At 42.6% G+C, this 71,779-nt stretch overlaps 2 protein-coding genes and 1 non-coding gene across 9 annotated transcripts in view; 2 read left to right on the forward strand and 1 right to left on the reverse strand.

The window, feature by feature from the left end:
- Positions 1 to 26,261: 26,261 nt before the first annotated feature.
- On the reverse strand, positions 26,262 to 26,334 carry trnak-uuu (transfer RNA lysine (anticodon UUU)). The gene has a single exon. It is a non-coding gene; the product is annotated as a tRNA-Lys (tRNA).
- A 300-nt stretch (positions 26,335 to 26,634) lies between these two features.
- Positions 26,635 to 59,999, forward strand: zc3h11a (zinc finger CCCH-type containing 11A). 7 transcript variants are annotated; one of them, XM_068057398.1, is made up of 19 exons: positions 26,635 to 26,729; positions 30,046 to 30,261; positions 30,960 to 31,155; positions 31,709 to 31,828; positions 32,118 to 32,241; positions 32,908 to 33,123; positions 35,438 to 35,551; positions 38,452 to 38,535; positions 38,676 to 38,798; positions 40,286 to 40,378; positions 40,967 to 41,062; positions 43,376 to 43,435; positions 45,181 to 45,513; positions 47,896 to 48,108; positions 50,961 to 51,052; positions 51,872 to 52,181; positions 53,604 to 53,776; positions 55,748 to 55,821; positions 56,821 to 59,999. In XM_068057398.1, exons 3-19 carry the CDS (start codon positions 31,102 to 31,104, stop codon positions 57,071 to 57,073), a joined length of 2,532 nt encoding a protein of 843 aa, XP_067913499.1. In that variant the 5' UTR covers positions 26,635 to 26,729; positions 30,046 to 30,261; positions 30,960 to 31,101; the 3' UTR covers positions 57,074 to 59,999. The 7 variants fall into 7 exon arrangements, with proteins under 7 accessions (XP_067913499.1, XP_067913505.1, XP_067913503.1 ...); XM_068057404.1 differs by having other exon boundaries at positions 38,455 to 38,535; XM_068057402.1 differs by having other exon boundaries at positions 30,119 to 30,261.
- Positions 60,000 to 68,700: 8,701 nt separating this feature from the next.
- Positions 68,701 to 71,779, forward strand: part of LOC137383958 (small nuclear ribonucleoprotein E) — a 6,652-nt gene continuing 3,573 nt past the window's right edge. Inside the window, exons 1-3 of the mRNA XM_068057406.1 lie at positions 68,701 to 68,849; positions 70,900 to 70,926; positions 71,256 to 71,318. Coding sequence (XP_067913507.1) covers positions 68,796 to 68,849; positions 70,900 to 70,926; positions 71,256 to 71,318 — 144 coding nt within the window. The 5' untranslated portion in view covers positions 68,701 to 68,795. The remainder of the gene's footprint in view (positions 68,850 to 70,899; positions 70,927 to 71,255; positions 71,319 to 71,779) is intronic.

Genomic DNA, 71,779 nt, shown 5'->3' on the forward strand with positions numbered 1-71,779 from the left:
TTTACCCGATTATTGAATGCATCTGAACCTGAGGCAAAAAGTTCTTCAGACAAGCTGATGGTTTTGGAGGGTCATATGGTGTTTATTTGAGTGTAAAACTTTTGTGGGGGTTCTCCCAATTTCCCATCAAAACATTGGATGAGCAGCAGTGGATCATTCGCCTGTTAATGGGTGAGTTGCAGCACCTGGTTATGGTCTGTAACTTGGAAAGCTGTTTGCAAGTTAGTTTACCCATTTGTGGTGAAGTGCAGTAACCAGGGATGAAAAATGGAAAGTGCTGGAACTACACAGCAGGTCTGGCAGCATCTGTGGAGAGAGAAACAGAGTTAACGTGTACCGGAAAAAGAGTTGAGGGAAGGAGCCTGAGTAGGACTGGAACAAGGAATGTTCAACATACCACACAAAAAAGACAGGCATAACGAGGACCCATGCGGGGACTCAGAGCGACACCTTTTATTTGGAGGAAGCGAGCGGAGTTGAAGGAGAGGTTGTTCAATGTGAGAATAAGTTCAGCCAGGCGGAGGAGGGTGGTGGTGGATGGGGACTAGCTGGGCCTCTGTTCAAGGAAGAAACGGAGAGCCCTCAGAGCACCCTGGTGGGGGATGGAGGTGCAGGGAGATTCAATGTCCTTATTGCAGTAACCAGGGAGTGGTTACACCATTTGTATAGTGACTTTTACATCGTCAGGACATCCTAAAGCAATTTACAGCCATTGAAGTCGTTTTGAAGTGTCCTTCTTTGGCCTCCTTATCTCGAGAGACAATGGGTAAGCGCCTGGAGGTGGTCAGTGGTGTGTGGAGCAGCGCCTGGAGTGGCTATAAAGGCCAATTCTAGAGTGACAGACTCTTCCACAGGTGCTGCAGAAAAATTTGTTTGTCGAGGCTGTTACACAGTTGGCTCTCCCCTTGCGCCTCTGTCTTTTTTCCTGCCAACTACTAAGTCTATTCGACTCGCCACACTTTAGCCCCGCCTTTATGGCTGCCCGCCAGCTCTGGCGAACGCTGGCAACTGACTCCCACGACTTGTGATCAATGTCACAGGATTTCATGTCGCGTTTGCAGACGTCTTTAAAGCATGGACGGCCGGTGGGTCTGATACCAGTGGCGAGCTCGCTGTACAATGTGTCTTTGGGGATCCTGCCATCTTCCATGCAGCTCACATGGCCAAGCCACCTCAAGCGCCGCTGACTCAGTAGTGTGTATAAGCTGGGGATGTTGGCCACCTCGAGGACTTCTGTGTTGGAGATATGGTCCTGCCACCTGATGCCAAAGATTCTTGACGTGTAGTCACTGTTTTAATGTAGGAAACACGGCAGCCAGTTTGCACACAGTTTATAGTCCACAAACAGCAATGATATAATTGACCAGTTAATGTTTCAGTGACTAAAATAAAAGCAAAATACTGCAGATACTGGAAATCCAAAATAAATGCACAACCTGCTGGAAATACTCAGCAGGTCTGGCAGCATCTGTGGAGAGAGAAGCAGAGTTAACGTTTCAGGTTGATGAAAGATCATCAAGTTGAAACATTAACTTTGTTTCCCTCTCCACTGATGCTGCCAGACCTGCTGAGTATTTCCAGAACTTTCCGTTTTTATTATTAATGTTTTAGTGATCTTAGTTGAGGATAAATATTGGCCAGAACACCAGGGAGAATGCCCCTGCTTTTCTTCAAATAGTGCCTGGGATCCATTGGAGTTTCCACATCTCTCCCATTGGAAAACCTAAATCTATTCCATTGAGCCTCCTATGCCTTCTCCATTGGAACTCCTATATCTCTTCTGTTAGAACTCCCACATGTTAAAGTTACCACCAGGAAGATCTTTCCATTTTTCATGCCAAACGTTCCTTTGGGAAGTCTTTCAAAAGGATCACATCCTTTTGGTCACAGTTAGTGTGTCTGATATGCAGAAGAAGAAATGGTGGATCTGGTGGGTGAGATAAAGTCATCTGGATAGCCAGTCAGTAGCTTTGGTTCAGCTTACCAAGTCTAAGCACATTTTCTGAACAAACGAATTTGGAGCAGAAGTAGGCCATTCGGTCCCTCGAGCCTGTTCCGCCATTCAATAAGATCGTGGCTGATCTGTTTGTGTTTCAAATTCCACACTCCCATCTACCCCCCGATAACCTTTGATTCCTTGCCTAACAAGAATCCATCTAACTCCATCTTAAAAATATTCAATGTCCCCATCTCCACCACCTTCTGAGGCAGAGAGTTCCAAAGTCGCACAACCCTCTGAGAGAGAAAAATTTCTCCTCATCTCTGTCCCAAAAGGGCGAACCTTAATTTTAAACAGTGCCCCCTAGTTCTGGACTCACCCACAAGAGGAAACATCCTTTCCACATCCACCTTGTCAAGACAGTTCAGGATCTTATAAACTTCAATCAAGTCTCCTCTCACTCTTCTAAACTCCAGTGAAAACAAGCCCAGTCTGTCCAACCTTTCCTCATTAGACAACCCGCTCATTCCAGATAAGAATCTAGTAAACCTCCTCTGAATCGCCTCCAATGCATTCACATGCTTCCTTAAATAAGGAGACCAAAACTGCACACAGTATTTGAGGTGCAGTCTCACCAATGCCCTGTATAACTGATGCATAACATCCTTACTTTTATTTTCAATTCCTCTTGTAATAAAGGATATTAGCCTTCTTTATGACTTGCTGTACCTGCATACTTTTGGAACACTTAGATCCCTCTGCACCTCGGAATTATTCAGTCGTTCCCCATTTAAGAAATAATCTGCTTTTTTATTCTTCCAGCCAAAGTGAATAACTTCACATTTTCCCACTTTATACTCCATCTGCCAGATTTTTGCCCACTCACTCAACCTATTCATATTGGTCTGCAACCTCCTTATGTCCTCTTCACAACATACTTTCCTACCTATCTTTGTGTCATCTGCAAATTTTGCTATCATGCCATCACTCCCCTCATCTAAGTCATTGATATAAATTGTTAAAAGTTGAGGCCCCAGCACAGACCCCTGCGGGACTCCACTCATCACATCCTACCAATCAGAAAAGGACCCATTTCTGCATACTCTCTGTTTTCTGCCAGCCAGCCAATTTTTTATCTATACTGATATGTTGCCCATTACACCATGAGCTCCTACTTTGTGCAATAACCCTTTATGTGGCACATTGTCAAATGCCTTCTGGAAATCCAAGTACAGAACATCAACAGGCTCCCCTTTATCCACAGCACACGTCACTCCTTCAAAGAGCTCCAACAAATTGGTAAAACATAATTTTCCTTTCACACAACCATGCTGACTATTCCCAATTACCTTGAGTTTTTCTAAGTGCCCAGCTACAACCTCCTTAATGATCAATTCTAACACCTTCCCCACGACAGACATCAAGCTAACTGGCCTATAGTTACCTGTTTGCTGCCTCCCCCTTCTTGAATAGAGGGGTTATATTTGCTATTTTTCCAATCTGATGGAACCTTACCAGAATCTAGTGAATTTTGAAAAATTAACACCAACACAACTATTACCTCTTTAGCCCCCTCTTTTAAGACCCCAGGATGAAGTCCATCAGGACCCGAGGACTTGTCAGCCCAGAGCTCAATCAGTTTGGTCAGTACCCTTCCCTGGTGATTGCAATTGCATCAAGTTCCTCTCTTCCTTCCTGATTTACAGCTATTGCTGGAATGTTTTTTGTGTCCTCTATCGTGAAGACAGAAGCAAATTATTTGTTCATTGCATCCATCATTTCCTTATTATCTACTATTAGCTCCCCATTCTCACTCTCTAGAGGACCAACACTCACTTTACTTACACTTTTCCTTTTTAAATACCTGTAGAAGCTCTTGCTATCTCTTTTTACAGTTCTAGCTAGCTTCCTCTCATACTCTAATTTCTTCCTCCTGATTAACCTTGCAGTTCTTCTCTGCCATTCTTTATATTCTGACCAATCATCTGAACTGCCACTCAACTTTGCGCAATTATCTGTCTTTTCCTTAAGTTTGATGCTTTCCTTAACTCCTTTAGTTAAGCGCGGATGGTGGGTCCTCCCCTTAGAATTCTTCTTTATAATAGGAATATACTTATTCTGAGTATTCTGAAATATCCCCTTAAACGTCTGCCACTGCTTCTCTATTGATCTATCGCCAAGCCTAGTGACCCAGTTCACTTCAGCTAGCTCAGCTTTCATGCCCACATAGTTGCCCTTATTCAATTTTAAAATAATAGTCTTCGACCCACTCTTCTCTCTTTCAAACTGGATGTAAACTCAATCATATTGTGGTCGCTGTTACCGAGAGGTACCTTTACTCTGAGGTCATTAATTGATCCTGTCACATTTAACAATACCAAGTCTAATATAACCAGCTCTCTGGTTGGTTCCAGAACATGCTGCTCGAAGAAACTATCTCGAAAGCATTCTTATGCAGTTTATTTTCCCAAGCAATCGATGTCCCAGTAGTTCAACTAAGGTTATGTATTTGAGTTTTATTATTTATATGAGTAAATTTGCAGTGGAAAGCAGCCAGATAGCTGTTGAGGTTAATAAAGAGGTCTTTCAGTTTCATTTATTTGTTCTTTTAAAATTTGTTATTTTTGTAATTTTAACAACTTCAAACACTGCACAGCGGTGCAGTGGTTAGCACCACAGCCTCACAGCTCCAGAGACCCGGGTTCAGTTCTGGGTACTGCCTATGCGGAGTTTGCAAGTTCTCCCTGTGACCGCGTGGGTTTTCGCCGGGTGCTCTGGTTTCCTCCCACAGCCAAAGACTTGCAGGTTGACAGGTAAATTGGCCATTGTAAATTGCCCCTAGTATAGGTAGGTGGAAGGAGAATGGTGGGATGTGGTAGGGAATATGGGATTAATGTAGGATTAGTATAAATGGGTGGTTGTATAAATGGCCGGCACAGACTCAGTGGGCCGAAGGGCCTGTTTCAGTGCTGTATCACTAAACTAAACAATACAGATGGGATCAAAGAGTCAAAGACTCCACTGTAAGTGCAAAGTACCAAACAGGAAACATTAGGCTTGTATTGTTGGCCAGATTTACTTCAGCAAATCACAGCATACATAGAATATGGAGTAGCAGGTACACAAGTGGGGAAGGGGTTGATGCTTATCTTTGAGCAATTCAAAAGAGTAGTCGAAATAAATATGATTGCACAAAAATTGGAAAGTAGCAGATTATTCTCAGTCTGTGCTCAGTTATCTGATCTAAAGTACTCCTTGCCTAAGGAGGGAAACAAACTCAACCAGGATTTCTGCTCTGATAGGAACATAGGCCTGAATTTTACTTTCATCGGATGGGAGCCATCCACTGACTGAAAAGTCGGTGGCGATCCCGCCTCCGCCGGGCCTGGGGATCCAGACTGCATTTTACGGTCCCCAGGCCTTTAATTGGTCTGAGGCGGGACTTCCATCTCATTGAGGCAGGAAGTCCCGCCTAATAGAGCTGCTGGCCAATTAGCGGGCCGGCAGCTCTTAGTCCCAGCAGTACCACCAGAAGCGGTGGTCACTCCTGGGATTGTAACCCAGCATCAACAAGAAGAGGAAGGACACTCTGGGAAAAGCTAAGTTTTGTGGCCTCGCCGGTGGTGATCGGTTGGACCCCAGTAAGGCAAAGGTGGTAGATTGGGGCAATAGGGGGCGCGTTGGGTGTGCATTGGGGCAGCCTTCCATCAGGTACAAGGTGCCTGATCATGAGGGTCCCCCCCATGATAAGAGAATGCTGATTAGTTGGCAAGTGAACTCTGATTGGTAGAGGCATTGCCATGGAGAATGCATCAGTTTATGGTGACTGACAGTTAACTTTGAAATTTAAACCAGGTAACCAATTAGAGTCAAGCTCATGCAGTATATGTTGTTGTTTTTGCTTATATTGGTTATTCTTGCGGATTGTCCTGATGAGTGCAAGACGAAAAGCTTCAACAACATTTTCAGCAATATAAAAAATATATTAAAAAAGGCACATGGGGCTGGATTTTCACGACTCCTGGATCATTTTCAGGTGCTGACCCCGCTCTGCATCAGTCTCATTGACGTAACAATATTTTGATACGTGAAGGCCCAAATTGGGCCAGAGGCATGTTTGGCGCCCAATGAATGGCACCGGGTTTGCCTGTAGGTGAGAAGTGGCTCCGGAGGTCAATTTTCAAAGTCAGAAGGCAGCCATGATTGGGCTTGCCATTGCCTTATGGAATGAAGTGGGCAGGAATACAGAGGGCCAGCAGCCTCACAGCCCGATCTAGTGTCCAAATGCTCACTCATCAGATAATTAATGCACTCTACTCTAACAATGGCAACTTTGTGCCACCGCATGAGCACTTCAGTTAGACTTTCCCTTTTGTTTCAAGCCTTTAAATTAGCAGCAACAATAAATAATGGCTCCCTGCTGTGCTCTCAATAGATGCGCATTTATGTGCCCCAGGCTGTTTGCTCTTCCTGTTTGCCACTTTGAAAATTTCCTTCTGGTCTTCTCCAGCCCGTTAACATGCTCTTCACCAAGCTTAATGGGCAGCTCATTGGAGGTGAGCAAGTTGCCGGCTCACTCCTCCCCCACTCTAACTTTGAAAAATTGCAGCGGGTCACGGAGGCGTCAAAAGACTGACACGCCATCTGACAGCAGTATTTTCAAAGCAAGCCTGCACCCGACCTCAGCCCCACAGACAATTGAAAATCCAGCCTATGGTCAAGGCAAGAATGAGGTAGGACACACTTCAGAGACAAATACCGAACGTGATTCCTGTTTGAAACATAACTTGGTCTCTGAAAGAGTGGGGAGGGGTGGTGGAAATTTTTTTAAAAGGCTGACATTTTAGAACTGATTTCCCACAGAGGTTCACCTGATCATAACCTTAGCAGAAGATCCTGGAGAAAAGGCATAAATGGCCTTTCACAAAGTGGAGGGAGAGGGGGAATTAGAAATATATATATTTGAATTCTCTCCTCCAATTTGGTTGTTCTTCACCAAGAAACTGAGCAACAAGGGGTGGAAGGAGTTTCAGTCTTCACCTCACCAATATGCTAAGTGGCCCTGTTTTTAACTGCCCTCACCCGGCATGCACCATGTCAGGGTGTGGGTGTAGTTAAAATAAGGAGAGTCAACTTGCCCGCACTGATTCCACTTCCTTCCTGGTCGTCCCCATGTTAACCCACTCTTATCAGATGCTTGCACAGGCTTTCATTCACTCTCACCAACCCCAGCGACTATCAGGAAATGTTCACATAGCGGGCCCCCAGGTGTGGCCATCCGCCACCAGATACTCCCTCCCTCCTGCCTGTTGGCCAGATAGCCATTCTGGACCTGTGTTGTAGGGTTAGGTCTCTGCATTATTTTTATTTTAAGTGAGGCCCTGTCGTTAAGATTGGCAGGGCCTCCACGTTCCTGGTCTTGTCGGGTACATCGCCCACTCCCTGGCCCTCGCGCACCCTTCCTACCCTCCCTGTTAATACTGAGGTCAGTCGGCATCATTTCTCATGAGTCATCACTCCAGCACAGCTATAACTTTACTTGTTAAATAAGAGCAACCGAAGGCAATGGAAAAACCCAAGCTAAATGTTTATCAAGGATGTGGTGACACACATCAACGTGCTTGTGAAGTGTGACAGGCCCTTAAGTACTCGTCTGCATGCTACGTTTGAGATAGCATCTCTTAAAGTTGTGATTAGCTACCAGATTTAGGAGAGAATAGGCATCCTGTTGATTTCTTTTCATATTAACTCTTTGAAAAGCTCAATTTTATTCTCAGCTTTCCAAACATACCATATCGTTTTTCATATATGGGGTTGCCACTTTTGCCAGGTTCCAATCTAGGAGTGGTGAAGGTGGGGCAGGGGGAGAGGTCAGGGATTTGAGTTCATGACTTGAGTCCCTGTGTCACTTTGCTGATGATGAAAGCTCTTTGAAAGCAAAGTTCTTAAAAACAAACTCCTCAACATCTTGGCACACATGCAAGAGCAGAAAAATCAAATTCTATTTAACATCAATAGCATCTGGTTTAGAAATTTTCAGATCACGTCCTCAAAAATCATGCTGTCCATTCCAAACAATCCTAATCGCACAAGTGCTATAAAAATGGATTTCTCCAACATTTTGATGTGTCTCTGTGCCATATGTCCTAATACAAATCCAGGGTCAATATAAAACCCTTCCTGATGAAGTGTAATTCAAGAATTTAGGAGGTAGCACTGTCCTCCAGCACAAGTCTTATTACATTCTCAAATTGTATGCAAGTACATAACCTTCTCACTTACAACAGGCCTCCCTGCAATCGGCTGCTTGCCTGTATAAAATGAGTCGGATTGTGAGGCTAGTGACAAATAAACAATGCCAGTTAGTTGTCACACTTTCATTTGCCCATAGACTTTCTATTGACATTTAGTATCATAAATTTTGTGAACTCAAGCCATTTAATCACTCCTGCTAAGTGAGAATAATTCTCCGCCCTACTCCCACTCTGGCCTGTCTGTCCTCAGGCTCTTACACCGTCCCAATGAAGCGCTCTGGAAGCTCGAAGAACAGCACGTCATCTTTTGATTAGGCACTTACAACCTTCCGAACTCAACATTCAGTTCAAAAATTTCCGATCATAACCTCTGCTCTTTTTATCGGAAAGCAGGTGCTGATAATGATTCTGTGGCTGGAATTTAATGATGAGGTGGCTGGAAAGCCAGGAGCCCACGTCCGCCAGGCCTGCAAGCCACGCTGCTATTTTGTGTGTCTCAGGTCCTTAATTGGCTGCAGTTGGGCTTACGCCCCACTGAGGCAGGAAGTCCCGCCTCCAAGCACCACCGGTGGGACTGCACCCAGAGAGAAAGGAAGAAAATGGACACGGCCTTCAAGAATATAAGTCTTGCCAGGGATCAATTGGCTAGGCCCCGGCGAAGGTGAGGGTTTAGAGGGTAGGGTGGGGAGGGGGGTCATTTCAGCGGGAGCGGCACATGCTGCTTGGGCGGGGGAGGCCCTCTTGATTCAGCAAAGGGTGCCTGATCAGGAGGGACCCCCAGCCCATGAGGAGGCCGCTGGGTATTACTATGCAGACTCCTGAGGTGCAAAAGTGCCTATCCAGCACTGGTAAAACCCTAGCAGCGGCAGGACAAGGCCCTTAATTGGCCATTAATTGGCCACTTAACAGCCTCAACTGGCCTAAGGCTGGGTAGGCTGTCTGCTACCTCCCCCGCCAGTGGTGAAATAGCAGCAGGGGTGGGTAGGCAACAGGCATGGCGCTTCCAGCAACCCACCGGATTTTACCCCCCCGCCATCTCCTCGCCCGCTTCCGGGGAGGACTAAAATTCCAGCCTGCTTTTCCCATTTCCACCTTCTCCAGATCAACCTTTCCTTTCTTTACTTTTCCCATTACCATCCTCTTTTGTCTTGCAGCACCATCCCTTTTGTCATTTAATCTCTCCTGTCTTCAACCTGTAGCATTCAATGATTTGATTGATTTGGGTTTGATTGCATTAGTCTGTCCACTGATCAGTGCTGACTGTGTGTGCTTACTTAAGACTAGTGCATTGAAAGTGAATCTAAAAGAGACACGCTGGAGCGTTCTAGAGAAACAGGGACTGTTCTGATAAAGACATTATACTGAGATTTTGTAAGCACTGAGATATTTTAAAGTACTGTAAATAAACTAGTCCAAGTCCAAGTCTAAGTCCAAGTGTACCAAGCCTGTGTCCTCAGTACCTTGCTCTACGGCAGCGAGGCCTGGACAACGTACGTCAGCCAAGAGCGACGTCTCAATTCATTCCATCTTTGCTATCTCCGGAGAATCCTTGGCATCAGGTGGCAGGACCGTATCTCCAATGCAGAAGTCCTCGAGGCGGCCAACATCCCCAGCATATACACCCTACTAAGCCAGCGGCGCCTAAGATGGCTTGGCCATGTGAGCCGCATGGTAGATGGCAGGATCCCCAAGGTCACATTGTACAGCGTGCTCATCACTGGTACCAGACACACCGGCCGTCCATGTCTCCGCTTTAAAGACGTCTGCAAATGCGACATGAAGTCCTGTGACATTGATCACAAGTCGTGGGAGTCAGTTGCCAGCGATCGCCAGAGCTGGTGGGCAGTCATAAAGGCGGGGCTAAAGTGTGGCGAATCGAAGAGACTTAGTAGTTGGCAGTAAAAAAGACAGAAGCGCAAGGGGAGAGCCAACTGTGTAACAGCCCCGACAAACAAATTTTTCTGCAGCACCTGTGGAAGAGTCTGTCACTCTAGAATTGGCCTTTATAGCCACTCCAGGTGCTGCTGCACAAACTACTGACCACCTCCAGGCGCTTACCCATTGTCTCTCGAGACAAGGAGGCCAAAGATAAGATGGAAGATAGTTTTAATATAAGGATGATATCTGCATTTCTCTGAGATAAATCAGATATATAAAATATCCAGTAACCTGGCGTAAACATAACACTACCCTATCACAGACCTTCTCTTTCGGACTTTCCTCCCCTCCAACCCCACCCCCTACTTTCTCTGACTCTGCTCTTGCTTAAAGCATGTTACATCTCTAACTTTTTCCAGTTCTGGTGAAAGATCATCGACCTGAAACGTTCTCTGTTTCTCTCTCCACAGATACTGCCTGACCTGCTGAGTATCTCCTGCATTTTCTACTTATATTTTAGACTTCCATCCGCAGTATTTTGCTTTTGTATAAATATCACTTGTAGCAACCTGCAAGTTGTGAGTTCAGATCCTATTATGGCAGGTTTTTAAATTGTCTTCAATGAAACCTGGTAATTTGTGGGTTAGCACTAGGAAAAATCTGCTGGAATGTCATAAAAACCCAATTGGTTGACTAATGGTGCCATCCCTACCTGACCTGGGCTGCATATGACTCCAATATATGTTAGCATTTCAATGACCTATCATCAGAACTGGAAGAACTTAGAGATTCAACAACATTAAAGCTGGGAAAAATGGTGGGCAGGGATGAAGAGTGTGGGGTGAAGAAAGAACAAAGAGGAAGAACTGTGATAGTGCACACCACTGAAAACTTGCTGGTTTTCCATAGCAGAAAATTAACCAGATATAGCACGTAGCTAGCTGTCAGGTAAGGCCGTGGGGGAGGGGAGAGGATACCAGAGAGAGGCCTGAAAATGGGCCTGCACCGGGTTGGCAAATTGATTCTGCCCCTTTGTTACCAAGTATAAGAGTTTTCCTACAATTATACAGGACATTGCTAAGGCCACACTTGGAGTACAGGCTGCAGTTTTATTCTTATTCAATTGTGGGATGTGGGCATCACTGGCTTTTATTGCCCATTTCTAATTGCCCTTGAACTGAGTGGCTTGTGAAGCCATTTTGGCAAGCATTTAAGTGTTAACTTGGAGTCACATGTAGGCCAGACCAGGTAAGAGACAGCAGTTTTCCTTCCCTAAAGGGCATTAGTGAAACAGATTTGCAATCACCATTAGGCTAACTTTTTAAAATTCCAGATTTATTAATTGAATTCAAATTTTACTATCTGGTGTGGTGGGATTTGAACCCATGTCCCCAGAGCATTAACTTGGGCTCTGGCTTACTAGTCCAGTGACATTACCATTACACCACCACCTTCCCGTACGTACCCTAGACAGAGTCTAACAAAGTTTTGCTAGACTGGTTCCCAGGATGAAGGGATTGGCCTTTGAGGAGAGATTGAGTATATTTCCTGGAGTGTAGAAGAATGAGAGGTGATCTATTGAAATATATAAAATTCTTAAGGGTAGATGCTGAGAAAATGCTTTCTCTGGCTGGGGAATCTGGAACATGGGATCACAATGTGGGTTGGCCATTAAGGACTGAGAAGTGGAGAAATTTCTTCACTCAGAGGGTTGTCAATCTTTGGAATTCTGTACTCCAGATGCTCAGTCATTGAGTATATTCAAGACAGAGATCAACAGATTTTTGGGTAGTAGGGGAATTAAGGGATATGGGAGGTGGAGTTGAGTCGGAAGATCAGCCGTGATCTTATTAAATGATGGAGCAGGCTCGAAGAGCCAAATGGCCAACTCCAATCCCTATTTATTATGTTCTTATTTTTTTTTTATTCATTCATGGGATGTAGGCGTCACTGGCTCTGCCAGAATTTATTGCCCATCCCTAATTGCCCTTGAGAAGGTGGTGGTGAGCTGCCTTCTTGAACCGTTGCAGTCCATGTGGGGTTGGTACACCCACAGTGCTGTTAGGAAGGGAGTTCCAGGATTTTGACCCAGCGACAGTGACGGAACGGCGATATAGTTCCAAGTCAGGATGGTGTGTGACTTGGAGGGGAACTTGCAGGTGGTGGTGTTCCCATGTATTTGCTGCCCTTGTCCTTCTTGTTGGTAGAGGTCGCGGGTTTGGAAGGTGCTGTCCAAGGAGCCTTGGTGAATTGCTGCAGTGCATCTTGTAGATGGTACACACTGCTGCTACTGTGCGTCGGTGGTGGAGGGAGTGAACGTTTGTAGACGGTGTGCCAATCAAGCAGGCTGCTTTGTCCTGGATGGTGTCGAGCTCCTTGAGTGTTGTTGGAGCTGCACCCATCCAGGCAAATGGAGAGTATTCCATCACACTCCTGACTTGTGCCTTGTAGATGCTGGACAGACTTAGGGGAGTCAGGAGGTGAGTTACTCGCCTCAGGATTCCTAGCCTCTGACCTGCTCTTGTAGCCATGGTATTGAGATGACTACTCCAGTTCAGTTTCTGGTCGATGGTAACCCCTAGGATGTTGATAGTGGGGGATTCAGTGATGGTAATGCTGTTGAATGTCAAGGGGAGATGGTTAGATTCTCTCTTGTTGGAGATGGTCATTGCCTGGCACTTGTGTGGCGCAAATGTTACTTGCCACTTATCAGCCCAAGCCTGGATATTGTCCAGGTCTTGCTGCATTTCTACACGGACTGCTTCAGTATCTGAGGAGTCACGAATGGTGCTGAACATTGTGCAATCATCTGACCTTATGATTGAAGGAAGGTCATTGATGAAGCAGCTGAAGATGGTTGGGTCTAGGTTCTTAAAGCAACCTTTCTGTTAGTGAAGCGTGAACCTGAACACAGTCTTATCCACTTGAAGTGTTACTTCGAATTTTTTGTCAACGTGAAGAGCGCTGCCACATCCAGTTGTGAATGGTGGTGGACAATTAAACAATTAACAGGAGGGGGAGGCTCTACAAATATCCCTATCCTCAATGATGGGGCAGCCCAGCATGTCTGTGCAAAAGACAAGGCTGAAGCACTTGCAACCATCTTCAGCCAGAAGTGCTGAGGGGTTGATCCATCTCGGCCTCATCCTGAGATCCCCAGCATCACAGATTCCAGTCTTCAGCCAATTCAATTCACTGCACTTAATATCAAGAAAAGGCTGAAGGTACTGGATACTGCAAAGGCTATGGGCCCTGACAGCATCCCAGCTGTAGTACTGAAGACTTATGCTCCAGCACTAGCTGCGCCCCTAGCCAAGCTGTCCAGCACAGTTACAACATTGGCATCTCTGATAATGTGAAAAATTACCCAGGTAAATCCTGTCCACAAAAAATAGGACAAATTCAATCTGGCCAATTACCATCCCATCAGCAAAGTGATGAAAGGTGTCGTTGACAGGGCTATCAAGCGGCACTTACGCCACAATGTTCAGTTTGGGTTTTGCCAAGGCCATTCGGCCCCTGACCTCACTACAGCCTTGGTCCAAACATAGACAAAAGACTTGAACTCGAGGGGAAGTGAGAGTGATTGCCCTTGACATCAAGGCAGCATTTGACCGAGTGTGGCATCAAGAAGCCCTAGCAAAACTGGAGTCAATGGGAATTGGGGAAAACTCTCCACTAGTTGGAGTCATACCTAGCACAAAGGAAGATGGTTGTGGTTGTTGGAGGCCAATCATCTCAGTCCCAGGACACCAGTACAGGATACAGTCTGAGGTCCAGTCATCTTCAGCTGCTTCATCAATGACCTTCCCTCCATCAGAAGTGGAGATGTTCACTGATGATTGCACAGTATTCAGCACCATTCACAACTCATCATATATTGAAGCAGTCCCTGTCCATATGCAGCAAGACCTGGACAACATCAGGCTTGGGCTGATAACTGACAAGTAACATTTGTGCCACACAAGTTCCAAGCAATGACTATCTCCAATAAGAGAGAATCTAACCATCTCTCGTTGACATTCAATGGCATTACCATCACTGAATTCCCCACTATCAACATCATGGTGGTTAACATTGACCAGAAACTGAACTGAACCAGCCATATAAATATTGTGGATACAACAGCAGGTCAGAGACTGGGAATTCTGAGGCGGGTAACGCACATCCTTATTCCCCAAAGCCTGTCCACCATTTACAAGGCACAAGTCAGGATAGTATCCACTTTCCTGATTGAGTGCAACTCCAACAACACTCAAGAAGCTTGACATCATCCAGGGCAAAACAGTCCACTTGATCAACATCCCATCCATCAACTTAAACATTCACTCCCTCCACCGATGCACAGTGGCAGCAATGTGTACCATCGACAAGATGCACTGCAGCAACTCACCAAGGCTCCTTCGACAGCACATTCCAAACCCACGACATCTACCACCTAGAAGGACAAGGGCAGCAGTCACGTGGGAACACCACCACCTGCAAGTTCCCCTCCAAGCCACACACCATATTGACCTGGAACTATATCATCGTTCCTTCATTGTCACTGGATCAAAATCCTGGAATCCCTCCCTAACGGCACCGTGCGTATACCCGCAACAGATGGACTGCAGTGGTTCAAGAAGGTGGCTCACCACCACATTTTCAGGGACAGTTAGGGATGGACAACAAATGCTGGCCATGCCAGCAACACCCACATCACATGAAAGAATTAAAACAAATCCCACTGCTCTTCTACATCATCCAACCTTTCTCTGTTAAAAGTAAAGTTATTATCTTTACGTTTTTATCATTTTCCTGCTGCCTTCCACTTAAAAATCAAACTTTAAGGTGAGGCAAATCTAGGTTGTACAAATCAAAGGGAGGAATATGGCCAAAAATGGCATTTATTGAAAAAAAAAACATAGGCCATTTAGCCCACCATCCCTCTTCCAACATTTTCTCAGCCAAATCTTAGCTCCCTGCCTTTTCTTCATATCTATTAATATCCTTCCTTCTCACATATGTCCTTCCATTTTAACCACCTCAATTTCCCCTGCATCTCTAGGCCTTCTGGCGCTGTGCTTTCCATGTTCTTGCAACTCTTTGAAGAAATCTTCCCAGATTCACTTTTAAATTTGATCAAATAAATTTCTGTGATTACTTTGCAAAGAACAACATTTTTTGGCTTTGATATTGGCCAAGAATAGAATTTCCTGCCTCTGTCTGCACAAGTAAATCCCATTCTTCACATCCAATTGCTATGGAAATTACCTAAAGGGAATTTCCTGTTCCTTTTCCCCAGAAGTGCTCTAATGGAATTTCCTACTGCTGCCCCTGAATCCCAAGGCAATTTAGCTACACTGCATTTCTTTGGTACTTGACCAAGTCTTCAACTTAGATTGGAGAGTCTATGCCAACCCCTTTTATTTTATGTCATTTTTTGCTTAAATGGCACATCGGCCTATAACTGATGTTCGGGTTGCCAAATCTCTGGAATTACCATGTCTCCAGGAAGTAAAGATTAATCTCCAGGACTCTGATGTGGGAAACCCAGGAGAAAAAGCAAAGAAGCAATTAAAAACTTGTGTTTTCTTAAGAAAGAATTCTTTGAATGCTTTTGTTTACTAGTTATAAAAACATTGGATATAGGTAAAAATGCTATTTGTTTGACAGTCAAGAATCATCCAATCAGGTAACAGCTTACTTTCCAATTGGTATACCACGAAAATGGGCATTTTGGGCAACCAATGACAGCAGTGTGAGGGGTGGAGGCAGAAGGTCATGCGATGACACATGCAGGAATTTGTCCATCAAAAGCTGGCAACCCTACTCATGCTCCTTCTGTGGAACTCAAAGCTGAGAAACAGCTGAACAGGCGGGATGTGAGCTGCCTTTGGTAAAAGATTGGGTTGCGCTATCTCTTTTGTCTGATCACACTTTGATTCTCACACACGATAAGGAACTAACAAACAGAAGTTGGTTCTCAGAAATAGAGACCTACTTGTGGTCATGACATAGAACCTCTTCTCCTGCATGTGTCTGGTTTTAGCTTATGTTAAGTTTTGAGGCTAAATGATAAGAAATGTGGCAGGTTTTTCCAATTGGTTGCATTTTCACTTGAGGTTCAGTTTTAATTGTTTCAATGAATTGTTACATAAATTAGAAAAAAGCAAACAACTTTCCTTCAAAATGTTGCCCTGGATGTCATAATTTAGGCGCGCTATTTGATTTGGGCAGCAGATGACGTGATACCAGAGGAAAATCAACAGATTAGCAAATAATTTTATTGCGCCAAAGCAAGTTTTGCGAATGGATGCAAAATTCTTCCCCATCACAAAATGGAGTCCTCTGTGAATTTGTGAGAAACAAAGCACTTTAATAGAACTGGCTGTACTATGGGTGTTGGTTACTGTACCTGATTATATTTGTTCTGGTGAATACTAGTTAATTTTGTTACCTGTTCTAGTTAATTAAAGCCACTAAGGTAAATAAGTAAGAAGGGTTTCCTGAATGCTACTGATTGGAGTTGATTTCATTCATGGCAACATGATAAAGCACAAAATAAGGAAAGTTCATTTGGTCTATCAAGCCCATTCCTTCTGGAGACCATAGATATGAAATTCTGATTGAGTGGTAGGACACTAACCCAATGGATCTATCGGGAACAGAGTCAAAATCTGAGGAATAAAGAGGATCGCCCAGTTTTACATCCCATTTAATTTCCATCCTTAATTCAGCCAAATAAATCAGGGGATAAAAAGTACCCATCCTAGTGAGAGTGCAGCAATGCAAAAGAGGGGTTTAGGCTGGGATTAGATCATCAGAGCTAATCCACCCTAGGATCCAGTCATAAGAACATAAGAACATAAAAAGTAGGAGCAGGAGTAGGCCATTCGGCCCTTCGAGCCTGCTCCGCCATTCAATACGATCATGGCCGATCTTCTATCTCAACTCCACTTTCCAGCCTGACCCCCAGGTACCTTGATGCTCTTAGTGCCCTAAAATATACTCAATGACTGAGCATCCACAACTCTCTGCAGTTGGGAATTCTAAAGGTAGGATCCTTTGAGTGAAGAAATTTCTCTTCATCTCAGTTCGAAATGGCAAACCTTTAATTCTGAGACTATGAGCCTGAGTTCTAGACCTTCCAGCCCTGGGAAACAACTTCTCAGCATTTACCCTGCCAAACCCTCTAAAACCTAATTTATAGCAATATAAAACGAGCATCTATAACACCAGCTGAGGAAGGCAGATACTGGAATCTTAAGGTGAATTGAGGTGTTAGATAAATACTTATAATTCTACTTTGGAGTGGCCTTTGTGGAAAATACTTTCACTTTATTTTAGAGGTTCTTAGCCATATTTGAAAATCTTCCTTGAGACAGTTTTCTGTTCAGGGAATTCCCTTCAAATCGGCAGGAAGGCCACAATATGTTTTTACTCACAGAGATTCCCCTCTTAATGGTTCACATGTTGGAGAAAGAAGTGAAGAGGAACAGCTGGCAATCCAGGAAACCAAACTCTTAAGGCAGGAACACTGGAGATCCTATGACCCTCCTACAGATATCAATTGCCTGCAAAGGCTTGGAAGAAATTCCTCATTATATCCATGACATTATGGAGGTCAGAAGGCCTCTGTGTTATGTAAAGCACGTGCAGAGTTTGTGGAAGCTGCCACTCACTCCAGGATGCTCTCTAGTGCAGAGAGGCCCATTCTCATACTGCCACAAAGAATGACATTAAACTCTGTCACCAACCCTGCTAACTGATGCACATCTTTTCAGATAATTGAAGCACTTTCGATTGTTCCATCATCCAAAAGCTTTGGTTAATTTTTACATGTATGCTGTCGACACCCAGTTCTACTACACCACCAACTCTCTCGACTCCTCCACTGTTGCTACATTCTCAGATTACTTATCCGACATCCAGTACTGGATGAGCAGAAATTTCCTCCAATTAAATACTGGGAAGACCGAAGCCATTGTTTTTGGTCCCCACTCCAAACTCCGTTCCCTGACTGCCTACTCCATCCCTCTCCTTGGCAACAGTTTGAGATTAAACCAGTCTGTTCACAACCAATCCGAGTTCACATGTCAGCATTCCCTTCTCATACAGGTGGCTCCACAAATATCCCCATCCTCAATGATGGGGGAGCCCAGCACATCAGCAAAGGATATGGCTGATGCATTTGCAACAATCTTCAGCCAGAAGTGCCGAGTGGATGATACATCTCGATCTCCTCCTGAAGTCCCCAGCATCACAGATGCCAGTCTTCAGCCAATTCAATTCACTCTGCGTGATATGAAGAAATGACTGAAGGCACTGGATACTGCAAAGGTTATGGACCCTGACAATATTCCGGCAATAGTACAGAAGACCTGTGCTCCAGAACTTGCCGGGCCCCTAGCCAAGCAGTTTTAGTACAGCTACGACACTGGCATCTACCGGCAGTGTGGAAAATTGCCCAGGTATGTCCTGCACACAAGAAGCAGCACAACTCCAACCTGGTCAATTACCGCCCCATCAGTCTACTTTCAATCATCAGTAAAGTGATGGAAGGTGTCGTCGACAGTGCCATCAAGCAGCACCTGCTTAGAAATAACCTGCTCAGTGTCGCTAAGTTTGGGTTTCGCCAGGGCCACTCAGCTCCTGACCTCATTACAGCCTTTGTTCAAACATGGACAAAAGAGCTGAACTCGAGGTGAGGTGAGAGTGACTGCCCTTGACATCAAGGCAGCATTTGATCAAGTATGGCAACAAGGAGCCCTAGCAAAACTGGAGTCAAGGGGAATCAGGGGGAAAACTCTCCGCTGGTTGATGTCATACCTAGCGCAAAGGAAGATGGTTGTGGTTGTTGGAGGTCAATCATCTCAGCTCCAGGACATCACTGCAGAAGTTCTTCGGGGTAGTGTCCTAGGACCAATCATCTTCAGCTGCTTCATCAATGACCTTCCTTCAACCATAAGGTCAGAAGTGGGGATGTTCACCGATGATTAAAAGATGTTCAGCACCATTCAAGACTCCTCAGATACTGAAGCAGTCTGTGTAGAAATGCAGCAAGACCTGGACAATATCCAGCCTTGGGCTGATAAATGGCAAGTAACATTCGTGCCACACAAGTGCCAGGCGATGATCATATCCAACAAGAGAGAATCTAAACATCTCCCCTTGACATTCAATGGCATTACAATCACTGGACCAGATACTGAACTGGAGTAGCCATATAAGTACCGTGGCTACAAGAGCAGGTCAGAGGCTAGGAATCCTGCGGCAAGTAACTCACCTCCTGACTCCCCAAAGCCTGTCTACAAGGCACAAGTCAGGAGTGTGATGGAATACTCTCCATTTGCCTGGATGGGTGCAGATCCAACAAAATTCAAGAAGCTCGACACCATCCAGGACAAAGCAGCACGCTTGATTGGCAATCCATTCACATACATTCACTCCCTCCACCACCGACGCACAGTGGCAGCAGTGTATACCATCTACAAAATGCACTGCAGCAACGCACCAAGGCTCCTTAGCACCTTCCAAACCCACGACCTCTACCACCTAGAAGGACAAGGGCTGCAAGTGCATGGGAACAGCATCACCTGCAAGTTCCGCTCCAAGCCACACACCATCCTGACTTGGAAAAATATTGCTGTTCCTTCACTGTCGCTGGGTCAAAATCATGGAACTCCCTTCCTAACAGTGCTGTAGGTGTACCTACCTCACATGGACTGCAGCGGTTCAAGAAGGCAGCTCACCACCACAAGGGCAATTAAGGATGGGCAATAAATGCTGGCCTGGCCAGAGACGTCCACATCCCATGAATGAATAAAAAAAAGTTGTTGCTTTCCCTTACATTGGTATTCTTGTCGATTGTCCTGATGAGTGCAAGATGAAAATCTGCAACAACATGTCCCTATTTTCAGCAATATTTATGTATATGGTGAACAACAGATCCATCAGGATGCCACTTCCCAAGGACAGCACTTCCTACTTTCTGCCTGTCTGAGAAACTTCCCTCAACACCTATCCTTTGTTTTCTATTTCTTACTGTTGTCATGAGGCTCTTATGTGGCACCTTAACAAAGATGTGAAAGTCCTGTATATCACATTCAATACACAACCCTTGTCTACTCTTTCTGTTATTTCTTCAAGGAATTCAATCAGTCATTAGGTTAAACATGCCCTACCTTTTAGAAAGCCATAATAATTATTTTTTATCATTTACTCGAGTTCTTTTGTTATCTGATCATTTTGCAAATATTCTGGTATCTTTCCTACCGCTGACATAACGCTAACTCATCTATAATTCCTTGAATAAAAAGAGAAAATGTTGGAAATACTCAGCAGGTCTGGTCGCCTCTGTGGAGAGAGAAACAGAGTTAACGTTTCAGGTCTGTGACCTCGGTTGCTTTCTCTCTTATTTCTCTCTTACTTCCTTTACTTTGCTTTTGGACAGCAGCCATTTACATCTCAAGACACACCTTCTGTTTCTTTACTTGTCCCATTACCTCTCCCTTTGGCCTTGCACCATGAAACCCTTTGTCTTGTAATTTCTCCTGCTCTCCACCCTATCACAGACCCTCCCTTTTGTTCTTTTTCTCACCGTGCCCCCTCCACAAAGGAGGGCACAAATATCACACCAGAAATGTTGGGGAACACAGGCTTTAATGAGAGAGAGGAACTGAAGGAAATCAGTATTAGTAGAGAAATGGTGTTGGGGAAATTGATAGGATTGAAGACTGATAAATCCCCAGGCCTGATGGTATGCATCCCAGAGTACTTAAGGAAGTGGCCCTAGAAATAGTGGATGCATTGGTGGTCATCTTCCAAGATTCTGTAGATGCTGGAACAGTTCCTACAGATTGGAGGGTAGCTAATGTAACCCCACAATTTAAAAAGGGAGGCAGAGAGAATGCAGGGAATTATAGACCAGTCAGCCTGACGTTGGTAGTGGGGAAAATTCTAGAGTCCATTATCAAAGATTTTATAGCAAAGCATTTGGAGAACAGTGGTAGAATCGGACAGAGTTAGCATGGATTTACGAAAGGGAAATCATGCATGACAAATCTACTAGAATTCTTCGAGGATGTAACTGGTAGAGTTGATGAGGGGGAGCCAGTAGATGTGGTTTATTTGGACTTTCAGAAGGCTTTCAACAAAGTCCCACATAAGAGATTAGTGTGTAAAATTAAAGCGCGTGGGATTAGGGGTTGTGTATTGCGATGGATAGAAAACTGGTTGGCAGACAGGAAACAAAGAGTAGGAATAAACGGGTCTTTTTCTGAATGGCAGGCTGTGACTAGTTGGGTACTGCAGGGATCGGTGCTCGGATCCCAGCTATTCACAATATATATTAATGATTTAGATGAGGGAACTAAATGTAATATCTCCAAATTTGCAGATGACACCAAACTGGGTGGGAGGGTGAGTTGTGAGGAGGATGCAGAGAGGCTTCAGGGTGATTTGGACAAGTTGAGTGTGTGGGCAAGTGCATGGAAGATGCAGTATAATGTGAATAAAAATGTGAGGTTATCCACTTTGGTAGCAAAAACAGGAAGGCAGATTATTATCTGAACGGCTATAAACTGAGAGAGGGGAATATGCAACGAGTCCTGGGTGTTCTCGTACACAAGTCGCTGAAGGTAAGCATGCAGGTGCAACAGGTGGTAAAAAAGGCAAATGGTATGTTGGCCTTCATAGCAAGAGGATTCGAGTACAGGAGCAGGCATGTCTTGCTGCAATTATACAGGGCTTGGGTGAGGCCACACCTGGAATATTGTGTGCAGTTTTGGTCTCCTTATCTGAGGAAGGATGTTCTTGCTATGGAGGGAGTGCAGCGAAGGTTTACCAGACTGATTCCTGGGATGATGGGACTGACGTACGAGGAGAGATTGAGTCGGTTAGGATTATATTCGCTGGAGTTCAGAAGAGTGAGGGGGGATCTCACAGAAACCTATAAAATTCTAACAAGACTTGACAGGGTAGATGCAGGAAGGATGTTCCCAATGGTGGGGGAGTCCAGAACCAGGGGTCATAGTCTAAGGATATGGGATAAACCTTTCAGGACTGAGATGAGGAGAAATTTCTTCACCCAGAGAGTGGTGAGCCTGTGGAATTCGCTACCACAGAAAGCAGTTGAGGCTAAAACATTGTATGTTTTCAAGAAGGAGGCGAAAGGGATCAAAGAATATGGGGGGAAAGCGGGAACAGGTTACTGAGTTGGATGATCAGCCATGATCATAATGAATGGCGGAGCAGGCTCGAAGGGCAAATGGCCTACTCCTCCTCCTATTTTCTATGTTTCTATGTTTCACTTGCTCAAAACCTGTTACATTTCTAACTGTCCCCAGTCAGGATGAAAAGTCACAGACCTAAAGTGTTAACTCTGTTGCTTTCTCCACAGAGGCTGCCTGAGTGTTTCCAGCATTTTCTGTTTCTATTCCACATTTCCAGCAGCTGCAGTGTTTTGCTTTTGCTGTAGTTCCTTGAGTTAGTTCTATCTCCCTTTACATCGGAATTACATTTGCTGTTCCCCAGTCCTCCGGCACTATTCTTTTTTCTATGGATTATTATTCTTGCGCTTAAATTCCTCCAAAGCTTCATCTCTCCCTCTTTGTATCCTTCATGCTAAAACAACCCACCCCCCCAAAAAAACTCTCTATTCCTCTAACTCCAACCCCCTATAGATCATCTCCTTCCTTCACTCCACTATTAGTAGCCATGCCTTCAGCTATCTAGGCCCTATCCTCAGATTCCCTGCTTAAACACCTCTGCCTCTCCGACTCCCAATCTTTCTTCAAGAGCTTCCCTAAAATACATCACTTTGGCCAAACCCTTAGTTACCCCTTCGAATATCTCCTTTGGTTCGGTATCCATTTTTTTCTCAAACACTTCTATGATGCACGTTAGGATGATCTCTACAGGACATGCTATTATTGAGTGCTTCTACTTAAAATGGTTCTGTAAGAGAAAGGGGGCATTAGTGATGCACTTCTCTCTATCAACAGTATCACTAGAAGTCTTAACTATATTCATATGTATTCTGCACACTTCTGTCAATGTGATTAACTCAGCGAGTAGACTGAAGTAAGCTCCATCTCCCCTGTCATACATCTCAAAAGTTTCTTTACTGCTTCCTCATCAATGGTTATGCAATGCCCACTGCTGGTAAGGTGGTGAATCATTCCATGTGCTTTGAAGAAACTACCAGTTCCACTTAATATCTTGAATTGACACAAATAGCATCGATGCATGCTCGGAGAAACTAGATGAAGTACAACAGGGAGAAAGGAACAGGTGGATTTGCCAACAGGGTTAAATGAAGTAGGGTGGAATGAGGCTTCTGTGGAGCATAAATGCCAGCATAGAGCAATTGGGCCAAATGGCCTGTTTCTGTACTGTAAATTCTATGTAACTGGTATGTACAGAATCCAAAAAGTCGACAAATTTATCATTAAACCAATTAACACAAACAGATGACAGAAAGAGACTCCGAATTCTGAATATCAAATACTTCAACTTCCATGTTGAGTTGTGACTGAAATAGTTCACACTCACTGTCCTATGTTCACCATTTCTTGTGCAGTTGTAAACACCAATGGGCCCGATTTTAACTCAAACAAAACCCATTCACTTCCACAGAGTTAAAATCGGGTCCAATTTTATCTTCCTTGCCCAGAACAAATTAACAACAATAACTTGTATTTATATAGCAACTTTAATGCGACAAAAAGCCCCAAGGCGCTTCACAGAAGCATTATAAAGCAAAATTTGATACTGAGCCACAAAAGGCGACATTCGGGCAGATGACCAATAGCTTGGACAATGAGATATGTTTGAAAGAGTGTCTTAAAGGAAGAAAGAGAGATAGAGAGGCGGAAAGGTTCAAGGAGGGAATTCTGGACCTTACGGCCTAGACTGCTGAAGGCAAGGTCACCAATGGTGGAGGAATGAAAATCAGAAATGCTCAAAAGGTCAGAATTAGAGGAGCACAGATATCTTGGAGGGCTGTGGGGCTGGAGTAGATTACAGAGATAGGGAGGACGAGGCCATGGAGGGACTTGAAAACAAGGAAGTGAATTTTAAAATTGAGGCATTGCTAAGCCAGGAGCCAATGTAGATCAGCGAGTACAGGCATGCTGGGTGAACGGGACTTGGTATGAGTAAGGACACGGACAGCATTCAATGACCTCAAGTTTATGGCGGGTAGAATGTAGGAGGCCAGTCAGGAGTGTGTCGGAATAGTCATGTCTAGAGGTAACAAAGGTATGAATGAAACGTTCAGCAGCAGATGAGCTCAGGCAGGGGCGAAGTCGGGTGATGTTACAGAGGCGGAAATAGGCTGTCTTAGTGATGGCTTTGGTTATATGGCTAGAAGCTCATCTTGGGGTCAAATAACCAAGGTTGCGAACTGTCTGTTTCAGCCTCAGAGAATTGCCAAGGAGAGGGTTGGAGTTGGTAGCTAGGAAATAGAATTTGTATCAGTCTGATAATTTAGCAACAGTGGAGGAATCAAGAGAGGTGTTGGTGAAGTAGAGCTGAGTGTTGTCAGCGTACATGTGAAAACTAAAGCTGTGTTTTTGAATGATGTCACCGAGAAACAGCATGTAGATGAGAAGTAGGAGGGGGCCAAAGATAGATCCTCGGGGAACTCCAGATGTAACAGTGCAGGAGTCGGAAGAGAGGCCATTGCAGGTAATACTCTGACTATGATTAGATAGATAAGAATGGAACTAGTAGAGTGCAGTCCCACCCTCCTGGACATTTAACTGGTCATTTATCACATAGATGTTTGTGGAGGCTTTCTGTATGCAAATTGGCTGCCATTTATATCTATATTACAACACTGACTGTGCATCACTGGTTGTGAAACTCTCCATACTCGTTCTTCCACGTCCTTAGTTATTTCTCTGCATTGAAGCCTTCTATTTCTTCTGAGGTCTCGTACTAACACCTGTTGCTGTGTATCTTTACAGCTGTAATTTCTACCCATGCTTTCCCACGCTTACTGTTGCGTTGTGTGAATTTTCTTCTCTCCATTAGCCTTCCTGGTTCCTGTTCTAATGCCAATGCCTCTCTCTCCCCCATCATTAAGAATTTCCTGCCTCTCTCTTCTCAGCCCTGATCAACTGAAGGGTGCACCCTGTGCGTCAGCTCCATGTTCCCAACACCTGTCAAGCAGTAACTGGTGATATCCATCTTCCTCAGGTTTTTAATCAGAGACGCTTTGGTTCTTCCTGTTTTTATACTGGGCACTGCTGATTGCCTATGCTACAGGATTATCCTGGAGTTAAAGATTAATCTCCAGGATAAGATAGTGATAAAAATCATAGGGGGATTATAAAATAGCATGTTTTGGAAATTTACTTTGAAAGCCTTTGTTTATTAGGTTTATATTAGTTTAAATATATTGTAGATGGGAAAAGAGACATCGGACGGTTGGAATTGAAAAGCCTTGATAAAAGCTCCAGGACCATGTTGGATCACTGATGGCAACCCTACTGCTGCACAAGCTGTAAAGGGCGGACTGGGAGATGCCAATGCGGACTGCATGACCAAAATCAGTCCTGGAGGAGACAAAAATGTGGAGTAGAAGATTGGCAGAAAGGCTGGGGGCTAAGCAGGGGCACGGTCCCTAGTGTCCTGGCCAATATTTGCCCCTCAATCAACATCACAATAACAGATTAGCTGGTCAGTATCATATTGCAGTTTGTAGGAGCTTGCTGTAAATTGGTGGCCATGTTTTCTACAACAACAACAAATATAGCGCCTTTAATATAATAAAATGTCCCAAGACACTTTACAGTAGCAATTATAAAACAAAATATGACACTGAGCCGGATAAGGAGATACTTGGTCAGGTGACGAGAAGCTTGGTCAAGGGGTAGGTTTTAAGGAGTGTCTTCAAAGAGGTAAGCATCACTACACTTCCAAAATACTTCATTGGCTGTAAAGCGCTTTGGGATGAGCAGTGGTTATGAAAGGCGCTACAGAAATGCAAGCCTCTCTTTCTTTAGGCAAATGATGCTCTGGAGGGGCAACAGTACAGTATTGGCTGTGGAATATGACGTGAAACCTTAAGTGAATTTAAACACTTATTGGGGATTATCGTTTTTATAATAAATGATTGCAACAATTGGATGCTATTTGGAAAAGTTGTACATATGCAAGCATAGTTTAATGAACTGAAATAGAGTTTTTTAAAAAACTATCGCCCGAACAGGGACTTGAACCCTGGACCCTCAGATTAAAAGTCTGATGCTCTACCGACTGAGCTATCCGGGCCCTGAAAAAGAGTTCGCCTACTGGCTATTAAAGGCTGCAACACCAGATGGGTTGTTTTTATAGTTCTGAGTTATTTTGTAAGTGCTCAGTTCTAAAACTGCAAACTCGCCTCATGAAGTACACAAACTAAGATTTGCAACAAACTTTTGAAAGTACTAAAGATTATTATTACACATAAGTAGCCATTAAATATTAGTGACTGTTAAGGGAAGGAGAGGAAGAAACCTTCCTGTGACAGTTTGATGGTCGCCATCTTTAGTGCTGGCAGGTACAATGACTACTTCCGGTGTGCGCCATGTTTGTTGCTGGCGCCAAGCGGTAGGCAGCGGCATCGCGGCGCTCGGTCGACGAGAGGTTTGATAAGCCGCGGATTGCCGGTTCTAAACCCGCTTTTGGTACTGGTTTTACCGTTATTACATCGCTAGTCAGTTACGTGCTAACATAGGCGGCGCAGGTTGAGTTTTAAACGTCTATAGTTTGAGCGGAATGGAGGAGCGGGTAGGCCGCGGGGGTCGGAGAGAAGCCTCGGACTCGCCTGAAACGGTTAGCCGGTGCGGGGGGTGCCTGTGCCTTCTGAGACAGCGAGGGGAGGTCGGTCTGCTGCAGGAATTGGGGGTAATATTTAATCAGAGGACTTTCAATTTATTTTTTTAAAATTCCCTGTTGAAGTGATTCTTTATTATTTTCTCCTGTTGAATGGACCGTTTGGCTTTTAGTCTCATGGCATGTGTCAGTCAGTCGAGACCATGGGCCCCAGGAGATCCACCTTAGCTTGCATCTGACGTGTCAACCATGCCTTTTTTGGGTGTTAAACCCAAGTTAGATTGCCAACCGCAGCCTTTATAAATGTTCAGCATGGATGTTGGCCATTTTGTAGTTTATGGAGTTTAAATTCTGAAATTCCAGATGCTCATTCTCACCATTTCCTCAATGGGAGCCCCTGAATGATCACAGTGAGGTGCTTCTGCTTTTGGGATTTGTCGTTGAGATAATCTGATTTTCTTTGGAAAGGTGTTCCAACTGCCACCGAAATATGGATTTGAGAAATCCAAGCTTGTCCTTTCTGAGAGTTGGGTTGATGGGCTGGAAGAGAATTGTCCCAGGCTCCCTTTTTGTTTTGCAATTGAGATTCAAGATAGCGCCTGTCAGCTTCAAAATGGACATGTGCTGAACTTTTTAATATTTTGGCTTGTTGCCACTTGATACAGACCCACTTGGTATTTTGCTATCTGTTGATTTGAGCAATATAACCTATGGAAGGCAGTTTTTTTAATGCTGGCTTTTAAATTGGTTCAACTTGAGCTGGCTTTTTCACAGTCCTGCCCGTGATATTACACGGCAGAGTCGGTGCAGCGAGTCCATTATGATTTAGTTGTCGGATAACAGTAAATGGTGTTATTTCAAGTAGTTGGGGGAAAATAACAAATCTATATACTTCTGATTAAATTAAATGGTTGCAATGCCACAACTTTCCAATGCCATCTTTGTATATTGTGCCATTGAAATTTTTTAAGGCCTATGTTGAGTGCCAGCTAAATTTGCTTCTGTTGAAGAAGTTACTGAGCAGAGTATTCTGCTGATGAGAGTTCCCTTTGATTACCTGCATTTCCTGTCCTTTTTTTAAAATGAAAACTTCGCATTTGACTGAAAAAGTATGCACTCCTCTTCTTGTAACCTTAGAACTACCTGAATGAGATGAGTGTTTCACAAGTTCAGAAAATATTTAATTGGCGCTTCTCATTGCGTTTTACTAAGTTTGGTTCTCTCCCTTAATCCCCAGGCTCTGTTTAGGTTTTGCATGAATGTCCTTTTAAAAACAAAAGGAGGCAGCATCAACCTCTCTTTGCGATTAAGTGTCCTTTTTCCCAATCAGTTAATATACTCTTTGTCTAGAGGACTCTGCAAACTGTGCGTAAAACTGGTGCATTTTAACAAAGGCTTAAGCAGTTGTTTGTACAAAACTAAACCAATTTTGGTGTTGTACTAAGCAAGTAAAACGCAATGGGTAGTTGATGAGCTTAAATACCAGTGTACCACAGAAGGGCATTATGCCTTGCCCTGCTATGCCGATTGTTCCCAAAATGGGCATTTTACCCTTTTTGATCAAAACAGTTTATTTTTGTTCCCTGCGCTCATGCCCAACCCTCAATCTAGTAGTAGTCCTGGGAGAAGCTCTGTGTGGAGCTGTTCTTGTGGGAACCATAATCCAGAGCATGGTCTATTTTTGGAATGTCAAGTAATTAACCAGATGTTGTGTCTTGTAAATATAACTTGCATTCAGATGGAGACCCAGGCCACCAGCTTCTCCATTACAGTCGCCCCCAAAAGTCATGCATAGTGTGAAGTGCTTTGAGACATTCAGTGTAATGAGTTCCTATATAAATGCAATTAGTTCCTCATTAGGCTGATTTGTGCTAATATTTCCAGATCTGTCATCTCTGTGCCCCAATGCATAGATGAAATGACTGATCAGCTTTCAGCACTCCAATCACTCTTTAAACACATCAGTTCCTGAGTTGAAAAGTGTGTTGTTATAATTCAGTTTTTTTTGTTTGTTCCCGTCAATGGGTACAACTGCTATTAGCAGAATTCTTAACCCACTCGCTGTTGATGCAACTTAACCTCTCTTTTGACCCAGCCCAATTTGGCTTTAATCCCTGCCCTGAGCCATTGTCCAGGTGCTCCTTCTGAATGCAATGTTAGTAACTCCTAATTTTAGCTTTGGTTTTGCTTTATTTTCTGTGTTTGAAAACTAACTGGGTGTAGCTAACTCTGGGTCTTAGCGATGGAAAGATTGAAACTTTGTAATTTTAAAGCTGTAGTATCTCCTTTTGCATTGTGTGTCTCTCTATCCTGTGATCCATTGATGCTGATCATGCGCTGCGGCTATTGGAGAGAACATTTGATTCTATTAACAAGTGGGGGAATTGTGCTTCAAGCTTCCCTCTGCCTAAAATGAACCCAGTTCCATTCCTGTAGAAATGGTGCTTTGCCCAGAGATCTACCTCTACTATCTTCACTAGATGAAAATGCTGCAGTGCCCTCTTGGCGTCTGAGCTTCTACTACATACTGATAGACTTCTCCGGTATTATAAATAGGGAAATCATTTTAGAGGTGTTCTCTCTGGGTAAACTGTAAATTCTAATTCTCTGCAAGATGGTGTATCTGACCCCTCTGAATCCTGGCAGGATATTTGCACTGCCCATTTTTGTTTGACCCCAGAGCTTACACTAGTTGGCACTGCTTGATATTACCCCAACCTTTGATCTCATTCAGAGGGGTTATCCAGGCAGAGGTGGTATATACCCCTAATTCAGGGAGTGTTAAGAGAAGTCTGTTTGCAAATGGGGATACTTCAGTGAAAATCCAAAGTGTTTTTGTTGATAAGGGGGTTGGATGATGCTTCCATATGAAAGCATGCAGGGGACACTGCTTACAAATTTGGGGAGGTTGTTTGTGCTTTTCTTCAATAGGTGCAGATGTCCCGGAGAAGCAGAATTGGACCCGTGTGTGTTTGGTAGTAATTAAATTAGCCAATTTTCACCACAAAAAAAAATCCGTAATCCAAGGCCACTCAAGGCTGCGGAATCTCTTGGAAGATTGTAGAAAGAATGGGGTATTTCCCATCAGCTGTAAATGTATCAGCTGTCCGGCTACATGGTTATGAACTTAATCGGAGGAGTTGATTTTTAATCCCTGGCTTCCTGCAGTTCAACAGAGCAGAAGATGGACTCATTCTAACACCTTCAAGTAGAGTATTTCTAAGGCACTTTGTGTATGCAGATCGCAAATATTTCTACCCAGTCCGTGAAGATGGAGTTGCTACCGAGCCACTTATAAACTGACAGATTCAGTGTTGGTTGGCCTGCAGGGACACGTTGACTGGATGCTTGAAGAAGAGCACCCATATTGCTGACCATTCAAAGGTATATCAACTGCTCCCTTCTAGTAGGGTAGCCTTGTTGCTGGTTTTCATGTTATTCATATAGCTGCGCAGTAATTCATTGTGCTGGTGATTGAAATCAAATCTGAATGGGTATTTGGAACTGATATCTTCATGCTTGTTGCCCATTGAGTATTTTGAAGCATTTAACCATCAAATATGAAATATTGCATTTAAAATACCTGTACACTCGTTACGTGCCTACTGTGTCATCTCACATTAAGATGCATTTTATATATTTTTCTTCAGTTGGGCTTCCTGATTATTTTGCAATTTGATGTAGATTAAAGTCACGCTGAAACTTTCATTGAGATTCACCAATTGGTGATTGAATCCTTTTCTCTGATTGTATCATAGCTCTGGGCCAGGAATCTCCAGCTGGGTTTTCTCCAAGTGCCTGGTGTTTTGATTCAGTCCCTTCCTCTCGCTGCTCTTTTTTAAAACCACAAAACCTAATTTTTGCAGCAAGAGAATGGATGAAAACTGTTATGTATGCTGTCTCTGATGGACCAATCCCTTTGCCATAATTTCCTTTTTCTATTTATGGCTCTTGATCTTAGGCCACTCAATTGAAGAAGTTAGTGTAATTCAAACACGATACCGTAGCTACATTACAGAATTGCACCCTCTTGTGTAAATCACTCACTTTGCAAACTTGTTTTTTTTTTGGTTTGGATAAAGGGTGAAGAAGGTTCCAGAAGATTAGCATCCTATCATCTCGCCTAGACGGACTATCTTGCACTGCGACTCAACAGATAAGAGTGTGGACAAAGTAACAGCGAAAGTCTTTGCTTGATTTGGGAGGAATTGTTACACTCCAGCCATGACTCAGCAAGGAGACGATTGCTACTTTTATTTTTATTCTACATGTGCCAAGGTTAGTATGCAACATTTTGAGTGAGTTTTTGGGGAGTTAGTAGACAGTTCTAATCGAGATAACCCAAAAGAAAGCTAAAAGAATCTGTTGTTCTGATATGGTCAGTCCATATGGACACAGTTGTGGTGTGTTTCTGAGATAGCAATTGACTAGTAGTCTTAATGTAGTCAGACTAGTAACTATTTACTATACACTACCAAATAAATTGAACATGCATACTTTAGGGTTAATGACCAGAGCATGATGGTACATTTATAACTGAAGATTGGGCACCAATAATGCAGAATATTTTTGACAACTTTTGTAATGTCTGAAAATTAGATTTTCCAAAACATTTTTTTAAACAGATGGTAAACAAAAATGTAATTGACCTAATTTTACTGCATCACACAGCAACAACTTTACAGAAAATGTACTGCTTCTCAGTGCTTGATTACCATTAAGAAAGTGTACTGAGAACAGCCCATTCTGTGTTGATACCTTGTGGTATGTCTGCTTGTATGTTCGTGTCATTAGGAATTCAGTATTTATTAAATATGCTTTTGTTTGACAGGGCGACAACTGTCTCTTCCGCCACTGTGAAGCAGCCCTTGGCAGTGAGACCATCTGTACCTTATGGCAGGAAGGACGTTGCTTTCGGCAGGTCTGCAAGTTTCGTCACATGGAGATTGATGTAAGTTGTTCGTTGAGAAGCTTCCCTGTAAATACATGCAGATCACATTTTCTGAGCATGTGTACAAATCTACAATTGTTGTGTGTTCACCTTAATCCTGTTCCTTTTTGTACAATTTTATTTTCTTGTGGAGCTTTCTTGTCTTGTCTCTCTGAAGATTCATTCCCTTGAGCTGTTCTGCTTATTGTTGACAGCATGTAGTTTGTAGTAAGATTAATGTGTGTGTGATATTGTTACTATATTCTGTGAAGTGCAATAAAAGATGGTGTTTGTTTCCTTTTCCTTTTAGAAGAGGCGGAGTGAGATCCCATGCTACTGGGAGAGGCAACCCACCGGGTGTACGAAGTTGAACTGTGCTTTCCGCCACAGCAAGCCTCGCTTCATCGAAGGAGTTTTCATCCCTGCCACAAAAGGTCCATGCTCTTAGCTTGTTCAATTCTGACATGTTTCTTGTTGTTCGTGTATCAATTGTGTTTAATTATATGCAGGTGGAGGACATTCATTGGGGTCTGTCTTGAGCACGTATAAAGGATGACTATGGGGTTGAGTTCGGAGGTATCGGCTTTAACATTTAATTCTAAATAATTATAAGACTGGATAAAGATTGGCTCCAGTATCATCCTTCACCAGTTGCCTTCCTGAAGTATAACACCCATCTCCATTTAGAAATGTAGTCTGGCCCTTCTGTACCAGTCACACTTTATAAGTGCTTCTTCACATGGTAGCAGAGTAAGAAGCTGGGAAACCCTTGAGTTAAGCAGGCTGAGAAGCATATCAAATCTGGCTGTATTTCATTGGTATGGATGACCTCGAGAGTAGTGAAGTTGATATGCAGGTCATGTGGATAATTTCTGGGAGAGCTGTTTAGCTGTGTCTCATTATCTTGTCCCTGAAAGTCTGTTTAACAGGTTGCTGTATGCTGCTGCTTTTGGTTCTCCAAAGTGCGTTGTTGTCGATTGTAATCTTGTTTCTGTGCGCTATGAATGCAGCTCACAAGTGAATTTCTTGTGTATTCAGTGCTTAATGTTCAGTCACAACTTCTCCATTTTTCACAAAGATATGTTCACTCTTCTCCACAGGTGTGCAAACCAAGCAGGAAGTGGCTGAGGCAGCTGAAGAACCCATGGTCCCACAGTTACCCATCAACCAGTTACAACAGCCCAAGATCCCTATTCAGTCTAATCCATCCCCCCAAGTTCGAGGGGTAATGAAACTGGAGGCATCGGAGAACGTGCCAAGCCCCACTCACCCTCCTGTGGTGATCAACGCTGCAGACGATGATGAAGATGACGATGGTGAGATAATTTAGATTCTTCTGTAATGTGCTCGCCTCTTGCTTGTGTCCGTTTCTTTCCTCCTGCCCTTCTGAAAGTGTCGACATGTACACCTTTTCTTTGTGGAATTTATAGGTCCAATAGAGATTATAGCAGCCTTGTATCGCAGTCCAGATTCAGTCAGGAAATTACCTCATGTACTTTAATCAATATTAGAAGTGAAACTGGTTTCAGGTTTATTGTTAAAAGAAATTCTGTTCCTCTCTCCAGGGTAGTTTGGAGTCTTGGCAAAGGTTTGTTGGTGATAGGAATTGAGTATCAGCTGCATCTAATACTGTTATTCAGTGATATAATTAGTTCTGAACTGCTGCCTCCCCCGAACTGCTATTAATAAGGAAGATTTTTGGCCCATTGTAGCTCGTTCACACGCACAACGAATCTTCAGGTGCTCCTCACCCTTTTCACTGCGAGCAGCTCCGTGAGAGTAAGGAGATTGCATGGCAAGGGTGTAAATTAATATCCAAATGTTTTAGTGATCCATAATATATTAATTTTTTTGTTTGTGACCTATCTGGTCAGTCAGTTTAGACATACACTGTATCCTGTGACTCCTCATCGTATATCCTATGTTTAGAAAGATGTAACAACTATTAGATCCTTCAAAATTGTCATTGGATGACCTTTTTGAAAAGTTTGCAGAAGAAATTTCTGCTCATTTCCTTAGTACATAAGTCTGATTACAAAGGAAGTTTGGTTAATGGGGAAAATCAAGTCCTCAATCAGGAGAATGAAATTCCTAAACTATAACTAAAATCTGAATTAACTGCCTTCTTTTCTGAATCATTTAGGAGGAAAATGTAAATGTGGTTCCTCTTGGACAAGTTGAGTGAGTGGGCAAATGCATGGCAGATGCAGTATAATGTGGATAAATGTGAGGTTATCCACTTTGGTAGCAAAAACAGGAAGGCAGATTATCAGAACGGCTATAAACTGAGAGAAGGGAATATGCAGCGAGACCTGGGTGTTCTCGTACACCAGTCGCTGAAAGTAAGCATGCAGGTCCAACAGGCGGTCAAAAGGCAAATGGTATGTTGGCCTTCATAGCAAGAGGATTCGAGTACAGGAGCAGGGATGTCTTGCTGCAATTATACAGGGCCTTGGTGAGGCCACACCTGGGATATTGTGTGCAGTTTTGGTCTCCTTATCTGAGGAAGGATGTTCTTGCTATCGAGGGAGTGCAGCAAAGGTTTACCAGACTGATTCCTGGGATGGCGGGACTGCCGTACGAGGAGAGATTGAGTCGTTTAGGATTATATTTGCTGGAGTTCAGAAGAGTGAGGGGGGATCTCACAGAAACCTATAAAATTCTAACAGGACTTGACAGGGTAGATACAGGAAGGATGTTCCCGATGGTGGGGGAGTCCAGAACCAGGGGTCATAGTCTAAGGATACGGGGTAAACTATTCAGGACTGAGATGAGGAGAAATTTCTTCACCTAGGGAGTGGTGAACCTGTGGAATTTGCTACCACAGAAAGCAGTTGAGGCTAAACATTGTATGTTTTCAAGAAGGAGTTAGCTATAGCTCTTGGGTTTTAAAGAGATCAAAGGATATGGGGCGAAAGCGGGAACATATTACTGAGTTGGATGATCAGCCATGATCATAATGAATGGCGGAGTAAGCTCAAAGGGCTGAATGGCCTACTCCTCCTATTTTCTATGTTTCTATGTACAAGTTACTTAAATATAGGGCCAAATGTATTTTTTGTGTCTTTTCTTTAAAATTGAGACATTTAAATGTAGTTTTATTTGCACTCAGTAATTCTCTGCATTGTGATCTTCAAGTGTTTTGAATGGCAGAGCTTAAAAATAGCAGTAGTGTGCTAGACTGAAATCATTACATTTAGTTTTAGGCCAAGTCTATCATGTTTAATTTCAGATTTGTAGCTATTTCTGTTCTACTTGTACATGTTGTTCAATTATTTCCACTTGCAGTGTTTTGGCCCTTTGCATATTTAACCACCTCACTGCTCAGTCTAGCCACCTTAACCACCCTGTTTTGTAGACTGGCCAGCTGTTACTTCAATATGGTGGTAAAAATGATCACCATCAGTTAATGGGACTTCCCCCACCCCCAGGGTCAGTGATCCTTTACAGTTACTGGTATGTTGGATGGCCCTACAAGGCAGGCTGTCTTTGGGAGCCATACAGAAGGTACATGGTAGTGAGGGAAATCATAAAGGGACCAGGATATATTTCATGTGGTTTCTTTATTGTAAAGCATGAGGGATGTGGGTGTGTCCAATTTAATCACTATTGTTTCCATTCTCATTTCAGATCAATTTTCTGAGGAAGGAGAGGAAAATAAAAACACTCAGCCTCCAACTGCAGAGGAACAGAATGGCATCCGCATCATTTCAACCAAGAGGCAGGCCTTCCCTGTTAAGAAAGGTAATCTGAGTGAATCCCATGATAGCACTTTACACCATAACTTTTCAAACTGGGATTCCTAGATCCTTTAAGGCTTGGGAGGGTATCCCAAGACTCTGAGTTTATCAGATTTCAGTGTTATCTTACTAACACATTGCTTCTGTTCCACTTTACCAATAATGCATTTTCTGCAGTGATAGCATTGTCAGCTACTATAAGGAAAACATTGATTTTTGGAAGTTAGAGCGGCATTCTTTAGGCGTATGTCAATATTTGCAAAGGTCTCCCACCCTGCAGCACTTCGCTGTCCCCTGACATTGCTCTATGCAATGTCTTAACTGAGCTGGTTTTTATTCCATTGAATTCTGATTTGTTTTCACAGAATTGTTACAGTGCAGAAGGAGGCCATTCAGCCTGTCTTGTCTGTGCTGGCTCTCTGAAAGAGCAATTTACCTAGTGCCTGTCCCCATAGCCCTCCACATTTTTTCTTTTCAGATAACAATCCAATTCCCTCTTGAATGCCTCGATTGAACCAGTCTCCACTAAGCTCTCTGGCAGTGCATTCCAGATTCTAACCACTTGCTGTGTGAAAATGTTTTTCCTCATGCCGTTATTACTTCTTTTGCCAATTACCTTAAAATTTGTGCCCTCATTCATGATTCTTCCACCAATGGGAACAGTTTCTCCCTGTCTACTCTGTCCAGACCCCTCATGATTTTGTATACCTCTATCAAATCTCCTCTCAACCTTCTTTAAGGAAAACTGTCCCAATTTCTTCAATCTGTCTACGTATCTGAATTTCCTCATCCCTGGAACTATTCTCATGAATCTTTTCTGCAATCTCTGTAATGCCTTTGCATCTTTCCTAAAGTGTGGCACCCGGAACTAGACACAGTACTCCAATCGAGGTGGAACCAGTGTTATATACAAGTTTAACATAACTTCCTTGCTTTTGTACTCTGTGCCCCTGTTAATAAAGCCTTGGATGCTGTATGCTTTATTAAACGCTCTCTCAACTTGTTCTGTCGCCTTCAGTGATTTATGCATATATACACCCAGGCTCCACTGCTCCTGCAGCCCCTTTAGAATTGTACCTTTCTTTTATATTGTCTCTCTGCATTCTTCCTACTGAAATGAATCACTTCACACTTCTCTGCATTAAATTTCATCTGCCACTTGTCCACCCATTCCACCAATCTCTCCATGTCCTTTTGAAGTTCTGCGCTATCCTCCTCACAGTTCACAATGCTTCCAAGTTTCGTACCATACACAAATTTTGAAATTGTGCCCTGTAAACCAAGGTCTAGGTCATTATTATATAGCAGGAAGAGCAAGAGTCCTAACACCAACCCCTAGGGAACTCCACTACAAACCTTCCTCAGTCCGAAAAACATCCGTTAACCACTTACTTTTTATTTCCTGTCACTCAGCCAATTTCATATCCATCTTGCTACTGCCCCTTTTATTCCATGAGCTATAACCTTACTCACAAGTCTGTTGCACAGCACTTTATCAAATGCCTTTTGGAACGTACCAAGGCTCCTTAGACAGCATCTTCCAAACCGCAGCCTTTACCACCAAGAACCACAAGGGCAGCAGATTCATGGAAACACCACCACCTGCAAGTTCCCCTCCAAGCCACACACCATCCTGACTTGGAACTATATCAACGTTCCTTCACTGTCACTGGGTCAAAATCCTTTAACTGCCTTCCTAACAGCACTGTGGGTGTACCTACCCCACATGGACTGCAGAATTTCAAGACGGTGGCTCACCACCACCACCTCAAGGGCAATTAGGGATGAGCAATAAATGCTGTCCTAGCCAGCGACGCCCACATCGTATGAACGAATAAAAAAAATCCATCTACAGCACATCAACAGCATTACTCTCATCAACCCTCTCTGTTACCTCATCAAAAAACTTCAAGTTAATTAAACACGATTTGCCCTTAACAAATCTGTGCTGTCTTTCTCTAATTAACCCGTATTTGCCCGAGTGACTATTAATTTTGTCCCGAATTATCATTTCTAGAAGCTTTCCCACCACCCAGATTAAACTGTCTGACCTATAGTTGCTGAGCTTATCTTTACAACCTTTTTTGAACAAGAGTGTAACATTTGCAAATCTCCAGTCCTCTGGCAAGACCTGAGTCTAAGGAAAATGAAAAATTATGGCCAGTGCTTTTCCACTCTCACTTCCCTCAGTATCCTTGGATGCATCTCATCCAGTCCTGGTGCCTTATCAACTTTAAGTACAGCCTATCCAATACCATCCATCGGCCATCCATGTCTCCGCTTTAAAGACGTCTGCAAACGCGACATGAAATCCTGTGACATTGATCACAAGTCGTGGGAGTCAGTTGCCAGCGTTCGCCAGAGCTGGCGGACAGCCATAAAGGCGGGGCTAAAGTGTGGCGAGTCGAAGAGACTTAGCAGTTGGCAGGAAAAAAGACAGAGGCGCAAGGGGAGAGCCAACTGTGTAACAGCCCCGACGATCAAATTTTTCTGCAGCACCTGTGGAAGAGCCTGTCACTCTAGAATTGGTCTTTATAGCCACTCCAGGCGCTGCTCCACACACCACTGACCACCTCCAGGCGCTTACCCATTGTCTCTCGAGATAAGGAGGTCATAAAGAAAAAAAAAAGATCCAATACCACCACCTTTTCAATTTTAAACCCTTCTAATGTCTGAATTACCTCCTCTTTCATCATGACCTGTGCAACGTCATCTTCCTTGGTAAAGACAGATGTAAAGTATTAATTTAATATCTCAGCTAGGCCCTCTGCCTCCATGTGTTTGGTCTCTAATTCGTCCCACTCCTCCTTTTCACTAGCTTTTTGCTATTCATATGCCTATAGAAGACTTTTCGATTCCCTTTTATGTACTTACTGTACTAGCAAAGATCCTGTTCTCTGCCAGCAGATGACAGTTTGGATTTTGGTATAAAAACCTTGGAGCAGATCAAACGGAAGAAATCCATGAAGGAGAAGTTGAAGAAAATGGGTAAGTAGTCCTTCTTGTCCAGCTTGTTTGTGTTCTGGGGATGTTTGGAGAGGGCCGTTGTTAGTGTGTCAGGGATATCTAAGTGGGTGGGGGGGTCTTCTGTTTGTAATTCTTCAACCATGTCCCCTTTCTTGTCATAGATGAACCCCCAGTAGACCTGGTGACACAGGCCCAAAAGGTAGAGCAGAATCGTGAAAACCTAGTCATTGAAAAGGAAAATGTGAGGACAGTTTTCCGAACGGTGACCTTATCCCCAAAGAAATGTGAGTGTTTTCATTCATGTGGACGAGCATTAAAAGTAATTTCACGGCAATTCATATAAATTGTCATTAGCTGGATGGAAGAGGCGTTATGCTGTCGCACTATTTCATAGAATAAATTAGTTTTCATCATCCTCTCTATTCTTTCCAAGCAAAAGGCCTTCCCAGAACTGTTTATAGTGTCTTCAAACCTGTACTCTGAACAATAACTCCCTTCTCAGTCACATTTCATTATTTAACCATATTTTGTATTTTAAAAGCTTGAAGCTGTCATTAAATTGATGCTGTCCAATTTGTGATTTATTTTAATCCGTTCTGCTGCAGTGAAGATATTGGGAGTAGAGGCCTGCTTTAGGTCGGGAAAAAGAACCTGACCGAACCACAGCAGGCCCGACCCGGCCCGAGTCCCTCTGATTTTGCCCTGAGCCCGCCACTAGTTGTTCCGACCCGTGCCCAACCTGACCATCCCTTTACTTGAGTTCCTGAGATCGAACCTGTAAGAAGCTGCAGCGCATGCGCAAGACGTCATAGTGACGTCACTCGCTCACTGCGCAGACTCAGTTCCATCCCGGACTCCCAGCTCAGGTAAGTTTTTAAAAAATTTTAATACTTAGCAGCAGAGCACTTACCGTGTGTGTCCGGCCCAATTCAATCTGGACTCTGCCCGACCTGACCCGAGCCCGTAAGCCAGCCCCAGAAGATGGGCCCGACCCGACCCAAACCTGACACATGTTGGGTCCCATCGGGTTTGGGTCAGGTAGCAGGCTTCTAATTGCTTCCAATCAGCTTCATAGTCATTGTGGAGGTTAGACTGTAATTGGCCCTTTTTGAGATACTCCTCAGATATGTATGGAATGCACTGTGTGAAAGGGTGGCGGAAGCAGATTCAAAAATAACTTTCAACAGGGAATTGAATAAATACTTGAAGTGAAAACAAGTATAGGGCTATGGACCAAATGGCATCCTTCTTTGCTATGATTTTATGTCAACAATATTTACTGCACTCTTTTGGGGATGTACCTTTTGTCAGTTTTACTTGTATACAAAGAAAGACTAGCAAAGTTATTCTGTGCAAGAGAATAAGTATACTTTAGAAACCAGTTTAACATTTAGTGATTTCTGTGGTAAGCAGATGAACAATGAAAATTTCATCTGTGTCCTTAGGACTTGTGGTTCATTAAAATATGCTGAGGCTTGTTCTGCACTAAATTATGCAACAACGTATGTGCTTGATGCCTAGTAATGATTTATTCCCCTATGTATTTTGTGAGCAAAGAACCATGTATGGTGAATAATAAAACTACAAATAAGTAGCGAGGTAATAGTCCTTTTAAGGTGGTTGAGATTGGGAGAAGAGAGGGATATCTGGTCTAATGTGTGGGATCCTGCAAAATATGGTGTAACTATTTTTGGAGAGACTACCTAAAATCAGCTAAGTTGCTGATTATTTGTTACAAAAAAAACAATTTTCATTTTGTTTCCTCCTCCAGTAACTATAAATGAAGGTGAGCCGCCTTTTAAACGGAGTCTTTCTGAAAGACTTGGGAAAAAGAAAGTGTTGCCTGAAGAGTTGCCAGTAAAAGGTATTTTCCATTACACAATTTCATCGCATAACACTATGGTTGAAAATTTCCAAAAGTCTCCTCATATCTGAAAGAAAAAAAGAAAGGCTGTAATTTTAAAAGCATCTTTCACAACCTCAGGACATCCTAAAGCATTCTGCAGCTAATTAAATATTTTTGAAGTGTAGTCATTGTTGTAACATAGGAAACAGGACAGCTAATTTGTGCACAGTAAGCTCCCACAAACAGCAATGTCATATGATCTTTGGATCTTCATAGTTCCTGGGTAGCAGTGTTAATCACTGGGGTCTTTGTGATGTTCTTAATTGTTATGTGGTTAGAGAGAGTGATGAATTGACTGGTTTGACATGGAATGTAGCATCTTCAGACCAGTTTGGGCCAAGAAGAAATTTCTGCACCTGCTCCCTCCAGCTTAATTTGTGCTGCTATCCATCCTAGTTGTCTAGAGTCTCCACACCCAGTAAAAACAGTAATACAATCTAGTTGATCTCCCATGCTGCTACTCATGGTGAGGCAAAAGAAATCTTTTTCTTACCTGTTGTTGCATCACTGCTTGTTTTGAATAAAGTTTTTTTTTAATTTTTAAAGCTGAGATTGAAACAACTTTAAAACGCAACCTCTCTGAGAGACTTGGCAAGAGGAAGATATTGGCTGAGGATGGTCCTGAAGAGCTGGCACAGAAAGGTACAGAAAACATTTTGGTACAATTTGGGATTTATTCAAGTGCTGTGTGGCCCTGAAATTAATAGCGTTGGTGATTAATTGGAATAACAAGTAGCCTTAAGTATCCCAGAGCTCATGGTGACCCATCTGGTAACAGAAAATTAGAATCTAGTCAGGCCTCTCGCAAAGTCAGTAATCCTCCTGTGGAGTTTGGGGAGTCACCAAGCCTTGGCTCTTGCCAATTTATGTTTGTGAGTCAGGAGCAAATACTTAAACAAAAAAAAATGCTAATAAATTATACATCTGTCTGCAAAAGTCTTGCATCTGTCGGACATTCTGTCCTCACATTTTGTGCAGTAAATATGCCATACTTGTACCTGATTGAAGTTTCAATTGTTGGAGAATGTGCCAGTCTAAAGCGGGCAAAATGGAAAAATTTTTCCAATGGAAAAATTATTAATGGCGCAAAATAGTGAATCACAAAGTTACTGATCTAATAAAAGGCAAATCCAATGAAATTGCTCCAGATATTTTCAGAAAGTAATTTTGAAATCTGCTTGGACTCTCACTAAAGTGATACAGTTAATACTGGGCACTGTGTGTAGTAAAGACTTGACTAGTTTATGAGAAAAAAATCAACTTTTATGTAAAATGTCTCTTAGCAATATTTTTTAATTGAAGGCTGGTGCCCCTCAGAAGTTTCAGTTTTGAGTAACTGATGGCTTTGAGACTCAAAAAGAAACTTCAAAGAAATCAGTTTAAGGAGCAATGAAAATAATTGGAATTTTCTTTTGTATAAAATGTTAAAATGAGGTGACCTATGAATTCTTCAGCTCTTTCCTAGTGTAGCTCTGATAAGTTGTTTGAGGGAGTGTTTGTTTAGCAAATAAAGCGTGTTACATGTGTGCTGAATACAGCTTTCCACGTTGAAATTTGACCTTTAATATTTAACGTCTATAATAAAGTCCTAATGATTGCGTTGAGTTTGTTTTCAAACACAAGTGTAATCAGCAAATTAGTATTAGCGGCCCTAGTTGAAAGGAATATACCACTGTTCCAGCTTGCTGGCAAGATTCTAAATTAGAGCATGTTTTTTAAGCAGAACCTTATAGTAACATTAAATACTGTTGCAGAGATATTTATTATTGGAGGTGCAGTGGAAGTTAGTTTCTCAAAATTTATTTCATTTTCTCATTATAAAAGGCCACTTGCTAAACAAAATTGAGTTGTTTTCTCATTGAGATTTGCGGAGAATTATTTATTGACTATGGGGAACAAATGCATCAATATGTAGTAGGTAAGGAGAAACATTTCTAGGAACCAATTAAAAGATACCTCACTGTTTCTAAGCAGAAATCCCAAATATCTTGCTAAATCCTTCGACTCGGGATGTTCCTTTTTTCCTTCCATCCACCACTGAAACTCTGCTAGTACTGTATAAGTCACCTTTTCTGTCCCTGTTTCTTTCTTGTTCATCCCACTTCTAACCACCACTCCCCCCCCCCGCCCCCCACCCAGCCCCATCTGCATAAAATTCAGAATGCAGGTGATCTTTGTCAATTCTCTGACAAAGTCTGGTTCTTTCTGACCAATAGAAGGTGCATAAGGGCCGCTTACAGTAATAGAACCATAGAAAAGTTACTGCACAGAAGGAGACCATTCAGCCCATCATGTCTGTGCCGGCTGAAAAAACTAGCCACCCAATCTAAACCCACCCTCTGGCACCTGGTCCATAGACTTGCAGGTTACAGCACTTCAGGTACCTTTCTAAAAGAGTTGAGGGTTTCTGCCTCCACCACAGTTCCTGGCAGTGAATTACAGACACCCACCACCCTCTGGGTGAAAAAGATTTTCCTCGTGTCCTCTCTAATCCTTCTACCAATCACCTTAAATCTGTGTCCCCTTGGTAATTGACCTCTCCACGAGGGGAAACAGGTCCTTCCTGTCTGTCTAGGCCCCTCATAATTTTGTCACCCCTCAACCTCATGTTCTAAGGAAAACAACCCTAGCCAATCCAATCTTTCCTCACAGCTGCAACTTTCAAGCCCTGGCAACATTCTTGTAAATCTCTGTGCTCTCTCCAGAGCAATTATGTTCTTCCTGTAATGTGGCCTATAATTTATTTTCCATTTTCTGAGAAACTGTCACTGGGTCTGATGATGATGTGACCGAGATTGAAGGTACCTGGCTAGTTGGTGCTTTGTACTGTTCCTTGGCCACTATAAAATAGACTGTTTCTACTGTGGATGTTCCTGTATCCTCTAAATGTAGGGGTGACTGATTACCTGTGCTCTAAGTCACTCACAAATATCTTTTTTTTCGTTTCAATTCAAGCTCCCAGGTCCATAAGGGAGAGGCTTGGTCTGCCTGCAGAGGTTTCCACAACAGAAAATGGTAGGTAGTCAAGAGTGAAGTGCACTTGAATAGTTTGAAACACTGCATGCAACAGTCAAGTTTACAAAGTATTTGTTCCCTTGAATGGCCTGTCATGACGATAGCATTGCTGAGGTTGGGTTGGCCAACCAGGCATTTTTATTTCTCATATAAGCTTTCTCAGATACTTATATCTTACCTAGATAGCAGACAATGCTTTGCTGCTAGGTTCCTCGAGTGCTTCTCTTATGAGTTTACGTAAATGGGGCTTTATATGTGCAAACATCTTTCGTTTTATTTTCACACCCTTCACTGTGGCTTCAATTGGGAAATGCGAATTCTGTATTCAGCAGCTCGGGATAGAACCATAGAAAAATTACGGCACAGAAGGAGCCCATTCAGCCCATCGTGTCTGTAACAGCCAAGAAAACTAGCTGCCCAATCTAATCCCACTTTCCAGCACGTGGTCCGTAGCCTTGCAGGTTACAGAACTTCAGGTGCATGTCCAGGTACCTTTTAAATAGTTACGGGTTTCTGCCTCCGACACCCACCACCCTCTGGATGAAAACATTTTTCCTCATGTCCCCTCTAATCCTTCTACCGATCACCTTAATCTGTGCCCCCTGGTAATTGACCTCTCTGCTAGGGGTAACAGGTCCTTCCTGTCTATCTAGGCCCCTCATAATTTTGTACACCTCAATTAAGTCACCCCTCAACCTCCTCTGTTCTAAGGAAAACAGCTCGAACTGATCCAATCTTTCCTCATAGCTGCAACTTTCAAGCCCCGGCAACATTCTTGTAAATATCCTCTGTACTCTCTCCGGAGCAATTATGTCCTTCCTGTAATGTGGTGACCAGAACTGTATGCAGTACTCCAGCTGTGGCCTAACCAGTGTTTTATACAGTTGCAGCATTACTTCCCTGTTTTTGTATTCTATACCTCAGCCAATAAAGGAAAGCATTCCATATGCAGCCTTCACCATTCTATCTACCTGTTCTGCCAGCATCAGGGACCTGTGGACATGCACTCCAAGATCTCTCACTTCTTCTACCCCTCTCAATATCCTGCTGTTTATTGTGTATTCCCTCGCTTTGTTTTGTTTGTCTGGGTTGTAATTTAATCCTGATACTTTAGTGGATTGCACTTGTGTCTTGAGTCATTCCAAAAGCGATAATTTATGCAGTTTCTGTGCCAGATACAGAGCTGAAATCTACCCCCGAGGTCCTTCTGTTTCAAACTGAAATCATTTATTTGGTTCAGCTCTAGTCTGATTTATTCTTGGCATCTTTCAGTTGCCCTGCCCAAAATAGGGATCACAAATACGAATTTGCACTCTCACTGCAGCATCTCAACACAGCAGCAAGCTGTACTTCGCCATGTCTTTTCTTTCAATATCTGATGCTGTATTAGGGAGCAGTCAATGCTCGACGTGCAGTGGGCGTATGGCAAAGTACTATCAAATTAATCTTATTGCTTATTTGCTGGGCTCATTGTACCATTCCGAGCCCTTGTTTTATTGGTAGGGCTAGGTGATTTGTTATGCTCAGATCTCCTCAGAAACTGGTCTTTTCACTGCCTGTGTTATACAGAATTACAGATCTCGGGCAACAAATGCCCGTTACTACACATGGCAAATGACGAAATTCCCAGGATTTGTGCATGATGTTACACTTCAGACTACTTGCTCTCGCTACTGGTTGTAATCCAGCTCCCAGTTGGCACTCTGAAGAGAATTGTATGTAACAAAATACATTTCACTTTACAGAAAAGCCTGTAAGTAAAACAGAAGGCTCTGGAGAAATAAGAGTGAAAACTCTGGAGGAGATTCGCAGGGAAAAGGCTGCCAAGCGGGACCTCAGTGATGGCAATGGAGACTCCAAAGTTGGTGTTACTGATCTTAGTAAAGCTATCCAGGCATCTACTTTGCTGGAGGAAGCATCTAAAATCATTAGGACAGTACGGGTGAAAACATCGTCTGAATCCCTACTGAAGAAGCAGGTGCAGCTCCAGGAAGAAACTAGAACGGATAATCCATCCAAAAATCATGCTGAAGCTGCTCCAAGAAAGGAAAAGAACACTGGAAGTGGAAAAGGCAAGGGTGAGTGCTGTTCCTTTTGGTCACAGTCTAAGCAGTAATAGGTGTGTTTCACTTTATGGTTTTCCAGCACTAAGCTCCATTTTCCACTAAGTGAACAAATGATTTTCTACCCGTTCCACTAAGAGGTGCTGAGAATGGTGCAGATTGACAGCTATCTGGATTCATCTGTAAAGTTGGAATCTTTTCCTCTAGTTGTCCCAGGTGAAATGAGAACTCGCCAGGCTGCCTGTGTACTGCGCAACAATGCGGCTGCCCCCATCCTCCACCAGCTGCAGCACCTCAAGCCACCATACACTTGCATTTCTGGAATTCTGCTTTCAAATGTTTTCACCTCCCCATCTTAAAAGGTCTCCACAATTATTAGCTCATGGATCATCCACTTGGTCTCACTAATGTCTTTGCTACTTCCTACTCAATGTCCATTGCTATCCTGTAAACCCCTTCTCTCAACCCTCCACAAACTCTTAAATTGTCACATTGCCATGTCAACATTAAGTTCTGGGTGAGCAGAAGTTTCCTCCTAACTAAACATTGGGAAACTCTGTTCCCTACCCACTGACTGCACCCCTCTCCCTAGCAACTGTCTGATGCTGAGCCAGACATATCTCTTCATATTTGTCCCTGAAATTAACTTCCAACCACATATTAGTATCATCACCTAAGGCCATCTATTTCCAGCTACATAGTATTGCCTGATTCCATTACTGCCTCAACTCATCTGCTACTGAAACTATCATCCATGCCTTTTTTCTATTCGTTCATGGGATGTGGCTAGGCCAGCATTTATTGCCCATCCCTAATTGCCCTTGAACTGAGTAGCTTGCCAGGCCATTTCAGAGGCCATTTAAGAGTCAGCCACATCGCGGTGGGTCTGGAGTCACATGTAGGCCAGACCAGGTTCCTTCCTTAAAGGACATTAGTGAACCAGATGGGTTTTTACAACAATCGACAATGGTTGGAAGCAGTACAGAGAAGGTTTACTAGACTGACACCTGGAATGGGCAGGCTATCTTATGAGGAAAGATTGGATAGGCTAGGCTTGTATCCGCTGGTGTTTAGAAGAGTAAGAGGCAACTTGATTGAAACATATAAGATCCTGAGGGGTCTTGACACAGTGGGTGTGGAAAGGATGTTTCCCCTTGTGGGAGAATCGAGAATCAGGGGTTGCTGTTTAAAACCCATTTAAGACAGAGATGAGGAGAAATCTTTTCTCTGAGGGTTGTGCGTCTTTGGAACTCTTCCTCAAAAGGCAGTGGAAGCAGAGTCTTTGAATATTTTTAAGACAGAGGTAGCTAGATTGTTGGTAAGCAAGGGGGTGGAACGTTATCGGGGATAGGTGATAATGTGGAGAATTCAGTTCAACCAGGCGGAGCAGGCTTGAGGGGCCTAATTCGTGTGATCGTATGTTTCATGGTCAGCACTAGACTAGCTTTTTAATTCCTGATTCAATAATTGAATTCAAATTTCACCATCTGACATGGTGGGATTCGAACCCATGTCCCCAGACTACTAACCTGGGTCTCTGCATTTCTAGTCCAGTGACTTACCACAATGCCACTTCTTTGCTACCTCTAGAGTTGACTAGTCCTTTGGGCTCTTGGCTGGCCTTCCATCTTGCACCCTTTCTAACATTGAGGTCATCCAAAATTCCGCTGCCTGTGTTCTAACTTTCACCAATTCCTATTCACCCATCAGCCTTATACTCTGTGACCTACCTTGGCTCTCAGTTAAGATATACCTCGATTTTAAAACTAATTGTTCTCAAATCCCTCCATGACCTCGCCACCCTGCCTCTGATCTCCTCCAGCCCTACAACCCTCAGTGCTCCTACAATTCTGGCTTCTTTAACATCCTCCATTTTAATTATTCCACGATTGGTGGCCATGCCTTCAGCTATCATGACCCTAAGCTCTGGAATTCCCCCTCTAAACCTCTCCCCCTTTTAAGACACTCCTTAAAATATAGCTCTCTGACCAAGCTTTTGGTCACCTGCCCTAATATCTCATTATGTGGCTCAGTATCAAATTTTGGAGCACCTTGGAGCATTTTACGAAGTTAAAAGCACCGTATAAATACATGTTGGATGTTTTGCGATGTAATAAGATGCCGTATAAATGTAATTTGTAGAACTTTCTTTGGCATCCTTTAAATCATGTCTGCCTGGGTGCACAGTTAATATTTGTAATTCTTTAAATGTGTTTATTTTAAAATTCCAGACTCTGTTTTCCTTGTTTTTTTTTGTTCGTTCCTTAAAAAAAAAATATTTTTGATGAATGTCATGCTGCTTCACCTGGAATCTTTTGCTTCTTAGGGCTTTTTATCACCTATAGAGGTTGAAAGGTGCTTGAGTTCACTACTGTTAATCTATGTTGTGTACTACAGCAAAAAGTCAGAAGGCAGCTCCTGATGAAGCTGCAACCAAGCCAAAGCCACTGGCGCAAGTAAAAGTTAAAACTCTCGAAGAGATTCGACGTGAGAAGGCACTGCGGAGGCAGGAGAACCTGGAGAGTCTTGCGACATCTCAAGAGAGCGAGAAGCCAAAGGATGAGACTCCACCTACCCGGAAGAGGCTGCTAAGAATCACCAAACCTATAGGTGAAGACACTAAACTTTGCTTTAATAGATATTCACTTTGGCCTTGTATAAATTTCCCTCATTGCATTTTATAGGCCATCATTCCAATTGCATTTTAAATGGTACTACTACGCAATGTTTTACTTGTCTTGGGTAACCATCATACAAGACAACCCTCATAAAGGAGAAGAATCAACAGCACAAAAGATCCTTTTCACCAATTTCACAGCTTTGTGTCAGATACCATCCAAAATTTTTCTTTGTTTCTTCAGCCTGTGCATTCCTTTTAGCAGCTGCTATTTCTGTCTGCTACTCCACAGTGATACATGACCTCTTCCCAACTTCAGTCTTAACTCCAACTACTGGGTTTAAAACACCTTTTTCTCTGTCCATCCTGCTGAGTGTTTTCCAATTTGAAAGCAACATTGGGAGTCAAGATACCGACAATTTGCATTTCTATAGTGCTTTTAACATAGTAAGACATCCAGGGCGCTTCACAGAAGTGTTGAGACAAAATTTGATACCGATCCTGTAAAACGAAGTTAGGACAGGTGGCCAACACTTGGTCCAAGATGTAGGTTTCAAGGAGCAATTTAGAGGAGGAGGAGAGAGGCAAAAAGGTTAAGGGAGGAAATTCAAGAGCTTATGACTTAGAAGGCTGAAGGCACAACTGCCAGTGGTGGAGAGAAGGAATCAGGAATGTGATCGAGAGAAGGAAATCGGGGATGTGGAGAAGCGCAGAGATCTCAAAGGGTTGTATGGCTGAAGGCTTTTACAGCAATGAGGACGAGAGAGGCCATGGAAGATTTTGAACACAAGGATGAGAATTTTTAAGTCAAGATGTTGGTGCACAAGGAACTGATGTAAGTCAGCGAGTGCAGGCATGATTGAACGGGAATTGGCAAGTTAGGATATAGGCAGCAGAGTTTTGGATGAGGACTGAATTTAAGAACTGCAGTGGAGTGTTGGAACAAGTACAGGCACGATGGGCCTAATAGCCTCCTGTGGTGTGTTATGCTATTGTGGTGTATCATGCTCTGATACTGTAAGCAGTTTCTAACTATCCGTGGTCCTGGGATTTAAATCCATTCCCTGTTTGGAAAAGTACTGGTAGAGTAGAGCAATAACGGGAGGAGTACATCCTGCTGTGACAGTTAGATCTGTTTTCAGTCCAGGCTTTTGCTGCTTTATTTAATGTCTCCTTTTTTAATGTCTTTGCTTGTATTTCCTGCTGAGTTGTGTCTGAATTATAAATCATCTGTGGGAGCCGCAAGTGAAGTTGGGAGTTGGGTGGGAGTTTCCGTTTTAAATACCACTGTTCAGAGGAACAGGCCAGTAACTGATAAGCCAGTTGCTTACCATTTCAATTCACCACCTTGCTCTCATGCCCACATTTCTATCCTTGGCCTCCAGTGAACATAAAAGCAAGCTCAAGGAGCAGCACCTCATCTTCCAGTTACACACTCTACAGCCTTCCAAACTCAACATTGAGTTCAGTAATTGCAGAGCATGGTCTTTTCTTTATTTCTTTTTTAATTTTATTTTTAATCATGTGCCTGCCTTAAACTTGGTTTTTTCATGTCTGTGTTTTTTGACAGAGCTGTTCATTATTCTGCCCTTAACACTCTCTGGATTAATGCTTTGTCTTTCACCACAACCATTAGCATTCACTTTGCCTTTGTCCCATGAAATCTTTGTCATTTAATCTCTCCTGCCTGCTGCCCTATCGCACACTTCTTTTGTTCTCTTCCCCCACTCCCTTCACTTGCTTAAAATCTATTACACTTCTAACCTTTGCCAGTTCTGATAAAAGGTCACAGACCTGAAACATTAACTCTGCTTTTATCTCCACAAATGCTGCCAGACCTGCTGAGTATTTCCAGCACTTTCTGTTTTTATTTATGATAACATCTGTCTGTCGTATAATTTATTGCAATTCCTCCCTCACAACTCTGAACTTCAGTCCACACTCCTCCTTATTTAAAATTGCATAGGACTCCCAAATAGGAAGGTGACCCTCTTGTCTTTTGCATATCGATATAAAGTATCAAAGTTCTTGCGTCACTGGCTGACATCCACCTTAGCAGATGTTAATGTCCATAAGGGTGAGATGGTAAAATTTGGTTTAAGAAAACTAATAGTTATACTTTGGTTGGGGAGGTTTGGGTGATTTGGAAGTATGGAGGGATTTGGCAATTCAGGTTTGGGACATTAAAAGCAGCCTTTTGAGTGTGCAAAACGATTAACAAAAAAGGCTAATGGGATTACTGAGTTTTATGGCAAGGGGTTTAGAATATAAAAGGTGAGATATAATGTTTAACGTGTGCTATTTTGAGCTCTACATTCTAGCAAGGATGTTATGGCAATAGAATGGGTACAGAGCAGATTCACTGGGATGTTGCATGTTATGAGGGAATACAAAGAGAGACTTGGGAAATATTGCGCTTTGTTAAAACAGAAATTACAGGATGATTTGATTAGAGGTATTTAAAAATATGAAGGAAATCGACCGTCAATAGAAAGAGACTTTTATCAGTGGTTGAGTAATGTAGAATGCAGAAACATTAATACAAAATTAAATGTTAAGAGGAAACCTTTTTACACAGAGGATTGTGAGGTTGCTGAAGTTGATGGTTAAAGCAGAGACTGTCAACATCTAAGAACAGGTCAGAATTGTGGTTGAAGGAAAAGAGGATAAAGCAGTATGAGAAATACGGTGAGCACATGGGATTAGGACAAATACTGCTGTGAAGGATGAGCACCAATATGGACTGATTGGGCTACATGGTTTATTTTTTTTTTTAACTTTAATTTCTATACAATGTGTTGGTGTACAGGAATAATTTTAGAACTTTCTATAATCTCTTGTGCAGAAGCTGTCAAGCCAGAAAAGGCAGATGTCGAACCAACGGATATACAGTCAGTGGACACTGCTGCCCAAGGAGACACAAGGGAGATTAATAAGGTCAGTGCACTTCATAAAAACACTGGGTATCCTATGGGCCATGAAGTTATTTCTTCACAATAATTGAAGTAAAAACTATGGTGTACAGGCAAGTTTTTTGGGAAAATACTTTATAATTGGGTAAAATAGCCAGAAAAGAAGAGCAGACTCTCATCAAAAGATACTGTGCATTCAGGATAGTCCACACGTGTTCTTCTGTACAGACTGGACTCCACTCACGAGGAAATTGCAAGCAATTTATGTCCTGAATAAAGAAAGTATACGCACATGTTTCTTTTAAGAGAGAATTAGCACAGATTGAGAAGTAACGTTGAATATAATTGACAAATGAATTTTAGTAAGTGTGAGGTACTGCATTTTGGTAAGAAAAAGGAAAGATTGAACAGACTGGGTCTCTTGCTCTAGAAAAGGCTGGTGGATGACCAAATGGAGGTCTTTAAAATTATGAAAGGTTTTGATAGAGTAGACACAGAGATAATGTTTCCATTTATGGGAAAGAGCAAAACAAGAAGCATTCAACACAAGATCGTCACCAAAAAATCAAATGGGGAATTCAGAAGAAACTGCTTTACCCAGAGCGTGGAGAGAATGTGGAACTTCCTCCCGCAGAGAGTAGTTGAGGTGAATAGTATAGATCTATTTAAGGGGAAGCTAGATAGCAAATGAGGGAGAAGGGAATAGAATGTTATCCTGATGGAATTAGATGAGGAAGGATGGGAGGAGGCTCGAATGGAGCATTTAACACCAGATGGACTGGGTGGGTCAAATGGCCCATTTCTATGCTGTACATTTTATGTAATTCTGTCCACTCGCTTACAGCCTACAAATGGAAAGGAATGTCCAAGATTGCAGAAAGTGCAAGTTAAAAGCTTTGAAGAAATACTGAAAGAAAAACGCCTTCGACAGCTGCAGGAAACCGAGAAACAGCCGAGTCAAACGCTGCTGAGTGAAGAGGTGACTGCGAATACAATGAACTGTGAGATCCAGGCTGCAGAGCAGAATGATCAGCCGGCAGCTTCAGCGGAACTGAGACCAAACAACCGTCTCATGGCCGAACAACTGGTTAAGACAGAAGAGAAGCTGACCATTGCCAAAGCTGAAGCAGCAGACCCTCCACTTGCCCTGAAAGGTATATATATTGGGCTTATATTTTAATTTACATGTAGTTGCTTGCCTCTGCATATTCTCAGCCTGCTTCTCCATGCCTAGTGCAGTTGGCAGTGTGAAGCATGCTGATTTCTACCATATTTATAAATACGGCACTCTTGCTTAAATATTGGCACACAGGGTAAAAGGCATCTTTTTCTTTTCTACCCTCACTTCAAAAAGACTAAAGCTGCAGATCATAAGAGCTCAATGTTGATGTGTATGCGGTACTGTGATGCATTAACAAACATTATGTTCTTGTCACAAAAGTTGCCCTCAGGCATTGTTGGAAGATTTAACATGTATGGTTGAGTTCAAGCACTTGCCTGCATTTCTCTTGTGAAGAGTTCCTTAGCCTGGGTCACAATATGTCTGAGCAATGTTGCCGATACCTGACCGCCCTCTCATCTGTCTGACATTGATGGGAAGGTGCAACCCAGGTTAGTTCTGATGCCCATGTCCCAAGTCAACATATGTATGTTCTTAATGTGCTTCCAAGCCTGCCATTAGTAAAATGTCTTCCCAGATTACAGGCATAATGGTGAGTACATGCCCAGCTATTTCCTGCTCAGCTACTCGTGGGTAGCTGAGCTGATGTAGGTGAAGACCCTCCATGATGTCTCTGCATGCTCGAGCCTACTGCAGCAACCAATAACAAAGCTTCTCAAATGAGTCTCTCATTTAAACTGTGTCTCCTCACTAACACTCAGTCAAATCCTATCTAGCATTCAGGACTTCACAACAGTGCTGGGTTTCTTTTTTATTAAGAAATTTGACTACTTTTTCTTTAAGTCCCTTCCTTTGTCTTCTGCTTCCACCTGTTCTGTATTTTATAATTGCTTATTTCTCTTGCTCACCCATCTCTTGTTTTGTTTTTTGCTCACCCACCTCCTGTAATCTTGCTGTCTTTTTGCAACCTCTTCCTAAGTGCCCCACACGCCTGATTCAAGATCAATTTAACTTGTTGCTCCACTTTTCTAGCTCGCACCCGGAGTCGCCTTTTATTGTAATTGTGCCTTGAAAGGTTGGTAGAGCTTGGAGCCTGTGTATGAGGGAATCAGCCTGAAGCAAGGAAGGGGAGGTTCAGTAATGTGTTGAGATACTGGACTCCTGAAGCTGGCTGAGCTTCTCGCTGTGCTGGGAGCTGGATACTGGTCCCTGCTAATAGGATGGAATAATCAATTACTCCCCCTCCCTTAAGAATGTAAGGCTTCCAAGATAATTCATTTTAATATATTCATGGGTTATTGAAACGAACACAGGAGGCTTGTAGACTGTTGTATTAGTTTCTAAAAAACAGTTCTCATTGGGTTGGTCTGTCTTGCCCATTACTGGACAGTGTTAATTACAGTAATGTGTTTTCTGATTCACCATGACTATAATCTCATCATTTTTTTTTTAACAGTGAAACCAAAATTAAATGTGAAACCATCAGTTATGAAGAGCTCTTGTCCTGTGAGGCTCAGCCAGAAACGCAAATCCCCCGACAGCCATCCTTCCACCATTATGGCAGTTAAGCCACTCAACACTATGACTACTGATCTGACAAAGCAGCCAGCAACAGGGAAGATCATTACAGTAAGAATCTCTGTTATTGACACCTTCCTGTGTATGATCCAGCCACGTTTCAGTTCATTTTTATGGGACAGGCTAAAGAATGGCGCTAATTAACTAACAATTAGAAAGTGCTTCTCTCGCCTCCCTGCATGAAAAACAAAAAACATGCATCTCAGTAGCTCTCTAAGTCAGAGAATCTTGTCTCTCAATGTGAAATGCATTTTAACGTCCGATGGTCATGGGTTACACTGGTTACTCCAGCAACAGAGAAAACTTAGGGTTTTATTTCTTCCAAGCAATATCGTTTACCAGTCTTAGCTGTTCTACTTTGGGGTGACTGAGCATTGAGCAGAGGGGAGGGAAAATTGGAGAGGCTTGTTTCCAGCTAGCTTTCACATTCCTAGCAGCTGGTTCAGATTGTGTATTTTCCCCCCTATTTTCTACACCCGTTTAAAAACCTGTGTATTAGGCTATCGAGGTGCATCGCCCCATCATCCATCAGTGTGTGCACCCTGGGAAATGAGAGGGATTTGCAAGAATTTTTGATAGAGGTGCAAAGTAGGAGCATCTGCCTAACTACTCTGCTTCAAGTTGTGGCAAAGTGATTGCTTGTACTATAACCCAGGATTGGTGCACATCTTTTTGGTGCATTGCCTAATACACCGATTTATTTCTCTTGTGCTACATTCTGAATTCCAGGATACTCAATATCTGTAGTTATCCTTATGAAAGAATATTTGGCCATTTTTCCTCTAGTGCAATCTGTATGTAGTATTCCAGTCATTTCTTGAAAGAACATAAGAAATAGAAGCAGGAGTAGGCCTTTCAGCCCCTCAAGCCTGCTTCGCCATTTAATAAGATCATGGTTGTTCTGATTGTGGCCTTAACTCCACTTTCCCGCCAACCCCCCATACCCTTGGCTCCCTTGTAGATCACAAATCTGTCTAACTCAGCTTTGAATATATTCAATGACCCAGCCTCCACTGCTGTCTGGGGAAGAAAATTCCAAAGATTAATGATCCTCAGAGAAGAAGTTCCTCCTCATCTCTGCCTTAAATGGGAGACCCCTTATTTTGAAACTGTGCCCCCAAGTTCTAGATTTCCCCATGAGGAGGAACATCCTCTCAGCATCTATTCTGTCAAGTCCCCCTCAGAATCTTGTATGTTTCAATACGATCACTTCTCATTCTTCGAAACTCCATTGAGGCTCAACCTGCTCAACCTTTCCTCATAAGACAACCCCTTCATCCCAGCAGTCACCCTAGTGAACCTTCTGTGAACTGCTTCCAATACAAGCATATCCCTCCTTGAGTAAGGAGACCAAAACTGCACAGTATTCTAGGTGCAGTCTCACCAATACAGTTGTAGCAAGAGTTCCCTACTTTTATACTCCATGCCCCTTGCAATAAATGCCAACATTCCATTTGCCTTCCAACTTACTTGCTGTACCTGCATACTAACGTTTTTGTGATTCACGTACAAGGACACCCAGATCCCTCTGTACCGCAGCATACTGCAGTGTCTCTCCATGTAAATAATCTGCTTTTTCATTCTTCCTTCCAAAATGGGCAACCTCGCATTTTCCCACATTATACTCTCTTCTGCCAAATTTTTGCCCACTCACTTTACCTATCTATATCTTTTTGCAGACACTTTGTGTCCTCCTCACAACTTGCTTTCCTACCTATCATTGTATCATCTGCAAATTTGGCTACAATACACTCACTCTCTTCATCTAAGTCATTAATATAGACCGTAAATAGTTGATGCACCAGTACTGATCTCTATGGCACTCCATTAGTTACAATTTGCCAACCTGAAAATGATCCATTTAATCCGACTCTTTGTTTCCTGTTAGCCAATCCTCTATCCATGCCAATATGTTAAGGTAACTCACCATCTGTTTTCTTTGGCGCCGTAAATCTTTATTCTGATTCTGAAGGGACTGTTATAGACGCACTTTTGTAACCTTTTAAATTTTCTGTCTTCCAGTCTGCACCATCGACAGTTCAGAGAGAAGAGGTAACCTCTCCGTCTTTGCAGGTGCCAGAAAGATCCAAGGAAAGGTAAGGTCTCAATTTCATTATCTTGCCAAGACAGTTTCTAAGAAATAATCTTTCCAAGGTTTCATAATCCTGAAAAAAAAATCCTGGACTGCACCCAGGAACACTCCTGGCGCATAATAGTATTTGAATACACGCCAGTACAATTTGGGAACTTGCAAACAAGATTGGAATTGAAGGCGGTGGAAAAGTTGTGGGAGGGAAGAGCTCACATTTCTTCTATTAAACAGTGAGAGTAGAGCTGTACAACTGGGGGAAAGGTGGGTGGAAGAGCCACTGCAAGGATGAATACAATGAAACGCACTCAACAGACAGTGAATTATATAGATGGGAACAGGAAGTTACAAAGGAACATAAGATTAAATGAGTGGACAAAACTGGCAAGTGGAGTTCAATGTGGGGAAGTGAAGTCATCCATTTTGGATCCGATAGAGACATATCTGAATATTTTCTTACTGGCAAGAGATTAGGAACTGGGGAGGTTGAAAAAGATTTGGGTATCAAAACACTCAACTCTCAAAGCTAGTGTACAGGTACAGAAAGTAATTAAAAGGGTTAGCAGAATTTTTTTTTATCTCGAGGGGGCTGGAATACAAGGAGGAGGAAGTGATGCTTCAGTCATACAGAGCCTTGCTTAGACCCCGCCTTGAAGAACTGCATTTAGTTTTAGGCACTACGCCTGAGGAAGGATATATTGTCCTTGGAGGGGAGGCAGTGCAGATTCACTAGTATAATACCATAGTTGCTTTGCTTTGTAATGCTTACCGTCAAGTGTCAGAACAGGAAGAATGGCTAACTGGGCAAGGTGCTGGATACTGTATAGCATAACTTAGCAGCTTCCAGGTGGAGGAGGGAATTAATCTCTGTTTGCAAGGGTTGTGTGGCAACCAATGACTCTTTTGCAATTCCAACATTAGTGTTAATAGTTGTAGTTTTGAAAGTTTAGAAGAGCAATAAAATAAATAATTCTCTGGGCAGTTGACTTTATGCCTTTCGTTTCAGGAAATTTGATCTTGCTGGGCAAAGCATGCCGACGAGCATATCGCAGACAGAGATCAAAAGCTTTTCCCCTCCCCGAATGCCTGCTAAAGCTCGGAGGCTGAGTTCTACATCCAAGTCTGCAGTAACTGAGGATGACTTTGAAGAGCTGATGAAAGAATTCTCAGCTGATAAACTTGAAGCAGAAATCGATCTGGACCCTGGAAAGGATGAGGATGACTTGTTGCTTGAACTGTCTGAGATGATTGACAGCTGAAGAGCTTGTTAAACTGTTTTTTGGACCTACTCAGATGGATTCAAACTCTGCCTCTATGGAATTTTCTGGGTAATAAATGGTTACTAACTTGGACCTACATTTTGTATTGGACTGGGGTTGTCTATATTTTTAAAGCTGTAAACAAAACTACGTCTGAATATCGAGTACAGACAGAAGTCATATCTGATTTAAACACCTGATATTACAACCAAATTAATTAACTGATTAATTACGACTGTATGACTGCTGGCCACATTTTCCCAAGCCTCCCAAAAACAAGTGGAAAAAATGGTGTGATATTAACCTGCGTTCAGGTTTACAGTTTGAAGACAACCCACTACTGCTGACTATTATCAGCTGGGAGAAGTTTTTCTGTCTGCTTTGTTGAGAGGGTTGTGTCCATTACCGACAGACAGTGCAGCAGAGATGATTGTGTGGGCTCAAATTTTGTAATGCTTGCCTTCTTTGGGCTTGGATCATTGGGATAGACATCAGCCTGTCCCAATCTCACCTGCCATCAGTAGTGAGAATATTAAGGCTAGTTCTCTGGGTATTTCTTGGATATGTAGAGCCATTCCTAGCTTAAGGCTCTGAAAGTATAAGGAGTAGCCCAGGTGTTTATTTTTTTTAAATTAACGTTGGATTGTATTCAAGGGCTGTGTAATTGCAAGAGTCCTGATAGTGTATGCTTAAGGAAGATGATTACAAATTTAGCATTTGATCACATCAAATATTCTGATAACACAGAAATCAGGATTTCAGGCCTCCTAAGCATATTTTAAAGAGGGGTGACCTTTATGTTTGAGCCCAGGATACCATTGCAAACTGCCTGTCTGATGCAGTCCCTGAATGTTACTAGGACTATTGTGAATTTGTATCAACAGTTTGAGAAACACGTATGTTTTTGGTTCCCAGAGGGTTCTGACTTTGTGTCTGGACAGTTAGCACCATATCAATTTGTGTCACTGTTGCATAGATGGTTTTTATCTCAACATATGTTTTGTGTTATTTTTGCCCCCTGCCAGCAGTTTATAGTCCACTGTTAATGTTTCCATTATTATCCCAAGATCATCTTGCACCACACAGTGTGCTTGTGATCGAATTGTGGGATGCTGCAGTCTGAATATACGGGTATTTGAAGAGAATATTTGAGATGTTTGCAGACCATTCTGATCTCTGTCTGTGGAAGTCGATCAGCTATTTTTACTTTGTATAATACATTGCATTCACATCATGACTCTGGTAGAACGGCAAGAGGAAGAAAGCATGGGTACTCCTAAGTTATCTTAAAATAACAGCCATCTAAATGAACAGAAGACAGTTTTATGTTACTACTGTTTTTTTGGAGGTATGTTCTCCACAATGCAGTCGGATGTTTTGGCTTGGGGAGGGGGAAATAATTTCTCCAACAAAAGAATCAACAACATTTGCTGCCACATTGGTCGTTTGGCTGGGTTTTGAAGAGGGACTGGACTGACTTGCATATTCTTCTTGGCGTATAAAGCTGAAAGATCCGGGGCCTGTAACTTGAACCCGTTAGAAGGAGACATGACCAGAGCTATCAGTCAAGGATGTTGTAATGCTATCAACAAAGAGTCCGACAGGGCCTAAGGAAATGAAACTTGTATATAGTAACTTTAGGGGTAGCCAGACTACCTGCTGTTTCCAACACAATGTTGAAAGATGAATGCCCTAAGGACTCCCTCATATGCAGCCTTCATGTGCTGTCATTTATCTATAAACCCAGCTATCTGCTATGGCAATTCAATTGTTCAGATTGAATGGAGATCCAGAGTCAACCTATGGTTTTCTGGTCGCTGCATGGTGGGGTTGATGAACTGAAGAATATCTGCTCCTGCAGGATTTATGGATATGAACTTGGCAGAGATTTACAAGGAGCAAATTCAGTGATGAAGGCCTGTTGAAATTGAAGCATACCCATTGTGTATAAGAGTCTTGCAGTCGAAGGAGGGGGAATGCAAAGCAGTTCACTCCACTTTCAGGGAGTTGTTTCCAAGCCTGGTTATGTTTGTAGTGCCTTAAGTTAAACTGCTTAGCAGAAATTGTTTATGTCTGACTCTAATGGAATATCCCCCCCCCCCCTGCCCCCAGTGAATTATAAGTATGCAACAAGAACACTGCAGCTCCAGGTCTTTGTACTCCAGAAATAATTCTAAAACTCCGTTCAAAAAGCAGCAGGTACTGCACTGTAGGAGTCACTGTTGACATACTGAACTGGAAAGAAACAGAAGACCAGTATGAAAACACTAGTGCTGCAGACCCCTTAAAATCCAGGGCTGGTTACTTTGATGCAAAACAGACTTTTTCAGCTGCTGATAATACAAGTAACCAGGGAAATTAACTGGTTGCGATCATTGGAGGTCACTTGGCTGATTGATCTTTCTTTGTCAGCTGTCTGTACCTTAATATGATGGACCCCACACCTGTATGAAAGGCTGATGAGAAAGAACAAATGCTTTTAAAATGATTGAAAAGCACCACACGTGTATTTTACTTCACTGAAGTGCGTGTTCATACATAAATGCAGCAGCATGTTTCAGAGCAGTTGCTGTCCTGTAAAATATTTAAGCTGCTTCTCCAAAGCAGTATCTCTCTCAGTATTCTGCAGAGGCAATGCTATCAATCTGTTCTTTATTAAACATTGTAAAATATTTGTTTTGTCCAATTATGGTCTGCATTCAAGTTGACTAATAGAATTTGTGTGTTTAGGATCTAAGGGAGATGGTCTGTGTTTCTAGTGTTTCTAATATTTCTGCACTCCTACCCTATTGACTTCTGTGTTGTACTTTTTCAATTTATTGTTTCAAACATCCATCCGTGCTTGTGGGTGATTTTATTTATGACTGTATGCAGACACTGAATATGTGTAACATTTTCTTTGTAATAAAAGGACTATATTATTCAACTTGTGTAGTTTGCTGTGACTACCCACTTGAATCGTTGGGAAAATCTATGAAAAAGTCAGGGACAAAATAGCAAATGTGGCTCTCAGCAACACAAATCAGACCAAGACACTGCTTTTGCTATCTGAACGCTTCGAGTGGTTTTCAAGTACAGTAGAACTATCCAACATCACACTGTGGACTACCTTATGTGAGGAAAAACCTGATCAAGCTTTCATATGGGTTTCTGACTCATTCCAGCCCTCTTCCCAATTTCCTCATATGGTTCTTTGAGCCTGGTCTGCCAATCAGTGAGATCATAGCTGATGGACCTCAACTATCCCCGTATCCCTTGATTGCCTTTGTGCCCAAAAATCTATTGATCTCAGTCTTGAATATACTCAGCAACTGAGCACCCACAACCTTCTGGGATTGAGACTTCAGTCATGGTCCTGTAGTTTTTTTTTTCAGGAATATGCAGTTTGCCTTTAAGGCTTGCAAGGGATCAGTATTGCTTTAAGAACCAGCAAACCTTCGGAGTTATAGGAAGGTGCACTTTTGTTGCCTTAGAAACAGCCATTTGGAGACTGCGGTTCAAAGGATGCATTCTCATTAGCATAGATATAGCCACTGGGAGTGAGTTTGATGCGATACATTTGTTACAATTCAGTTTTGAACTGGCTATTAGTGAAAAACAGTTTGTTCTAACAGACTGACACAGATAGCTGTGGTATTTAGCACACCTGAAAAAGAGCTCTCAACCTTTTAAATGAAGCAATAGGAATTTAGTCTGTTTAATTATTATCTCTCAATTCTAAAACAGAGATCTCTGGTAATTTAAATTGAAGAAAGGGAAGTTAGACTGACAATCTTTTATCCCTCAAAAACTCTAAAGTCAGATTGATTCTATTGAAAGTGTTTGCAAGTTTAAATTGTTGAAATTCACTAGAGAAGGAAAGCAACATCCTGTGAGGACTTCGAGCAACAACCTGTGAGGACTTCAAGAACATTGGACTGTAAATTTGCAAGGACTCTAATTTTTTCTATTTTTAAATGTTTATATCTTCATAGTGTTTAAGAATTTAGTTCTAATTAAAGAGTTAATTTGTTGATTTAAAGACACCTGGTTTGATTAGCCTCAATTGGGGGGTTTAATAGATGGTACAATTTGGCTGGGCCTTTAATTTGGAAAGTTTTAAATGATATGTTAGCCGATCTGTGGAGCGACAAGATTGAATTAACAGTGCATTGGTCCCACCACAATCAGAATCGTATATTTTGATTGGGGGCTTTGACTAGAGCAGTCGGTCGTAACATATTTATTGGGGGCTCGTCCTGGGATTTGAATAACATTATTGGGGGCTCACTTGAGATTTGAATCACACATTAATTGGGTTTCTCATCTATGGATTTGAATCATATCTTACAACTGCGAGCGAGCCCACAATTATCATATTCAATTCGGTGGCTCGTGTCTGGGATCAGAATCAGACAAATTTGGAGGGCTCGCAGTTGGAATCATAGTAATTACTCGTATCTGGGATAACATTTAAATTGGGGTCCTGTGTTTGGCATCAGATTAATTGCTGTCAAGTCTGGGATCTTATCAATTGGAAACTTGATTGTTGGGATCTAAATCTGGCACCAATTACAAAGAAATTAAAAGAACCAGGTCTCTTGTATAAGGTACAATCTATACCATTGCTATGGCATTAGAGGTTGTAGCAGAGTTTTTGGGAAAGCAGAATGTTTCCCTGAGTGACTTGATAAATTTAACTAAGAACAAATTAAAAGAATTGGCAGTGAACTTGGGGTTGGAATTGAAATCAGGTGCCAAAAAAGCAGGGATAATTGGATTAATAGCCAAACATCTGGAATTGGTAGATGATGATGATGGTAATACAGATGAGAGGCAATACGAGGAACAAGAAAGTGAATACGAAAGATATGAAGGTAGTGGTATTGGCTAGGATTCAGTTAGAAACAAAAAAATGAGGCAGAAAAAGAATAAAGAAAACATGAATTGGAGGAAAGGGAGAAAGAGAGAGCATTTCGGAAAGAAAGTGAAAGAGAAGAGAGGGAATTTAGATTAAAAGAGATGGAACTAAGACAAAGGGGTAGTCTTAAATCTAAGGAAAATTCGGGGCAGGAAGAATCTGAATTTAGATCAGGACCCAGCGAGAAGTTGTTTAAATTTATACAGGTTCTTTCTAAGTTCGAGGAAAGGCATATAGAGGCATTTTTCATATCTTTTGAAAAAATGGCCAAACAGATGAAATGGCCAAAAGAAAGCTGGACGTTGCTCATGCAGGGCAAGCTGGTAGGCAGAGCTCATGAAGCTTATGCCATGCTTTCTGAGGAGGCTTCTGTAGATTGAGATGGCAAAAAAGGCTATTCTCGCTGCAGATGAGTTAGTCCCTGAAGCTTACTGTCAGAAGTTTAGGAACTTAAGGAGATTGACTGGGCAGACATATTTAGAATTTGAGAGGGTGAAGCAAATGAATTTTGACCATTGGATACGGGCATTAAAGATAGAAACCACATATGAGAACCTTCAAGAATTGATTCTCTTAGAAGAGTTTAAAAACTCCATTCCTTCAGTAGTGAGAACTCATATAGATAACCTGAAAGGTTTGAAAGCGCAGAGCAAATAGCAGAGATTGCTGATGATTTTGAGCTTGTGAATAAGCCAACCTAATTTGTCCGTCACCCCCATAAACCTGAGAAGGATAGAAAGTGGGAGAGTGAAAGGAAGGAAAGTAGCCGGGGACAAGAAGTAACAGCTGGGAATGCCCCAAGATCACCACCTCAGGTCAGAAAGGAAGGTGCTGAGGGTAGAAGTGAGGTTCACAAGCCAAAGTGTTATCATTGCAACAAAACGGGTCATCTTCGTTCAGAGTGCTGGGAATTGTGAGGTAAGCCCATAAGACTTATTGGGCTATGCAAAGATAGAGCAGAGAAAAAGACTCTGACTGAGAGTATAGCAGACCAGGCTATAGCTTTAACGACAGCTGTGAATGTGAAACCAGATACTAAAACTAAGAGGAGTGTAGAGGTTAAGAATTAAATACCTGAGAGTTATAAGGAATTTTTGTCAAGGGGGAGAGTAACTCCATATCCTGTAAGTGAGGCAGGAAAACCTATCATTATACTCAGGGATACAGGAGCAACCCAAACACTCTTGCTGGGAGCCCAGAGAGTGACTTAATATCTAGGATAGTAACTGTAGGATAGTCAAAGGAAAAATGGGTTGATTAAGGAACAAAGGGGGCCTAGCTGCTTTGATAAAAATTGGCTAAGGGACAGAAAGCAAAGAGTATGGTGAATGTTTGTTTTTCAGAACGGAAGTATACAATGGTGCTTTCCAGCGGTTGATATTCAGACCACTACTCTTTTGATATATTTTCTTTTTTTCTTTCTTTCTTTTGGGCCTCCTTATCTCGAGACACAATGGATACGCGCCTGGAGGTGGTCAGTGGTTTGTGAAGCAGCGCCTGGAGTGGCTATAAAGGCCAATTCTGGAGTAACAGGCTCTTCCACAGGTGCTGCAGTGAAATTTGTTTGTCGGGGCTGTTGCACAGTTGGCTCTCCCCTTGCGCCTCTGTCTTTTTTCCTGCCAACTACTAAGTCTCTTCGACTCGCCACAATTTAGCCCTGTCTTTATGGCTGCCCGCCAGCTCTGGCGAATGCTGGCAACTGACTCCCACGACTTGTGATCAATGTCACACGATTTCATGTCGCGTTTGCAGACATCTTTATAGCGGAGACATGGACAGCCGGTGGGTCTGATACCAGTGGCGAGCTCGCTGTACAATGTGTCTTTGGGGATCCTGCCATCTTCCATGCAGCTCACATGGCCAAGCCATATATATATTAATGAAAAGTGTAGAACTTTTTAGTCTACTTATTTTGGTTCAGACATGAGAATTACAGGAATAATAGAATACACTCAAACTTCTGGATTAATTATCCAGCTTTATTAGGTTCACTTAAAATATATCAAAACATGCAACACGAACCTATACTCAACAATGGATGACTAATTGGTGCCAACAATATTGTTCAAAATATGAAGCCAGCAAAATACTTACAAACACCCGCAAGCAGTCAACTTCAGATTGATTGTAGTTCTCCAAAGTCACCCCTTCCCTCAGGTTGCAACACCCACGTTTCTTTAACAGTATGCTTTATACCTCAATTCGAGGGTGGGATAAGCTAGTATACTGACAGTGGTTTATAGTCCAATTAGTATTTGTTTTAGGCCAAAACATCCTCTAACATGCTGAGCTGAGCCCGTTGTTTGAAAAGGCCTGCCCTGGCAGTGTCAATCTGCTTCAAACTTCCTTCGATCAGTTTCCATCAGTTGGAAGGGAGTGCTTGGGGATGGTTCCTTACCTACCAATGTTCGGCTGCATTGGCATTTTTCCAAGTGAGTTCGTGTCTTATCTGAAGTGGTCAAAACTCGTTAATTCTCAAGGTCTGTTAACACATTTCAAATACAGATGTTTCATCTCTGAACATTATGGCTTTGTTCAATTTGATAGCACTGTCTGGGAACACACAGATTGCTACAGAACACTACCGTTCAAGTTTTAACAGAAACTGAACTGTCCTCAGCTCTCAAAGTATGATGGTAATTTGGTCAAACTTTAGCATAAAGCTAATTTTTAATAAAGCCATTACTGTCTTACAAATGGACTTGGGTATACAGGGCACAACTTCAACATTTGCAGATGACAAAAAACTCGGAAATGTAGTAAATAGTGAGGAGGGTAGGAACAAATGTCAGGAGGACATAGACTGGCAAAATGGGCGGACAAATGGTGAATGAAATTTCACACAGAGGGTGCAGTGATATATTTTGGTAGGAAGGATGAGGAAAGGCAATATGAACTAAATGGTACGATTTTAAAGGTGATGCAGGAGCAAAGAGTCATAGAGTCATTTACGGCACAGAAGGAGGGCATTCGGCCCATCGAGTCTATGCCAGTCTGGACAATCCAGTCAGTCCCATTCCCCAGCTCTATCCCTGTAGCCCTGTAAGTTTATTTCCTTCAAGTATCCATCCAATTTCCTTTTGAAATCATTGATTATCTCTGCCTCCACCACCCTCGTAGGCAGAGAGTACAAGGTCATTACCACTTGTAAAAAAGTTTTTCCTCACATCCCTCTGCATCTCTTGCCTAAAACCTTAAATCGGTGTCCCCTAGTCCCTGTACCATCAGCTAAAGGGAACAGTTTTTCTTTGTCTACCTTATCTAAACCTGTCATAAGCTTGCACACCTCTATCAAATCTTCCTGCAATTAGTTTGCTCCAAGGAGAATAACTCCAGCTTCTCCCACATAACGTTATAACTAAAATCCTTCATCCTTGGAGCCATTCTGGTAAATCTCCTCTGCACTCTCTCAAGGACCCTCACATCCTTCCTAAAGTGTGGTGACCAGAACTGGGTGTAATACTCTAGTTGTACCCTAACCAGAGCTTTATAAAGATTCAGCATAACTTCCCTGCTTTTGTACTCAATACCTCTATTTATGAAACCCAAGATTTCAAATGCTTTGCTGCCACTCTCTCAATATGTCCTGCCACCTTCAAAGATCGAAGCACATGCACCCCCAGCTCCATTTGTCTTTGCACACTTTTTTATAACTGTGACATTTAATCTATATTGCCTTTCCCTATCCCTTCTGCCAAAATGCATCACCTCACACTTCTCTGTATTAAATTCAATTTGCCACTTGTCTGACAATTCTGCTAGCCTATCTATCTCCTGTTGCAGTCAATTGGTATCATCCTTACTGCTTGCCACTCCTCCCAGTTTGATATCATCGGCAAATTTTGTAATGTTACTCTTTATTCCACAGTGGCGCAGTGGTTAGCACTGCAGCCTCACAGCTCCAGCGACCCGGGTTCAATTCTGGGTACTGCCTGTGTGGAGTTTGCAAGTTCTCCCTGTGTCTGCGTGGGTTTCCTCCCACATGCCAAAGACTTGCAGGTTGATAGGTAAATTGGCCATTATAAATTGCCCCTAGTACAGGTAGGTGGTAGGGAAATATAGGAACAGGTGGGGATGTGGTAGGAATATGGAATTAGTGTAGGATTAGTATAAATGGGTGGTTGATGGTCGGCACAGAGTCGGAGAGTCGGTGGGCCGAAGGGCCTGTTTCAGTGCTGTATCTCTAAACTAAACTAAACTAAACATTCCAATATCCAAGTCATTTATACATATATCAAAAAAGAGGCGATCCTAGCACTGACCCTTGGAGAACACCAATGTCTACCATCATCCAGTCTGAATAATAACCATTTACCATGACTCGCTGTTTTATGTTCTTTCGCCATTTTTTTTTACCCAAGCTGACACTGACCCTCCTATTCCATGACCCTCAATTTTGTTAACCAGCCTTTTATGTGGTACTTTATCAAATGCTTTCTTATAATCCAAATAGACAACATTCATTGCATTCCCTTCATCAACCTTCTCTGTTATTTCATCAAAAAATTCAAATAGATTAAGTCAAGCACAATTTACCTTTTATAAAATAAAAACAAGAAATGCGGGAACCACTCAGCAGGTCTGGCAGCATCTGTGGAAAGAGAAGCAGAGTTAACGTTTTGGGTCAGTGACCCTTCTTCGGAACTTCAGTTCAGTGGTTCCAGCATTTCTTGTTTTTATTTCAGATTTCCAGCATCCGCAGTATTTTGCTTTTACCTTTTATAAATCCGTGCTAGCTTTCCTTAATTATCTCAAACCTCTCCAAGTGCCTGTTGATTTTTTTTGCTGATTATTGTTTCTAAAATCTTACCTATCACTGATGTTAAACTGATCGGCCTGTAATTACTTTCTTGAATAAGGGTGTCACATTTGCCACTCTCCAATCCTGTGACACTTCCCCTGTATCTAGGTAAAACAGGAAGATTATGGTAAGCCCTTCCACTATCTCCACCTCCATTTCCTTTAGCAATGTTGGATGCAAACCATCCAGACCAGGCGACTTATCCACTCTAGATACAGCCAGCCTTTCCAGTACTTCCTGCCTCTCAATTTTCACCCCATCCATTACCTCTACCATCTCCACTTTCATCAATATTGAGACCTGGGGGACATACACATCTTTGAAAATGGCAGGAAAGGTTGAGAAGTTGTTAAAAAGGCATATGCAATCCTTAGCTTTATAGAGTCGTAGAGTTCAAAAGCAAGGAAGTTATGCTAAACCTTCATAAAGCATGGTTAGGCCCCAGTGGAGTATTGAGTCCAAGTCTGGGCACTACACTTTAGGAAGGATGTCAAGGCCTTAGGAAAGATGCAGAGAAGTTATACTAGAATGGTACCAAGGATGAAAGACTTCAGTTATATGCAGAGACAAGACAAACTGTGGTTGTTCTCCTTAGAGCAGAGAAAATTAAGTGGAGATTCGATAGAGGTGCTCAAAATCATGAAATGGTTTGCTAGAGTAAATAAGGAGAAGCCAGTTCCAGTAGCAGAAGGGTTGGTAACAGAGGACTTCAGATTTAAGCTAATTGGCAAAAGAACCAGTGGTGACGTGAGGGAAAAAATGTTACAGTGGGTTATGATCTGGAATGCACTACCTGAAAGGGTGAAGGAAGAAGATTCACTAATAACATTCAAAAGAAATTGGATACTTGAAGTGGGAAAGAGCAGGGGAATGGGACAAATTGGACAGCTCTTTCAAAGGCTGAATGGCCTCCTTTGTGCTGTCTCATTCTATAACACTATGATTCCACTCCTGTAAAGAGCCTTGGAACATTTTATGTTAAAGGCACTATATAAATAAAAGTTAATATAATAATATAAAAGCAAAATACTGCAGATGCTGGAAATCTGAAATAAAAACAAGAATTGCTAGAAATACTCAGCAGGTCTGGCAGTATTTGTGGAGAAAGAAGCAGAGTTAACATTTCAGGTCAGTGACCCTTCATCAGAACTGGCAAATATTAGAAATGTAATTGGTTTTAAGCAAGTAAAGCAAGGGTGGGGCAAGAGATAACAAAAGGCAAGGTGTTGATAGGACAGAGGGTCACAGAGAATAACTGACCAGAAGGTCATGGAGCAAAGGCAAACGGTATGTTAATGGTGTGTTGAAAAACAAAGCGTTCGGGCAGAGAGAGTGTTAATTGACAGAAAAATGAACAACCTGGCCCCAAGCACAAACATGAAGAAAACATTGGGTAGGCACAGTAGAAACAAACTAAACTAAAATAAATACAAAATAAAAAATATATTATATAAATAAAAGTTGTTGTTTTATGTTTAAAGTGAAATGGGTTGAGGGATAAATGTCTAGGACCTTGGTTTAACATCGAAAGCAAAAGATGGTACTCCTGGCAGTGTCACACTCCCTTAGTACCGCACTGGAGTGTCAGACTGGATTGTGTGCTCAAATCTCAAGTTTGATCACCAACAGCCAGTTGTGAATATCATCTCCTATGCATAACAACTGCTGCTGTTGCCATGGTTAGTGCAATTCTATGATGGGGAAATGCACTGTTACAGTGGCAATTGCAATTATTTTTCTTGCCTGATAATTATTTCTAATTATTAACTCATATTTTCACCCCAGAGGTTGTGATCAGAACAATGGGCCTGTTGTTGCTGGACTGCCTGGATCAGGCCTCCAAATCGTTGCCATGGCAGCGGGCGCGGGGGGGGGGGGGGGTGGGTGAGAGGTCACGACGCCCCGCCTGTCCCAGAATCCTCTACGTGGGCGGGGGTTAGAGGTCACGGTGCCGCTGGCGGGAGGGGGAGCCGCCATTTTGTTTCCCTCGCTGTCGCCGAGACGGAGCTGGAGTCGGAGACATGGCGTACCGCGGGCAGGCGCAGAAAGTACAGAAAGTGATGGTGCAGCCCATCGTATCCTTCACAGGGAACGATGACCTGGGGGGGGGAGGCCGGAGCGGTGCTGGGCCGGGCCTGGAAGAGGTGGAGGACGCGGCGAGTATTGTGACTGGAGGCCGGGGCTCTGCTTCGGTCTTGGGGCCTAGACTCTGCCTCGGGGCTTTTCGTTGCGGCCTGTATCCGTTAACCAGCTAGTAAAGGTGCTTGCGGTCAGTGACCGGCCCCTCACGGCAAGTTCCATGTGCCGTTTGCTTCATCTGCCGGGGCAGAGTCTTTTATTTAAAAAGCTTGTGTGTGTTTGTAGGAACCTGGAACAGTAGTTGAAGTTGTGGGCTGGGAGGAGGGAGTGTGAAAATTAAATAAGCAATCTGATATGCAATGTGTGGAATATCCGGTACATCAGCCCATCTTCTCTTCCCCACCCCCCACTTGCTTAACGCTTAATTCTTTCCTAACTTTTGCCAGTATTTCCAGCACTTTCTGTTTTTATTTCAGATTTCCAGCATCTGCATTATTTTGCTTTTATCTGGTATATTTTATTGGGTGAAAGGTGTATGCCAGAGTAGGGAGCTTTCAGTATGAAATAATATTTATTTACTGGTCCATAACATCAACTTTTCTGTTACTCATGGGGAGTGCTGGCCAATTACAATTTGTATTTAAAAAGCACCTTTAATGTAGTAAAACACCCCAAGGCTGGAGCATTATCAGACACAATTTGACACCAAGCCACAAGGCCAGTAGCCAGAAACTTGGTCAAAGATGTGGGTTTTAAAGGAGTGACTTAAAGGAGGAAAGAGGGACAGAGAGGTTTAGGGAGAGAATTCCAGAGTTTAGGGTTCAGGCAGCATGGCTGCATCTGGTGGAGTGATGAAAATCAGGGGTGCTTAAGAGGCCAGAATTGGGGAGTGCAGAGATCTCTGAGGGTTGTGGGGCTGCAGGAGGTTAAAGAGATAGGGAAGGGTGAGGTCACGGAGGTACCTGAAAACAAGGATGAGAATTTTAACATCGAGGCTTAACCAAAAGCCAACAGGTCAGCGAACACAGGGGCGATGGATGACCGGTAGGTCCGTACAGGCTTTTGGTGAAGTGAGGTGAAACGTCATGGGATGATTGGAGCAGGGAAAGCAAGTGTAATTCAATCCTATCACTGCAAAGTCTGCTTTATTACATTGCCATTATAAATTCCCATAGCCATGTTTATAAGGGCAATTGGCTGTATAAAAATGTTGCTCCCATCTTTCTTCCCAGTGAAGGTACCACCACCAACAGGAGAGTGTATTTACAGCATAATGCGTTTACTTGGGCAGTTGCAATGATAAATGTGGACAACCCTTCTTAGCAACACTGAGTGTATCTGCATACACCAGATGGACTGCAGAAGTTCAAGAAGGCGGCTCACCACCAACTTCTAAGGGAAGTTAGGGATGGACAACAAATGCTGGCCTGCCAGTGGCGCACACATCTCATGAAAGAATAAAATTTCTCAAATAAAAAGTGTTTATGGTGGAAAAAGTGGATAGCGCTTGTGTGGATACAAAATTTTTAGTATTACTAAATGTTTTAAATGTCTAAATTTTTTTTATAAATGTACTGAATCTAAAACCAGGTCAGATTAGATTCAGGCATTAACATTATTTAGTCTCTGGAGGAAGCTCGCCCAGATGGTGAAGTAGCTGTCACAAATCCCAGGTTTACTGATGTTGGCCAGAGCCAGGCATAGACACAATTGCTGGATTTAATTTTGCTGGGTTTAGGAGGGAAAATCAGCCTGGGTTCTTCTTCCTGATACTCAAGAATGCATTCTGCATGTCTTTGGATGTTAGAGTAGGATTGAGCTTGTGATGGTCTTTGAAATTGAATAGTTTGTCACCACTCAGTGTTGAGATACATGAATAATGGCCAATTGGGGGAAGGTTATAGACATCCTGGGTCATGTACTGTGGTTGTAAGCAGTTTAGAATGACCATACCACAGAGAAATTATGTTGGGTATATACAGATCTTGCTATAGAGGTGTGTTTAAGCTTGCATGTGCCCGTGTTCCTTAACTGAAGTCGCAACAGAATCTTATTTTCAGATACCTTCAGAATGTAAGTATACCTTATTTAATTTCAGTCTCCTAACTAACTTAGCATTGTGGTAGTGGTTTAATTGTTGCAACTGATTATAAGTGATGCAGCTTATTAATGGACTTTGCTGCAGTAGTTCAACAAAGTCCAGTTTAAATCTTGCAGGTGTCAGTCTTGACTCAGTGGCTACCCTGTTGCCTGAGTCAGAAGGTTGTGGGTTCATACCCCCTGCCAGCGACTTAGCACATAATCTAGTGTATTACTGAGGGAGTGCTGCATTATTCTAACAGGGATTCAAAATATTTTAAATAATTTGTTCCTAATTTTAAATGCCTTTTTCTTTAATATAGCGATCCAGGATCCAAGTATGGTTATATGAGCAAGTCAACATGAGGATAGAAGGCTGTATAATTGTAAGTATGAAATTTAAGCTGTACTTCTGATGTGCTGTTAACTGTTTAAGGATAGAGATGGATTGTGAAAAGCAGAACAGGCTCTTTTGGCTAACAACTGTCCAGAAGGTCTGAAGTTACATCAGGTAGATTTACCCATCAGTTGTAGTGATGTTATGTTGACCTCAAATGTGGTTCCAGTTATTTTTGTGGAGTAACTTACTCTGTACAAACAATTACAAGGTACAAACTACCTGCATGATCCAAGCATAAGCCCTAATCTCGGCCATCGTGAGGTACATCCCTGAAAGGAGCAGTTTTTTCTGCAGGGTGGCAATGGTAGAAAATGGTGGAAATATACTGCAGGTCAGTGAGCATCTGAAAAGATAGCTTAATCTTTCTGAGTTCAGTGTCTAAGACGTTAACTTGTTTCTCTGCAGTTGTTAACAGTTGTGTGTATTTCCAGCATTTGTTAGTATTTA

The sequence above is a fragment of the Heterodontus francisci genome, chromosome 25, assembly GCF_036365525.1.
Source record: "Heterodontus francisci isolate sHetFra1 chromosome 25, sHetFra1.hap1, whole genome shotgun sequence".
In the NCBI taxonomy this organism is placed as follows: domain Eukaryota; kingdom Metazoa; phylum Chordata; class Chondrichthyes; order Heterodontiformes; family Heterodontidae; genus Heterodontus; species Heterodontus francisci.

Bases quoted from the DNA above. Each gene is read 5' to 3' on its own strand.
- zc3h11a (XM_068057400.1), top strand. From the start codon at position 31,102: ATGACTCAGCAAGGAGACGATTGCTACTTTTATTTTTATTCTACATGT. The intron at 35,552-38,451 runs GTAATCTGAGTG...GTTCTCTGCCAG, and splicing joins GGCCTTCCCTGTTAAGAAAG to CAGATGACAGTTTGGATTTT. The intron at 53,777-55,747 runs GTAAGAATCTCT...TCTGTCTTCCAG, and splicing joins CAACAGGGAAGATCATTACA to TCTGCACCATCGACAGTTCA.